This window comes from Rhineura floridana, chromosome 6 (assembly GCF_030035675.1).
Source record: "Rhineura floridana isolate rRhiFlo1 chromosome 6, rRhiFlo1.hap2, whole genome shotgun sequence".
NCBI lineage: Eukaryota > Metazoa > Chordata > Lepidosauria > Squamata > Rhineuridae > Rhineura > Rhineura floridana.
The window spans coordinates 1,187,601-1,257,211 of record NC_084485.1 but is presented as its reverse complement, the minus strand read 5'-3'; the positions used below and the strand labels follow the sequence as shown (position 1 = coordinate 1,257,211).

Sequence of the window (69,611 nt, the reverse complement as noted above, 5' to 3'; positions counted from 1 at the left end):
GATATCAATTCAGAAGGGCAAAATTACCACAGGCCTAACCACAAGTGCCAAAGACACTTGAAGAGAGACACTGCTTACAAGTGCCTGTACGCTAATGCTAGGAGCCTCCGAACCAAGATGGGAGAACTGGAGTGCTTGGTCTTAGAGGAGAGCATTGATATAGTGAGCATAACGGAGACCTGGTGGAATGGAGAAAACCAGTGGGATACGGTTATCCCTGGATATAAACTATATCGGAAGGACAGGGAAGGACGTATTGGTGGCGGAGTCGCTCTATACGTGAAAGAAGGCATTGAATCCAGCAAGCTCGAAACCCCAAAAGAGGCGGACTCCTCCACAGAATTGTTGTGGGTGGTGATACCATGCCCCAGGAGGGACTTAATACTGGGAACGATCTATCGTCCCCCTGATCAAAATGCTCAGGGAGACCTTGAGATGAGATATGAAATTGAGGAAGCATCCAAACTAGGAAATGTGGTAGTAATGGGTGACTTCAACTACCCGGACATAGACTGGCCGCATATGTGTTCCAGTCATGACAAAGAAGCAAAGTTTCTAGATATTCTAAATGACTATTCCCTAGACTAGTTGGTCATGGAACCGACCAGAGGGACGGCAACCCTGGACTTAATCCTCAGTGGGGACCGGGACCTGGTGCGAGATGTAAGTGTTGTTGAACCGATTGGGAGCAGTGACCACAGTGCTATTAAATTAAACATACATGTAACTGGCCAATTGCCAAGAAAATCCAACACGGTCACATTTGACTTCAAAAGAGGAAACTTCACAAAAATGAGGGGATTGGTAAAAAGAAAGCTGAAAAACAAAGTCCAGAGGGCCACATCACTCGAAAATGCTTGGAAGTTGTTTAAAAACACTATATTAGAAGCTCAACTGGAGTGCATACCGCAGATCAGAAAAGGTACCGCCAGGGCCAAGAAGATGCCAGCATGGTTAACGAGCAAAGTCAAGGAAGCTCTTAGAGGCAAATAGTCTTCCTTCAGAAAATGGAAGTCTTGTCCAAATGAAGAAAATAAAAAGGAACACAAACTCTGGCAAAAGAAATGCAAGAAGACAATAAGGGATGCTAAAAAAGAATTTGAGGAGCACATTGCTAAGAACATAAAAACCAACAACAAAAAATTCTATCAATACATTCAAAGCAGGAGACCATCTAGGGAGGCGATTGGACCCTTGGATGATAAGGGAGTCAAAGGTGTACTAAAGAACAATAAGGAGATTGCAGAGAAGCTAAATGAATTCTTTGCATCTGTCTTCACAGTGGAAGATATAGGGCAGATCCCTGAACCTGAACTAACATTTGCAGGAAGGGATTCTGAGGAACTGAGACAAATAGTGGTAATGAGAGAGGAAGTTCTAGGCTTAATGGACAATATAAAAACTGACAAATCACCGGGCCCGGATAGCGTCCACCCGAGAGTTCTCAAAGAACTCAGATGTGAAATTGCTGATCTGCTAACTAAAATATGTAACTTGTCCCTCGGATCCTTCTCCGTGCCTGAGGACTGGAAAGTGGCAAATGTAACGCCAATCTTCAAAAAGGGATCCAGAGGGGATCCTGGAAATTACAGGCCAGTTAGCTTAACTTCTGTCCCTGGAAAACTGGTAGAAAGTATTATTAAAGCTAGATTAACTAAGCACATAGAAGAACAAGCCTTGCTGAAGCAGAGCCAGCATGGCTTCTGCAAGGGAAAGTCCTGTCTCAGTAACCTATTAGAATTCTTTGAGAGTGTCAACAAGCATATAGATAGAGGTGATCCAGTGGACATAGTGGACATAGACTTTCAAAAAGCGTTTGACAAGGTACCTCACCAAAGACTTCTGAGGAAGCTTAGCAGTCATGGAATAAGAGGAGAGGTCCTCTTGTGGATAAGGAATTGGTTAAGAAGCAGAAAGCAGAGAGTAGGAATAAACGACAGTTCTCCCAATGGAGGGCTGTAGAAAGTGGAGTCCCTCAAGGATCGGTATTGGGACCTGTACTTTTCAATTTGTTCATTAATGACCTAGAATTAGGAGTGAGCAGTGAAGTGGCATATTGGAGCAAAAAACCTTAATTTCACATATACGCTCATGGGGTCTGAACTGGTGGTGACCGACCAGGAGAGAGACCTCGGGGTTGTAGTGGACAGCACGATGAAAATGTCGACCCAGTGTGCGGCAGCTGTGAAAAAGGCAAATTCCATGCTAGCAATAATTAGGAAAGGTATTGAAAATAAAACAGCCGATATCATAATGCCGTTGTATAAATCTATGGTGCGGCCGCATTTGGAATACTGTGTACAGTTCTGGTCGCCTCATCTCAAAAAGGATATTATAGAGTTGGAAAAGGTTCAGAAGAGGGCAACCAGAATGATCAAGGGGATGGAGCGACTCCCTTACGAGGAAAGGTTGCAGCATTTGGGCCTTTTTAGTTTAGAGAAAAGGCGGGTCAGAGGAGACATGATAGAAGTGTATAAAATTATGCATGGCATGGAGAAAGTGGATAGAGAAAAGTTCTTCTCCCTCTCTCATAATACTAGAACTCGTGGACATTCAAAGAAGCTGAATGTTGGAAGATTCAGGACAGACAAAAGGAAGTACTTCTTTACTCAGCGCATAGTTAAACTATGGAATTTGCTCCCACAAGATGCTGTAATGGCCAACAGCTTGGATGTCTTTAAAAGAAGATTAGACAAATTCATGGGGGACAGGGCTATCAATGGCTACTAGCCATGATGGCTGTGCTCTGCCACCCTAGTCAGAGGCAGCATGCTTCTGAAAACCAGTTGCCGGAAGCCTCAGGAGGGGAGAGTGTTCTTGTACTCGGGTCCTGCTTGCGGGCTTCCCCCAGGCACCTGGTTGGCCACTGTGAGAACAGGATGCTGGACTAGATGGGCCACTGGCCTGATCCAGCAGGCTCTCCTTATGTTCTTATGTTTGAGGCTTTAAACTTAGTTGACAGAGAACCAGAAGAACTATGGAGTGAAGCAAGAGACATTATCAGGGAAGAATCCAAAAAGACAATGCCTCTAGTTAAAAAGAGAGAAAGACCCCAATGGATGACTGAAGAAACTCTTAAAATGGTTAAAGAGAGAAGGAAAGCAAAAGCAAAAGGAGATAGAAACACGGCCAGAACCCTAAATGCAAAAATACAGTAACTAGTACATAGGGACCAAGAGAACTATTACAATAGTAAGAAGAGGACAAAAAAAGGGGAAGAACAAGAGCCCTATTCCAAAAGATTAGAGAAATGAAAGGGAAATTTAAACCAAGGGTTGGGATGTTGAATAATCAACAGGGGAACACACCGACTAACTGAGATGAAATAAAAGGAAGATGGAAGCAATACATTGAAGAACTCTATAGAAGAGATGCAAGGATGACAGATTCATTCACGGAGGAACTGTATGATGAAGAACCAGAAATTTTAGAATGTGAGGTGAAACCTGCTCTTAAAATACTTGGAAGAAACAAATCACCAGGAACAGATAGCATACCAATAGCTACAAGCAACTGAGACTGAATCTGTCCACATTTTGACAAAAAATTGCCAAGAAATTTGGAAAACAATGGCCCACAGACTGGAAGCATTCAATATACATCCCAATTCCAAAGAAAGGGGGTCCCAGGGAATGCAGTAATGATCGAACACCTTAATATCCCATGCAAGTAAAGTAATGCTCAAGATTCTGCAACAAAGGCTCTTACCATATACGGAGCGAGAAATGCCAGATGTCCAAGCTGGAATCAGAAAGGGAAGAGGCACCAGAGATCAAATTGCAAACATACGTTGGATACTGGAACGGACCAAAGAATTTCAGAAGAAAATCACCCTGCGCTTTATAGATTACAGCAAAGCTTTTGACGGTGTGTATCATGAAAAACTATGGAATGCTTTAAATGAAATGGGGGTGCCACAGCATCTGATTGTCCTGATGCGCAACCTATACTCTGGACAAGAGGCTACTGTAAGGACAGAATATGGAGAAGCCAATTGGTTCCCAATAGAAAAGGGTGTGCGACAGGGGTGTATTTTATCACCCTATTTGTTTAACCTATATGCAGAACATATCACACAGGAAGTGGGATTGGACCAAGTTAAAGGAGATGTGAAAATTGGAGGGAGAAATATCAATAATTTAGGATATTTAGATGATAGCATAATAGTAGCAGAAACCAGTAATGATTTGAAATGAATGCTGATGAAAGTTAAAAGAGAAAAGCACAAAAGCGGGACTACAGGTGAACGTCAAGAAGACTAAAGTAATGACATCAGAAGATTTATGTAACTTTAAAGTTGACAATGGGGATATTGAACTTGTCGGATTATCAATACCTTGGCACAGTTATTAACCAAAATGGAGACAATAGTCAAGAAATCAGAAGAAGGCTAGGACTGGGGAGGGCAGCTGTGAGAGAACTAGAAAAGGTCCTCAAATGCAAGATCTATCACTGAAGACTAAAGTAAGGATCATTCAGACCATGGTATTCCTGATCTCTATGTATGGATGTGAAAGTTGAATAATGAAAGAAGTGGATACGAGAAAAATCAGCTCATTTGAAATGTGGTGCTGGCTGGTTGGTGACCGAAATAAATATTGATTGATTGATTGAAATGCGGTGTTGGAGGAGAGCTTTGTGGATATCATGGACCATGAAAAAGACAAATAATTGTGTGTTAGAACAAATTAAACCAGAACTATCACTAGAAGCTAAAATGATGAAACTGAGGTTATCATACTTTGGATACATCATGAGAAGATGATAGCATAATAGTAGCAGAAACCAGTAATGATTTGAAATGAATGCTGGTGAAAGTTAAAAGAGGAAAGCTCAAAAGCAGGACTACAGCTGAACGTCAAGAAGACTAAAGTAATGACAACAGAAGATTTATGTAACTTTAAGTAGACAACGAGGACATTGCACTTGTCAAGGATTATCAATACCTCGGCACAGTCATTAACTAAAGCGGAGACAATAGTCAAGAAATCAGAAGAAGGCTAGGACTGGGGAGGGCAGCTGTGAGAGAACTAGAAAAGGTCCTCAAATGCAAGATCTATCACTGAAGACTAAAGTAAGGATCATTCAGACCATGGTATTCCTGATCTCTATGTATGGATGTGAAAGTTGAATAATGAAAGAAGTGGATACGAGAAAAATCAGCTCATTTGAAATGTGGTGCTGGCTGGTTGGTGACCGAAATAAATATTGATTGATTGATTGAAATGCGGTGTTGGAGGAGAGCTTTGTGGATATCATGGACCATGAAAAAGACAAATAATTGTGTGTTAGAACAAATTAAACCAGAACTATCACTAGAAGCTAAAATGATGAAACTGAGGTTATCATACTTTGGATACATCATGAGAAGATGATAGCATAATAGTAGCAGAAACCAGTAATGATTTGAAATGAATGCTGGTGAAAGTTAAAAGAGGAAAGCTCAAAAGCAGGACTACAGCTGAACGTCAAGAAGACTAAAGTAATGACAACAGAAGATTTATGTAACTTTAAGTAGACAACGAGGACATTGCACTTGTCAAGGATTATCAATACCTCGGCACAGTCATTAACTAAAGCGGAGACAATAGTCAAGAAATCAGAAGAAGGCCAGGACTGGGGAAGGCAGCTGTGAGAGAACTAGAAAAAGTCCTCAAATGCAAAGATGCATCACTGAACACCAAAGTCAGGATCATTCAGACCATGGTATTTCCGATCTCTATGTATGGATGTGAAAGTTGAATAGTGAAAAAAGTGGATAAAAGAAAAATCATTTGAAATGTGGTGTTGGGGGAGAGCTTTGCAGATACCATGGCCTGCGAAAAAGACAAATAATTGGGTGTTAGAACAAATTAAAGCAGAACTATCACTAGAAGCTAAAATGATGAAACTGAGGTTATCATACTTTGGACACATAATGAAAAGACATGATTCATTAGAAAAGACAATAATGCTGGGGAAAACAGCAGGGAGTAGAAAAAGAGGAAGGCCAAACAAGAGATGGATTGATTCCATCAAGGAAGCTACACACCTGATCTTAGAAGATCTGAACAGGGTGGTTTATAACAGATGGTATTGGAGGTCGCAGATTCATAGGGTCGCCATAAGTCAAAATCGACTTGAAGGGACATAACAACAAAAGTTAGGGTAACATAGCACAGGCTGTGTAGCTGTGATAACACCTTGATCCCTGGTGGCATGGCACCATTCCCCAGGTGGCTGAGCTTCCCAGGCAATCTGGCAGACCCCCGTAGGAAGGCTTTTAAATATCAGTGCAGCTTAGGGTTGCCAGGTTCAGGGCCTGAGACTGATCCTGTATCTTTAGAAGATAAAGTCAGCCAAGTGCAGGTTTTCTTGCAACAGTGTAATGGAAAAGCTACAAGGTGGAATTCTCCTTTCCCCCTGCACAATTTTAGAGATACAGAAGACCTCTTGGTTGTGGCCTCCAAGAGGTCTTCTGTATTTTTAAAAGTTGTGCAGGGGGAAGGGGGAATTCCACCTTGTAGTTTTTCTCATTACAGTGTTGCAAGAAAACCTGCACTTGGCTGACTTTCTCTTCTCCTAAAGATACAGGGTCAGTCTCAGGCCATGAACCTGGCAACCCTAGTAGTGCAGCTGTAGGGAGTTCCAGACACAGGCATGTGTTTTTTTGGAGCAGCCAGACCCCTTCATGAACATTTGAATTGAATCTGAGATAGGACAGTGAAGGGTGAGAGATCTTTCCTAGATGGGTCTCTGGGTTTCCTCCCCACCCCACCCCCATTTTCCTGCTTGCAAGCTGGGCACCACAGGACTGCAGGAGAGGAGGGAGGGCCCTCAGCAGCAGCAGCAGCAGCAGCAGCGGTGGCGGCATTCACCTCCTCCAGCCGTGCAGCTGGCCTGGCTTGGCCTTCCTGAGCGTGGATGAATGCCGGATGGCCAGCCCAGGAGGGCTCTGTGTTTACAGAGCAGGTTGCTTTCCTTGTTCCATTGAAGCTGCTTGTGAAAGCCGCTTCCTCAGGGAGCCTTTTCTTCCGGTGGCCTCCCAAGCATCTGATTTCGAGCACGTCTCCTCCATGCTGCAAATCGCAAAAGTCTTTGCTTTTAACCTGCAAGTCAGCACATCCTCCAGAGAGAAGATCTCTCGGGTGTCCTATTTCGGTGCTTTCCACCAGGGCTCTGTTATATGAGCATCATCTAAAGAAGAAATGACTTGCCATGTCGAGAGGCTCTTTTGAAGCTGTCTAGGCCTAGAAACACGCCCTGTGGCTCCCTCCGTTGGCCCAGCTCACACTCAAAATGCTGGGAGTGCACAAGCCATGCTCTTTTCCAGGTGCAATGGCATTAGTCCAGTGACATTTACTGAAAAAAAGAGAGCAGGACTGTTGAAACTAAGACTTCACTATTTGGATTGCAACCCATCTGAAAGGCTCTGGTTACGTTCAGAGAAAGAAACAGATCTGTAGAGGAGTGAACTAGCTAGGAAACAAAGGAGCTGAACTGCAAGGTATCTTGCAGCCTCTAGCACCAGTGAAATCACACAGAGCAGGGGGAAAAGGAAAGCAAGAACAGCTCCTAGTTTTCTTTCAGGCTGGTTGCCAGCATGGAAACAGCATCTCACCCTATTGTCGCTGCTCAGGCTCCAGTCTTCTTTAAAGGTTCACAAATCCTGACCGCCTTGAAACACACTCCCTGCATGCCTCTGGGTTGCTCTGGGTCTTTGCATTCCAGGGATACCAGAGGCAGAGCTGAATATCCAGAGCCTATGAAATGCTCCCAGGCTCAGCTCTGCCTCTGATTGCCCTCGGCTGCTCCCAAATGCCAGCATAGCTCCTTGCTGGAGTTGCACACCTTCCCCTGGTGAGATGCAGGCACAAGGCCAGCCGGAGGTGGTGGTGAGGAGGCGGAGGAGAGGACCAGCCGGGCTTCTTTTGCCCTCTTTGCAACTGGGGACAAAAAAAGAAGACAAAATGGCAGCCTAGTGTTAGGGCCTCCCATTGCGGGTCGCAATTATTCCCATTTTACTCCTGGAGAACTGGGTCCAAAGCGGGGGAGGGGAATTTTAAACACAGACCCCCCCAGATCCATTCTCTAGTCCTGGCTCACATGCTGCCCTTTTGGTGCCAAGGCGGTGCCTCCGGGGCTGCCACTTTATACTGAACCACCCCTCCACGTCACCTCCAAAGAGCACACTGGAGGTGGCCAGCGGAGGGGAGGAAATACTAGAGCAATGAGAGGAGTTTTAATGCTGGGAGTTCCTGTCTGGGTCCCACAGTGGCGGCAGGACAGCAGAGTGGCTACTGTTTGCCCAAGGGGTTGGCTCCCATAGGCCACTTTGGGCCTCTGACCTGCAAAGCCTCACCCACAATTAATCAGCTGATCTCTGGGGCTACAAGCACTTTCGTATTTTAGCTGTTACAAACCAAGCCTGGAATTTGTTCTTGCAGGGGTTGCTGTGAAATCCAATGCACATGACATATTAAAAATAAACTTTCTTGTTTGTGGAGGAGGTCATATCTCAGTGGCAGAGAAAGGGCATTGTATGCAGACAGTCCTGGGTGCAGTCCACAAGGGGCATCTCCAGGCAGGGCTGGAAAAGACTCCCTGCCTGAAAACCTGGAGAGCGGCTGCCAGTCAGTGTAGACAATACTGAGCCAGATGGAGCAATGGCCTCACTCAGCATAAGGCGGCTTCCTAGGTTTCCCATGTTGCTGAATGGTACGTTATTCTGAAGATGATAAATACGTTTGGCATCTTTATCTAGGGTTCCCCTCCCTGGTACTTTATCCTTTCAGTTTTCCCCCTGTGAAGTTGCAGCATTTGGGGCTCTTTAGTTTAGAGGAAAGGCAAGTCAGAGGCGACATGATAGGAGTGTATAAAATGATGCATGGCCTGGAGAAAGTGGACAGAGAAAAGTGTTTCTCCCTCATAATTTTATTTATTTATTTAATTACATTTCTAGACCGCCCTATAGCAGAAAGCTCTCAGGGCGGTGTACACCAAATAAAATCACAATTAAAATATGAGCAAGTGTGGAAAAATATATATATATATAGTACAATTATAAAACATTAATAAAATTGCCATTGAGATTTATAAATTAAGATCATATTAAGTTTAGAATGTTAAATTAAAATATTTAAACATTTACAAAATTTAAAAAGCCTGGGCGAAAAGGTAAGTTTTTACCTGGCGCCGAAAAGATAACAGAGAAGGCGCCAGGCGTATCTCGTCTGGGAGGGCATTCTATAGTTCGGGGGCCACCACCGAGAAGGCCCTAGATCTAGTTGTTGATCTCCGGGCCTCTTTATGGGTTGGGACCCGGAGAAGGGCCTTCGACGTCGAGCGTAGTGAACGGGTAGGTACATAGCGAGAGAGGCGCTCCATCAGGTATTGCGGTCCGATGCCGTTTAGGGCTTTATAGGTAAGAACCAACACTTTGAATCTGGCCCGGAAACATATCGGTAGCCAGTGCAGCTGCGCCAGGACAGGTGTTATATGGTCAAATTTCTTTGTCCCAGTGAGAACTCTGGCCGCAGCATTTTGCACTAGCTGAAGTTTCCGAACCGTCTTCATAGGTAGCCCCACGTAGAGTGCATTACAGTAGTCCAATCTAGAGGTTACCATAGCATGGATAACTGAGGCAAGATGCTCCTTGCTCAGATAGGGTCGTAGTTGGGCTACCAGCCGGAGCTGGTAGAATGCATTCCGTGCCACCGAGGCTACCTGAGCTTCAAGTGACAGGAGCGGATCTAATAAGACCCCCAAACTACGTACCTGTTCCTTTAGGGGGAGTGTAACCCCATCTAGGACAGGTCGAACGTCAACCATCTGGGCAGAGGGTCCTCCCACCAACAGCATCTCAGTCTTGTTAGGATTGAGTCTCAGTTTATTAGCTCTCATCCAGCCCATTATCGCGGCCAGGCAGCGGTCTAGTACATCAACAGCCTCACCTGACGAAGATGAAAAGGAGTAGTACAGCTGCGTATCATCAGCATATTGCTGGAAACGCACTCCAAAACTCCTGATGACCTCACCCAGCGGCTTCATATAGATATTAAAAAGCATGGGGGACAGAACTGAACCCTGTGGGACCCCATATTGGAGTACCCAGGGACTCGAGTAATGTTCCCCCAGCATCACCTTCTGGAGACGATTCCCGAGATAGGAGCAGAGCCACCGCCAAGCAGTGCCTCCCACTCCTAAATCCGTAAGTCGCTCCAGAAGAATACCATGGTCGATGGTATCAAACGCCGCTGAGAGATCAAGGAGAACCAACAGAGTTACACTCCCTCTGTCTTTCTCCCGACAGAGGTCATCATACAGGGCGACCAAGGCCGTTTCTGTACCAAACCCCGGCCGAAAGCCCGATTGAAATGGGTCTAGATAATCAGTTTCATCCAAGAGAGCCTGGAGTTGGCGAGCGACCACACGCTCTAGAACTTTGCCCAGGAATGGGACATTTGCTACTGGCCTATAGTTGTCCAAATTATCAGGGTCCAAGGAGGATTTTTTTAGGAGCGGTCTCACCACTGCCTGTTTCAGGCAGGGTGGGACCACTCCCTCTCGTAAAGAGGCATTAATCACCTCCTTGGCCCAGCCGGCTGTTCCATTCCTGCTAGCTTTTATTAGCCATGAGGGGCAAGGATCCAGAGCAGAAGTGGTCGCCCGCACCTGTCCAAGCACCTTGTCCACATCCTCATAACACTAGAACCTGTGGACATTCGATGAAGGTGAATGCCGGAAGATTCAGGACAAACAAAATAAAGGACTTCTTCACCCAGCGCAGAGTTAGCATGCAATTCGCTCCCACAAGAGGCAGTGATGGCCACCAACGTGGATGGCTTTACAGCATCTGGTTGGCCACTATTGTGTGTTCTGCACTCTGGGACGATCGAGAAGAGATCCTGGCCCTCTTCTGTGTTGCAACCTTTCAAGTACTTGAAAAGTACTATCATATCTCCCCTCAGTCTTCTCTAAACATGCCCAGTTCTTTCAGTCTCTCATCATAGGGCTTTTTTTTCAGTCCTGATCATCCTCATTGCCCTCTTTTCAACCCGTTTCAGTTTGTCTGCATCCAGTGTGGTGTCCAGAACTGGACGTAGTACTCAAGATGTGGCCTAACCAGTGCTGAATAGAGGGGAACCAACAACTTATGCAATTTGGAAACTATACTTCTGTTAATGCAGCCTAAAATAGCATTTGCCTTTTTTGCAGCCACATCACACTGTTGGCTCATATTCAGCTTGTGATCCACGACAATTCTAAGATCTTTCTCACATGTCGTATTGCTGAGCCAAGTATCCCCCATCTAACTGTGCATTTGGTTTCTTTTTCTTAAGTGTAGAAGTTTGCATTTATCCCTGTTGAATTTCATTCTGTTGTTTTCAACCCAATGCTCCACCCTATCAAAATCCCTTTGAATTTGTTTCTGTCTTCTAAGGTATTAGCTGTCCCTCCCAATTTTGTATCATCTACAAATCTGATAAGCATTCCCTGCACCACCTCATTCAAGTCATTAATGAAAATGTTGAAGAGCGCTGGGCCCAGTGTGTTCCAGGGCACAATTCTGTCACCAAAGCTGTGTAACATCTACATGAAGCCTTTAGGAGTTTGGGGACAAAGTATCATCAGTATACCCAGTTCTATTTCTTCACAATATCCGAGTCAGGAGAGCTTGAGCATGATCTGGAACTTTATCTGGATGCAGTTGTGGAATAGATGAGAGCCAATAAATTGAGCTTGAGCCCTGGGCAAATGCAGGCACTGGGGGTGGGTGATTCTGGATGGGGTTACTCTCCCTCTGAAAGAACAAGTGTGCAGTTTGGGGATACTCCTGGATCCATCTTTGTCACTTGAGGCTCAGGTAGCCTGGGTGGTTAGGAGTGCCTTTTACTCTTTGCATATTGTGCAAACAGCAGCCATTCTGGGACGGAGATAATCTAGTCGTGGTGATTCATGCACTGGAAACCTCAAGACTTGATTACTGCAATGCACTCTATGTGGGGCTACCCTTTTGCCTGGTAGCTAATGCATAATGCTGCAGCTAGGCTGTTGGTGAGATGGGCACAGACTACCACCAGCACATAACTCTTGTGCTTAAGAGCTTGCACTGGCTGCCCATATGTTACCAGACCATGTTCAAGGTTCCTGTATTAATTTGCAAGGCCGTTAACAACTTGGGTCCAGGATGTCTTAAGGACTGCCTGATCCCTTAAAGCCCAGCCTGATCACGGAGATCTTTGGGGGAGTCTCTGTTGCTGGTCCCCGTGGCTGAGATGAATGGCTCATCACTGCTAGAAGCCGTGCTCTCAGTGTAGCGGGCCCAAGCCTGTGGAACTACCTCCCGGCTGAGATTTGACAGGCACCCTCCCTGTCGGACTTCACGTGCACGACAAAGACTTCCTTCTTCCAGCAGGCACTTTAAGTGAATGTTTGGTGTTATGATGATGTCATTGTTCTGTTCTTTATTTCATGTCTGGCTTGTTCTATGTGCACGGCTTAGAAATGAAAACGATTAAGTGGTATAGAAATGTCTTAAATAAATAAATGGAATTGTGGAGGGTGTAATTGTAACCCAGGGAGAGTTGCAAGGGCCAGAGGGGCTGGAGGGCCACATCCAGCTCTCAGGCCTGAAGTCCCTGCCCCCATTGCATCCTCAAGTAGCCGTCCAATGGAGCTTTTCCATATTGTCAGGGGTCTCTTGACATCAACTCCAGGAAATGGCATTTTAGACCCTTCAGAGGCCCACTGTGAATTGTTGGCAAGGCACTTTGAGGGTAAAGTTGTTCGCCTCCGTAGCAGTCTTGATGCCCCCTCCACATCTACTGTAGTCCCCAGTGAGGTGTCCAGTGCAACATCTGCTGCAACCTTTTGGGAACAGTTTCAGTTGATGCAGCCTGATGATGTGGACAAGGTGCTTGCGATGATGTGGCCAGCAATGGGTCCTCTTGACCCTTGCCCTTCTTGGCTTATTAAAGCTTGCCGAGGGGGTTTGACCAAGTGGATTCAGGGTGTGGTCAACATATGGTTGCAAGAGGGAGTGGTTCCAGCTGCCTTGAAAGAGGCAGTGACCTGACCACTCCTGAAAAAGCCTACCCTGCACCCACTGGTTTGTGACAACTACCGACCCATCACAAATACCCCTTTTTAGGGAAGGTGAGAGGGTTGTAGTGCAGCAATTGCAAGTACTCTTGGATGAAACAGGTTATCTTGACCCATCCCAGTCTGAATTCAGGCCTGGTTATGGGACTGAATTGGCCTTGGTAGAGATGACCTTTATCAGGAGAAGGACAGGGGGAGTGCGGCCCTGTTATTCTTACTTGATCTCTCAGCGGTTTTTGATACCATTGATCATAGTATCCTTCTGGGCCAACTTGGTGAGATGGGTATTGAAGGCACTGTTTTATAGTGGTTCCGATCCTATCTCCAAGGTCGTTTCCAGATAATAGCATTGGGTGATTGTCTTTCAGCCCCCTGGCAGTTGTGCTGTGGGGTGCCACAGGGTACCATCTTGTCCCCCATGCTGTTTAACATCTATATGAAACCCTTAGGTCATGAGATTTGGGGCAAGGTGTCAGCAGTACACTGACAATACCCAGCTCTATTTCTCTGTAACATCTGAATCGGGAGAGGCCATGCAAGCCATGGATCGGTGCCTGGATTTGGTGGTGGACTGTATGAGGGCCAATAAACTGAGTCTGAATCCTAGCAAGACAAAGACGCTGTGGGATGGTGGTTCCAGAGTTTGGATCAGTTGCCTGCTTTGGATGGGGTTGTACTCCCTCTGAAAGAGCAGGTCTGTAGTCTGGGTGTGCTCATGGATCCATCTTTGTCACTAGAGGCCCAGTTGACCTCCATGGCTAGGAGTGCCTGTTACCAGCATTGGCTGGTAAGACAGCTATAGCTGTTTCTGGACCGAGATAGCCTGACCACTGTTGTCCATGCACTGGTAACCTCCAGGCTGGATTACTGTCCTGCACTCTATGTGGGGCTACCCTTGAGGTTGGTCCAGAAGCTGCAGCTGGTGCAAAATGCGGCAGCAAGACTGCTTACTGGGGCAAGTTATCACCAACATGTCACCCCGCTGCTGAAAGAATTGCACTGGCTGCCCATTTGCTATCGGGCCAAGTTCAAGGTTCTAGTTTTGGTGTATAAAGCCTTATACAGATTGGGACCAAGATACCCGAAAGACCCGCTTATCCCTTATATACCTAGTCGATCACTGCGCTCTGCATGTGAGGGCCTCCTGCAGATACCATCTTATCAGGAGGTCCGTTCTGTACAATATAGGAAACGGACCTTTAGTGTAGCGGAATTCCTTCCCCTTAAATATTAGACAGGCACCATCTCTGTTATCTTTTTGGTGCCTGTTGGAAACCTTCCTCTTTCAACAAGCCTTTTAAGTAGAGACCTTATCCCAGTCTGTGTCTGTGCTGGAATTGCTTTTTAAGATGTTTTTAAAGCTTTTTAAAAATAAGATGTTTTTAAAGATGTTTTGTTTTAATATCTTCTAAATCATGTTTTTATGATGCTTTAGTGTTTTCAGTGTTTTTGTTTGTCGCCCTGGGCTCCTACTGGGAGGAAAAAAATGGGGAAAATGGACATGGGCTGCCTTCAAGTCAATTCCGACTTATGGCGACCCTATGAATAGGGTTTTTGTGGTAAGTGGTATTCAGAGGGGGTTTACCATTGCCTCCCTCTGAGGCTGAGAGGCAAGGACTGGCCCAAAGTCGCCCAGTGAGTTTCATAGCTGTGTGGGGATGCAAACCCTGGTCTCCCAGGTCATAGTCCAAAACTCTAACCACTACACCACACTGGTGTAGGAGGAGAGGAAAGGAGGAATATAAATTAAATAAATGTTCATGTTTAGTGATACAGACTTCTGTAGGGAAGCTTGAGCAGCCATCGTCCTGTCTCTGCAGACTCTTCCCATTTTGCTTGGTCAGTCTTCATTGGTCCTGTTACCCTCTGAAGTCCTCTTAGCCACTTTGCACCTTGATTCAACAAAAGAAATGACACATTATGCCATAAGCTACAGCAGCTGTCCCTAACTGTGGCACGCTCCAGATGTTTTAGGGGGCAACTCCCATCAGCCCCAGCCAATGTGGCCATGTTGCCTTGGGCTGATCGGAGTTGTAGTCGAAAACATCTGGAGGGCCACACATTGGGGAAGGCATTACAGCCTTCCCCAACTCATTCAACAACTTCAATCAGACGTTTAAGTGTTGTTTTTCTTTTGTTAACAACTGTTTACCCCCAGCCCCATATTCAATGTGAGGACATTGTGGAGCAGTTCTTGTTCAGTTTCTTGACAAAATATGCATAAATCTTTATTGTGTGGCACATGAGAAGAGTGGCAGAATCTTTCAGCTGGTGCTGTTGTGAACATGGCACTCCACTGGCTGATAGTCTTCCATGCTTCTTCACAAAACCCCCCCTTGACTTTTTTTGGCTTACAGATTTTGAGAACCATTACCTTGCCCTTTGGAGCTCTCTTGGATCAACAAGGTTTAAGTACTATAACCTATGGCAGGAAGCCTTGCTGGCAAATACATTTGCAGGTGAAAGGCTTCCAGCCTTTTTGTGGACTGGGTACTCCACTTCTCCAAACTCGGGTGTGTGTCTTTGGCAAAACTTAACAGCTCAGCCAAAGAGGAGGACAGAGAATGTGCAGTTGTGGTGCCTTTGGGTGGTGCATGACCAATTGTGCACAGATCAAAGTAAAAAGAGAGGGGCATTGCCACTTTATTTTTCATGAACGTTTTTGTTCTTGAAACCAAAACATTTTATGACCACCCAACCACAGATAAATAGCTTTGCAAAACAGCAGTCACATGGTTTTCCCAGAAATTATAAGGCTCAGTCAACATGTTAAGAATAATGCAGATAAACAAAGTGTCAGGCTGACAAATGTTTGTTTTACTTGATTATAAAACCAGTAACCAAACTCCTAAATGGCAAAATAAAAAATGCCAAACCTCATCTGTTTTTGCTCTTAAAACATCCACTCAACACATTCCACCAGCAAGACAGCTTTAAATATTCCTTGCCCACAGGGCCACCAAGCAGGGGCTTAACAGCCTCCCCCCTCTTCCTCCTGGTGAGCCCTCTGGAATGTTGGGATGAGTGAGGATGGGTGGAATTCCCTCAGCCGGCAGCTGCCCAGAGCCCTGGTGTTACTGGGCTTCCCCTTTGGAACAGGGCTCTGGAACAGAGGAGGCTGTTGGCATCACCAGGTGCCACAGATACTGTGTGGAAAAGGATCTTTTGGGGCATCCAGCCAAACTTCTGCTGCATCTCTTGATCTATGCAGCAGCTGCAGGGCAGATAATTCTGCTCTCAGACAGGATGGTAGAGCAAAGCAGTCTTTGCCAACTGGGTGCCCTCTGGCAGTTTGGGACTACAGTCAGGCTCAGCCGGCAGGGCTGATGGATACTGGGCAGGGCTGATGGGAGTTATAGTCCAATAGCTGAAGGCCACCAAGTTGGGAAAGGCTGGGGAAGAGAAATCCTGCCAAGAACCAGAGCTTGGAAGTAATTCGGTACAAGTACATACCTCTGCATGTGTGTGTTTATTTTTAATGTTGTTTTAGGCTGCTTAGATGTGCAGCAGCCAAGGCCAGCACCTTGTAGGCATTTTTTACAAAAAGTAACTGAAATGTAATTGTAGTGATTACTTTTGAGAAAAACTAATCAGCTACTTTCAGAGCAATTGCAACTGTAACAGTAATTACTACTGTTTGGGCCAAGTAATTGTAACTGTAATTTACTATTTTTTAAAAGTAATCTTCCAAGCTCTGCCAAGAACCAGTGGAGGGGTAGAATCTCAGAACAGTAAAGCTGGAAGGGGCCTCTAAGGCCATTGAGCCCAACCCCATTTAGTTCTGCTATTCAACTTAAAGCATCCCCGACAGGTGGCTGTCCAGCTGCCTCTTGAATGCCTCCAATGCTGGAGAGCACACCACCTCCCTAGATCATGGATTCCTTTGTCACGCCGCTCTAACAGTTAGGAACTTTTGTCTAATGTTCAGTCAAAATCTGGCTTCCTCTAACATGAGCCCATTATTCCGTGTCCTGCACTCTGGGATGATCGAGAAGAGGTCCTGGCCCTCCCGTGTGTCACCCTTTCAGGTACCTGAAGGGTGCTGTCTCATCTTCCCCTCAGTATCATATTTGCCATCCTTGGGCCTCCCCCCGCTGCCAAACTGCCCAAAGTAAACTTGCTGTAGCCCAAAACTGGGTGTGTATGGAGAGCAGCTGGACAGGACACAGCTGTGGGCAGGCTCAGAACATTCTCTCTCTCTTGGTGCCTGACCATAAAAGAGGGAGGCAATTTTTATTAATGTGTATTTGCATATGTAACATTATGTGTTTTTGTAACATCTGTTGTTTCAGCTGTCTGTTTTTAGTTTTCCATGAACCGCTCAGATATTTTTCTATATTAAGCAGCATATAAACAAGCAAACAGTGGCCTTCCTGGGCCAGGTCACCTGGCCAGTGTCCTCGCTTCCAGCTCCACCATCCCAGGGAACTTGGCTGTTGGAGGAGAGTGTCCTTTCATGCGGGGGGGGGGGAGCAAACTCCCTGCTGTGGCTGCCCCTTCTTTGGCTAATGGATGGGGCCAGGTGGGGTCTTCCCGTTGCCATGATGATGATCTTCCTGAGGCCAAGAGTGCAGCCTCCCTTCATCTTGGCAGCCCCAGAACAAGACTATTGGGCTGTGCTTGCACCTTGCCCACAGGCAGATGGTCCAAGGGCTGAAAGGGACTGGCTTAATCCACAGCTTCTCCAGACAAAGGGCAACCCATGTGCAGTTTATGCTCATTTGTTGCCCGGGACCCAAGCAGCTTCCCTTAAGGGCTGCCAATCAGGGTAGAGTCAGATTAGAGAGCCATTGCCAATCAGCTGATGGTTGGGTCTTGTGGAGCTCTATGGCCAACCATCAGCTGACGGTTGTTGCTTTGCGGACTGTGCCTTTGCCCTGCCCACATGTTAAACCTGGCCCATGAGAGGTGCGGGAGATTATGATCCGGCCCGCTGGCTGGCCAGCTCCAGTCCCTCCTCTGTAGGAGCTGGGGGGACCAATGGTCTGACTCAGGATAGGGCAGCCTCCCAGGTATGGCTCAAATCAGCAACCAGGGGCAGTTTCTGTCCCCAAAGAGGGTAGCCATTCCCAAACGCAGCATCAGTAGCACAGTGCAACCTTCTTAACAGCAGTGCTGAGCCTTCAGAGAGAGAGACATGCAGGGGCCACGAAATGGACTAATCCCTGAACCAAGCGTGAAGATGCCTCTTGCCCATTTCCCTAGGCAATGAGAGCCCTTCACATGCTCCAAAGCATCTCAGCCCAACACATTCCCAGGGACACGATCCCGTGGGGATGTAACAGGTGGTTTGGCACCATTCCAGGTACAGCATATTTCTCAGAGGCAATTTCAGCCAACTTGGCACATTGAGAAGGCAGGAAAGCAGACTGAGGCTGATGGCATAGCAGCAGTTGGGGCATGTTGTGCCACATGCCAGCCAGCCTTGCTGCAAATGCAGGGCATCTTGAGACGCTGCTGCCATGGAGACAGAATGTGTGGCCAGGGAGCTGCAGCTGCTATGCTGCATTGGCCATGATGCCTTCCATGCAACTGCAGGCATGCGCATGGCTGACTAAGGACGCAACTAGTCCACACGCTCGTCTGATGCTGCTTTGGTTTTGCACGGCCTGTGTGCATGCTTCTGTGCATCTGAAATGCCACCTCAGTCTGTAAGTCGTTTAAAACACACACACACAACTTATTACCGAGAGAGTAGACGTATCCAGTCCTGTGATTCTACCAAGGGGGAACTCCCTCTTCCCCTCCAACTTTCCACGCTGGCCCTTTAGCCACCCGGCTTTCACTTGGCTATTGGCCGACTTAGGCCAGCTTCTATGGTTTGGACAAGTCTTAGCATACCAGGCCCCACCCTGGAAAGTCCTTGCAAAGTGGGAGAGATTTTGGGTGGCGCAGTGAGAAGCGTTGCTCTTCTGCAAGATACCATCCAGCTGGAGGGCATGTACAAGAACCCAGCACAATGCAGGCTGCTGGTCTGTGGGACCACAGCAGGGCAGGGAGAGGCACTGGCAAGTGAGATGAGAGGCCTTGCAAACCAAAATAGCAGAGGACAAGTGACTCATCTGCTCTGAAGGGGCCAAGCAGGACAGTCTGTTCTCATCACATTGAATGGGCCAAAGCCTTGCTCCAGCTACAAGGCTGGGGAGACACCCAAAGGGTCTCCTGGGGAGCTGCTTTTGATTTATTCTCCCAGAAGGCAACAACAGGGGAAAGTGGCTTTGGATGCGACTTGCCAACTGCAAGCTGCTTTTCCAGTCAACTCCCCCTGTCTGCTTTTGACTCCATGCATGTGGCAGTGGTGGTTGAAGAGACATTAAGTGCTTTGATTTGGATTCCTGCATTGCACAGGAGGTTGGACTCGATGGCCTTATAGGCCCCTTCAAACTCTACTATTCTATGATTCCATGTGTCTTTATTCCAGGAAGAAAAAACCAACTTGGGAAGGGGGATTTTAACATAAGAACAGCCTGCTGGATCAGGCTAGTGGCCCATCTACTCCAGCATCCTGTTCTCACAGTGGCCAACCAATAGCCCACTATGGAAACCTGCAAGCAGGATCTGTGTGCAAAAGCTCTCTCCCCTCCTGCGGTTTCCAGCAACTGGTTTTCAGAGGCATTTACTACCTCCATCCTATGGAGGCAGAGCATAGCCATCCAGGCTAGTAGCCACTGACAGCCTTATCCTCCATGAATTTTGTCTAATCTTCTTTTAAAGCCCTCCAAGGTGATGGCCATCACTGCCTCTTGTGGAAGGGAATTCCATAGTTTAACTATGTGCTATGTGAAGAAATCCTTTCTTTTGTCTGTCCTGAATCTTCCAACATTCAGCTTCACTGGATGCCCTGAATGTTATAGTGTTTTTTTTAAAGTTTTTTAAAATTAAATTCAAAATTATACCATGCATATAGCATCAACTTTTTCAGTCCACCCTAACCCCTCCCCCTTTATGGGATTATCAGAACACTGAAAAATTAGTCTGATTTTAAGAGAAAGGGTTAGGGTAAGATTAAAATGTTCTAGTGCTAAGAGGGAGAAAAACTTTTATCTACTTTCCCCACAACATGCATAATTTTATACATTTCTATCCTGTCTCCTCTGACCCACCTTTTCTCTAAACTAAAAAGGCCCAAATGCTGCACCCTTTCCTCACAGGGGAGTTGCTCCATCCCCCTGATGATTCTGGTTTCCCTTTTAGCAGTCAGACTGGAAAAGAGCTGAATACATTCTCCACCCCACAGCTGTTCCAAGCGTATTTCAACCCCATCCCCCATGAATGTACTAAAATAAAAAATTGGGAGTCACTTCCTGTGTCACTCAAATTACATCCAGGGTGGCCCTCCTCGGAACAGCCCCTGGAGATTGCACGGCAGCACACCCTAGGTGATGGGAGCCCCAGTGGATGCATAAAAAATGTTGATATCTTAACAGAAGGGCTGCAGCTCATCTGCCTTGCATGCAGAAGATCCCAGGTTCAATCCTAGTTTCCTACAGTTTCCAAATTGCATGAAATACTAGTTCCCCTCTATTAGTCCCTGTTTAGGCCTCATCTTGAGTACTGTGTCCAGTTCTGCACAGTGCACCTTCAGAAGGATGCAGACAAACTGGAACAATTTCAGAGGAGGGCAATGAGGATGATCAAGGGACTAGACACCAAGCCCTATGAGGAGAGACTGAAAGAATTGGGCATGTTTAGCCTGGAGAAGAGAAGACTGAGGGGAGATAGGATAGCACTCTTCAAGGACATGAAAGGTTGTCACATAGTGGAGGGCCGGGATCTCTTCTTGATCGTCCCAGAGTGCAGGATGTGGAATAATGGGCTCAAGTTGCAGGAAGCCAGAGTTCCCTTGCATGTCACAGGGTTGGTTCCTCCTCCACATCAGGAAAAACTTCCTAACTGTTAGAGCCATACGACAATGGCACCAATGACCTAGAGAGGTGGTGGGCTCTCCAACACTGGAGGCATTCAAGAGGCAGCTGGACAGCCATCTGTCGGGAATGCTTTGATTTGGATTACTGCATTGAGCAGGCGTTGGACCTGATGGCCTTATAGGCCCCTTCCAACTCTACTATTCTAGGATCCTATGCCAGAAGGCACTGCCAAGATGCTCCAATTGCCTTGGCAATGCAGCAGCTTGAGGCTGTAGCGGTGGTGATAACCACCATGCAATTACTGGGAAGGAGGCTCACTCACCCCACTGCCAGGCAGCCATTTGATGTCATGGAGCATGAGAAGAGAGAAGCATGCTGCCAGTGTGGCCACCAAACTAATCCAGAAGTGCTCACTCATGGGAAGGGCCATAGCTCAGTGGTGGGGCACATGTTTTGCATGCAGACGGCCTCAGGGTCAACTCCTGGCAGCCTGAACTTCTGGAGAACCAGACAGTCAATGTAGACAATCCTGAGTTAGATGGACCAAAGGTCTGACTTTGCAGGTGTGTTTCTGCTTCTGTTCCACAGCTCAGCAGTACAGCTCACGTTTTGCGTGCAGAAAGACTCGGGTTCAATCCCTGGCAGCAACTATAGGTAGGGCTGGGACAGACCCCCTGCCTGAAATCCTCTAGAGCCACTCCCTGCCAAGGCACACATTGCTGAGCAAGAAGGAGCAATGGTCTGATTCAGCCGAAGGCAAATTCCTGTTTCTCACCCAGAGATTCCCTCCACAGTCGCACACACACCATAGATATCAAGGGATACAGCACTCTCCCTGCACCTCCAAAATGTGGCAAGGAGTCCAGCCCAATAAGCAAGGCAAAAGGCTGCCTTCAGAGAAAGCCCGTGCAAAGCACAGGGGTCAATTCTCCCTCCACTAAAAAGCTGGGGGAAAGTACCAAGGCAGTGTGAGTGTGGCTGTACTACCCCACAGCCCTGCAGCCAGGGAGGGCAAATGGGGACACTGCTGACCACCAGAGCTGTCCTTCACCACCCCCAGGGCTTTTTTGAGAAACTGTCTTCCTTTTAATTTGTGACATGACAGACAATGACAACTCCCATTTAAAGAATGGCAGCTCGTTTTAAGAACAGGAGCAGTTTAAGAATAGGACCCTCTGAAAAATTCAGTAAATAAGGCAGGGCGAGTGCATAAGAAAGGCCACATCTGAACCCCCCCTCATCCCAAAACAAGTCTGATCACTCAAGACTTTCCCTGACCGAGGGGGGACTTTTCAGGATCACAACTGCCCTGTAATTACTTAAGTGATCCTAAAAAAAACAGCCAGTATAGCAACACAGCCCTTTAAGAGTTAATATTTGAACATTGTATTATGGGCTACAGTTAGACTCCACCCCTTGGATTTTCCTTTGATCTGGGGTTCAGATTCAGTTTCAACTGTGTTCTCTGCCCAGACAGTAAGGAGAAAGTTTGCTTATTCTAGTTATGACGAGTACAGCAGGACTGGGCGCTTATTGCTAAAGAGTGAAATAACGAGATAACTTAAAATGATCTGAAAAAATATCTACTCTAACTTACCCTTTACACTTTTAAAGCATTCACTGTATCTACATTCATAATGGGTATTCTTTCTTGTTTCTTAATTACTTGATGGTAAAGGATGAAAACAACCCTAGAGGAAGAGAATCACTGCTGTGCACACTACACTGTAATTCAGGTCTAATTTCTGATTTTCCCAATGTGTACAGCTCAACATGAGGCCTTTTCAGGGTTCAGTGTCTCTAGCAAATTCGTTTTTCTTGAATTTGAAACAGAAAAGACAGCTAACCTTAACTTTGATTTTAAAAATTACATCACAGTACTTTAATTCTAGGAAGAAACAAAAGCTGCAACTGTATGATTGTTAGGTGCTATGCATTTTCTTTCTCTCTCTCTGTAAACCAGCCATTCAGAAACCTTTCTTGCATGTTTATAAAGCATTTTTATAAGTTTATGCAAGGAAGTTTATCATGCAATAAATACTTTTCAGTTAAGCACTCAATCTCAATGACTTCAGTGAGAAAGCTATGCACATTGTTCTCAGCCCCACTTCCTGCTTATAACGTAAACTATCTTGTTTGTTTTACCCCTTTTGGTATCTCCTTGTCCACTGTATCCTTAACATCCTTTTTCTTATGAAACAAAAAATATGCCAGTCATTTAACTCATGCAGTTCACACTAACTTTTCTGTTAACATGACCCTGACATAGCCCTTTATGTAAATTAACGCCCTCTCTGGCTGGAAGAGGAACAAGGGGAAGGTCACCGCCTCTCACATCCTCTCCACCAGTGAGTTTGGGGGTCGGCTAGCTGCAACTATGCACCTCCCCAACAAAAACACCCCACCTAGAAATGCGGCTCGTCCACCTAAAACGGGCTGCCACCCCAGCCAGGCCTCGAACTTGAGACCCGAGGAACAAAGCGTGGGGAGAGGACGCTCTGCCTTTACAACCAACGAAGCAGCTATGAGCGGGTCAATACTCTGCGCCTGCGCGAAAGCCACATACGCAGTACCATCTCCTCATTCCACCTTGCACATGCGCATCAACCGCGACAAGTCCAGAACCCGATGGGTAGGGAAAGAAACGTAGTGCGCATGCGCGGCCAGGTCAGCTCACCGAGTAACGCATGCGCAGAGAGCGCGGCGGGGTGTGTCCGGAGCCCGCGCACTGCTCGCCGCGGGTCCCGAACACAAGATGGCGGCAGCGGCTGCCAGGGTGAGGCGGCAGCGGGATGGCGGCTGTGAGCGGAGCGGCCCCCAACACCCCCAGGCTCCGGCCGCAGGTGAGGGGGCGGGGCGCTGCTCCCGGCACTCCCTCCTCCGTGGGAAGGGGGAGCCGTGGGGGCGGGGGGCCGGCGAGCGGAGGGGTCACGAGAGCGAGCGGGAGGGAGCAGAAGGCGGAGAAGAGCCGCCGCCATCTTGGCGGGGCGCGCCCTCGCCTGCTCGCTCCCGCGGACAGGGCGCGCGCCCCAACCGGACCGCCGCCGGAAATCCTTCTCCAAATCCCTCGGCGCCTCCCGGGGCGGCTCTGCGGCCCTCCCGGCGGGCCCCTCCACCCGCGCAGCCCTCGGCCCTCCATTCGCCCTCTCCCCCGGTGGCGGCGGCGGCGCCTCAAAGGGGCCTCCCCGGTGCCTGGCAAGAGAGCGATGGGCCGGCCAGCGACCACGCAGTCGCCGGCATTGCCGGACCTGCGCAGGAACCCCCCGCCCCGGCCGCGTGGCAGGAGCCCTCCAGCGCCCCTCCGCTGCGTCGGTCGTCCGGCTGCCCGTCCCTCCCGGCTGCCCGTCCCTCCCTGGGCTCTGGCTCGGCTCCGCTTTGCACAGAGCGAGCGGCAGAGCCTGAAGATCCACCCCCTCCGCGGAGCCAATGGCTTCCCTCCCCCGCCTCCTCCCTCCCTCCGCCTCGTGCTGCCAGCCTCCACCCTCCCTCTCGGTCCCGCTGGCAGCCTGCGAGGCCTCTCCGGGCAAAGGGGGCGGATGCTAACCCCCGCCTCTCCCGCTCTTTCCTTCCAGCCCTGCCTCTGGGCCAGCGCGGCCCCGTGCCGGTATGAGGCTCTCGCCCTCCTCCGCGGCCGCCCGGCGGACGGAAGGAGCCTGCGAGGCAAACCCCGGTACTGACTGCTAGCCCCCAGCTGCCTGGCCGCAAGGTGGACTGCACGCCGCCGGATGCCTCCTTGCCACTTGTAGCAGAGACGCCGCCCCTGCCAGCGCGGCCGCCCCTCGCCTGCTGCTGCTGCTGCTTCAGGGTCGTCTGCCGAAGCCAGCCAGAAACCCTTCTCTCCAGTCCTGGGAGCTGCAGCCTTTTGTGTCAGGGAGCCAGCCCCCTGTGGGTATCCTATTCTTCCTGTAACACACACTTTGAAATGCTTAACCCTAGCTACTCCCGAGGGTGGTACTTGGCTTGCAGCAGCGCCTGCCCTGCGCCTTTTCCTCTCTGGATGTGTCTGATGTTCCACATTGTGCCTTAAACTCTAGGTTCAGTTCCTTGCATTGTCTTGCCTGGGGCTGAGGCTGGCATTCACCTCTCCAATTAAACTGGGCTGCTTGTTCCACACTCTAGAAGTTTCACCAGTGTTTTGTTTTTCCTTCATGCTGACAGATAATAATTTTTGACCTCAGTGATTGTCATAAAAAAAGCCCTGAAGCTGAATGGGGGGGGGTCATACTCTAGCAGCCTGTTCTCACAGTGGCCAACTAGATGCCCAAATGGGACGTTGCACAATTGGGGCAGAGCACAACAGGCCTCCTCTCCCTGCTTGTGTTTCCCAGCAGCAGGTATTCAGTCGTGCTAGCTCTGACTCCAATCTGTTCCAGACTTCCACCAGATGTATGGGTTTACAGAATCACAGGACACACAATTCAAGTGGCTTTAAGATGCCCTCACTGTGTTTTTTTGTGATATGATCTGTTTTTTAATATCTATTTTGTATCTTCCTTTTGTATCTGTTTAATTGGGGTAGCCTATGGCTTTGATCAATAAAGACTTCATTCATTCAAGGTGCCCTTAGTTCTCTCAAGGAAACTGGGAGCTCCAGTTTTACAAGGGTGCTGGGAATTCTGCCCCCTGCTCCCATGCCAAACAGCAGCAGAGCCCTCTGGGTTGCTGGGAGGAATATCTGGGTCCCTGGGCCCCATTGTGTATCCCAAAGGATTCCTTGATCTGGACCGTCAGAGGCAGGGCAACCCTGATCTCAAAGTGCCACTCTGAGCTGCTTCTTACGGGGCCCATTGTCACACTTCAAATGCTTTTTCAGTAGAGAAGGAAGCAGGTGCTAGCGCAGCCTGGTAAATTAGCCCACAAGAGTTACTAGCTTGCTAGATAAATAATGCTAGCCTGCTGAGTTAGCAGAGAGGGATGGAAATCTCCATTTCTCCCGCCACTGGCTGCGTTTCTGTACTTGGTGTGGCAGGGGGCTTCTCCACTCCTCTGGCAGCCCGCTTAGTTTCTGTGCTGGACATAGAGGAGCGATGCGTGCTGACCTGAACCCTCTCCCATTAGCCCACTCACTTGCCTGCATGCAGCTCCTCACGTCTAGCAGGCAAGTTTTGAAAGACAAAGTCGTGCTAATCCTTACTGGGGCTGAAGGTGGTGGTGTGCTCTAGGCTTCCATGGGCGTACATAGTTCTTTGCGTTCCTCTGTGTCCTGGGCATAGGTGGTATAAAAGGCTAACAAGGCAGGATTTCTTGAGCACCGAAAGTGCTAGTGGAACATGATTGACAGGATGAGTCTGATGATGTACAAACCAAGTAAAAGCATCTTATGTGTTTATTTAACCTAGGGGTAGCCAGCCTGGTGCCCTCCAGTCACAACTCCCACCATCCCTGACCATTGGCCATGTTGGCCGGGGCTGATGAGAGTTGGAGTCCACAACTTCTGGATGGCAACAGGTTCGCCACTTCTGATTTAACCCTTCATGAGCAATGTTCTCTTCTGATGGTTGCTTTTCACATTGTGGTGTGGAATGGTGGATTGATGGGATGGGGCTGCCACAGAAGGAAGACTAGGGTTGCCTGATGAAGCTGCCGTCTCCACAAACGAGGCTGTGCCTGTGTTGTCTTGAGTGGAATAATCGTTTAGCTGACGGAACAGTTGTGTCGCTCAGCTAAATGAGTGGAGCTGTTGAGGGTGCCTCTTGATCTGTCGTGGAACTCAGCTCTAAGGGAACAGGAACCAGGCAAGTGCAAAGGGAAGCCCAGGCTGGAAGCCATACCAAATCCACTTCTCTTGGATGCTCTAGGGATAGTAAATGTGGACTCTGAGGTGAATAATCCAAGGCGTTCTTACAGGCTTTCTGTTCCCTCTCAGGTCCAGCTTGTGTCTTCCAGGCAGGGCAGTTGCAGACAAGAGCCAGCTAGCCTGCTTTCTCTCCTGCAGCGTGCATGCACATGGTTTAGCTGACGTTCTGGAAGCCTGGCTTAAAGTGGGCAAAAGCCTCTTGATTTGGTTGGCCCCAGCCCAGTGCTCAAGAGGAAGGATTCTCTAGAGAAGATGTTCACTCTAATTGACGCATAAGCAATAGGGAACAAAGTCAGGGTTTGTGTGGTGTACAGCAGGTGGGCTCTACAGCACCTGCTCAAACAAATTAAGCAGTGAGCAGGTAATGAGCAGAAATTAAATGCCTGAGTGAAATTGCATGGGGAGCTGTGTGCGTGTGTGGGTGCTGGCTGGTGCCTCTTTTGATCATCACCACTTAATACCATCTTGCTTTTGTTTCCTATACACACCTGTGGTGTTAATCCTGCTTTGCATGTGAGGGAGCCAAGAATTCCTATGGTTGTTGCTGTATAGCAGCCTTTCCCAACCTTTGGGTCCCCAGATGTTGTTGGACTACAACTCCCATCACCCCCAGCCAACATGGCCAATGGTCAGGAATGATGGGAATTGTAGTCCACCCACATCTGGGGACCCAAAGGTTGGGAAAGGCTGCCTATGGAGCAGGGATGAACCTAGAAGCCTCCAGATGTGGTTGACCTCCCTTTCCCAGCATCCCCAGCCATCAGCCACGTTGGCTGGGGGTGATGGGAGCAGAAGCCCAGCCACATCTGGAGGGCTAAGTGCCTGGCACCCTTCATCATTCTATAGCATCTGGGAGGAGGGCTGAATAAATCCTTTTGTCTTTGAGATGCACTGTGTTGATGAAGCTGGTGCTTCCTGTCAGTGGCGTGGGCGTGAGGCTTGCAGGGTTCGGGGGAGTCAGCGCGGTTCCCCAGGCCAGGCAGGACTGAGGGGCCTATGTGTGCAAGTGGTCTTCTGGTCTGGGCGTAGCCTGCTGTGACAACATTTCCTTATGTTTCCTCCAGTGCAAATGGTGAGAAATGGCCAATGAGAATCACGGCAGCTCCAAGGAAGAAGCTGCTCTGATGAGCCACTCCCCTGGCACCTCCCACCAGAGCCAGCCAAGCTCCCCAGAACCTGTCCGGCTGGTGCAGGATTTGCCAGGTACTTCTTGGCTATTAGAACCCCAAGTGTGTGTGTGTGTGGTAGGGTTGCCAGGTTCATGGCCTGAGACTGACCCTGTATCTTTAGGAGAAGAGAAAGTCAGCCAAGTGCAGGTGTTCTTGCAACTCTGTAATGGGAAAAACCACAAGGTGGAATTCTCCCTTCCCCCTGCACACCTTTTAAAGATACAGAAGACCTCTTGGAGGCCGGGCCTGGCAACCCTAGTGTGTGTGGGGTACATGTGGATGGACATCCCCTCCCCCCACCTTCCCCAGCCACTCCTTTCTGAACCGGAAGTCTTCTGCTGTCCTCAGATGAGCTGGTGCAGGCTGGCTGGGAGAAGTGCTGGAGCAAGAGAGAGAACCGCCCGTACTATTTCAACCGCTTCACCAACCAGTCACTCTGGGAGATGCCGCTTTTGGGGCAACATGACATCATTGTGAGTTGCTGGCTGCCTAAGGATGGGAAGTGAGCCAGGAAGGGTCCCCTTCCAGCCAAGGCGTGTTCATGCCTTGGGCGTCTCCGGCAGGCAGAGTGTGGTTGGGTCGCACAGATGGTCTCAAGACGCGAGACCTGCTTGGTGGGGTGGGAGAATTCAGGGCTCAAGATCTAACTCTTCTCTTCCCGGCTTTCTTAGTCTGACCCTCTGGGTCTGAACGCAGCTCCAATGCCTGCCGAAGGGGGAACTGGCGATGCAGGTGCTGAAAGCAAGGTGCGGAAACGGAGGCTTTCTGAGGAGGTTCAGCCCAGTGGCAACAGCGTGAAGAAGGCCAAGGTAGGCCTGGTGGGTCCCAAACGCTCCCAGGTCAGACAGACCTTCCACAGTGCCTTTCCCACAGGCGGCAGTGCTAACTCTCTTACAAAGGCAGAGAACCAGGATGTTGGAGCCTTGAGCAGCAGGCAGCTTACAGCTCCCAGGGGGAACAAAGCCAAATGGGTGCGGCATCCTCCCAGCAACTGGGGAAGGCTGGCTGTTAAGACTGCCTGGCAGCAGGCCATTCTCTGCAGCCATTGAAGCAGTCAGGGCATCGGGCATTCCTTCTGCACCTTCCTTAGCCTGGTGCTCTGGGTGTTGCCTCTCCTTGTCCTGCTCTTGCCTTGTTCCCAGTTAGAGGAACCAAGAGCTCTCTGGTAACTGGCTCCCTTTTCACCTCTGTCCCCAGGATCTCCCGGTTTCCGGCAGGGGAGTAGTAGGGTGACAACTGGCTGTTTGCCTGGCAAGCCTGACCTTGACACATGCGCTGACATTTTTCACTCTCAGGTGGATGTCTCGGGAAACCCGCCGAGTCAGCCAGCCCCTAACTCTTCCACTGCCCCTGGGACTCCTCTGTTGAAGATGTGGGGTATCTCTTCTGAAGACAAGCAGATGGCTCTCTTACGACCAACTGAGTGAGTCCTGGGCTATGTGGGGAGACATCCAGGCGTGCCCCTGCTGTGCCTCTGGAAGCGGAGGTGGCGTCTGGGCTAGGGACTCAGGGGCAGGGCCTTTCCAGCTGAGGACGTCCTGTGATTGGCTCACTGCCATGCAGTAACTGTTACGTTTTATTTCTAGGCCGCCTTTTGGCCAAAAAGGCCCCCAAGGTGGCTTATCTACAAATAAAAAACACAAATACAAAATACAAATGAAAACAACACAATTTACAAAAAATCAAACTAACAAAATTATAGCATTTCTAGAAAGCATCAACAGCCATCCAAAAGCATTCAACTTCCTGGTAAAGGGCAGTCCCCAGAACAACGTCACTGAGAGCAGAGGGGTGGGGCAAGGCAGGTGGAAGAGCGCGCCCCTTGATGGTCCCAGCAGAGTCTCACCCCAGCAGCAGCACCTCTCCGTCTGCAGCTCCTCCTGATATGGCCCAGGCAGAGGGGTGGGGCAAGGCAGGTGGAAGAGCACGCCCCTTGATGGTCCCAGCAGAGTCTCACCCCAGCAGCAGCACCTCTCAGTCTGCAGCTCCTGATATGGCCCAGGCAGAGGGGTGGGGCAAGGCAGGTGGAAGAGCGCGCCCCTTGATGGTCCCAGCACAGCCTCACCCCTGCAGCTGTCTTGCTGTGCAGAGTCTACTGGGACTTGGACATCCAGACGAACGCAGTGATTAAGCAGAGGGCGCCCTCCGAGGTGTTGAGCCCCCACCCAGAAGTGGAGCTTCTCCGATCCCAGCTGATGCTGAAGTTGCGCCAGCACTACCGGGAGCTCTGCCAGCAGCGAGAGGGTAAGTCCTCCTTGCCTGCCGCGTGCCTCCAGCCTTCCCTTCCTGGGTAGTTGCCCAGCATCGGGCACATCTTTGCTTGGTCCAGAAAGCTCCTCAGGGTCCCCATCCTGGCTCTCCCTCAGGAATCGAGCCTCCACGAGAATCCTTCAACCGCTGGATGCTGGAGCGGAAAGTGGTGGACAAAGGGATGGATCCCCTCTTGCCGAGCAACTGTGAGCCAGTCGTCTCTCCTTCCATGTTCAGAGAGATCATGAATGACATTCCCATCAGGTACTCGCAGCAGATGGCGCTCTGTGCTGGGGCAGGCGGGCGGAGGCCACGGAGAGAGGGGGGCATGTCTGGAAGGCTCTGCCTCTTCTGTTTGTGTGCTGCAGATTGTCCCGAATCAAGTTCCGTGAGGAATCCAAGCGCCTGCTTTTCAAATATGCTGAGGCTGCAAAGAGGCTCATTGAATCCAGGTGGGAGGCTTTGCTTTTTTGTTGTTGCTGGCCTTACAGAGAGGAGCAGGAGGCTGAGCATAGTGAGGCGGGGCCGGCCCTCCCTGCAAAGGCCCGAGAGGCTCGTGCAGTTTGAGGAGAGTGGGCCACGTGACGGAAGCGAAGGAGAGCTGGGCCAGTGCCCAGAACCTGTGTGGTGGTGGAGGGATGGTCATAAGTCAGAGTGAAATGCCAAACAGCCTAAATAGCAAGAGTGTAATTCGTTTACAATTATGGATGGATAAGCCTTCTGTCTTGATACAGTTCCAAGTCTGAGGTGCTTGGTTGTCTTGGGGTACAGCCTTGTTGCCCTCTGTGTGCAGGAGTGCCTCTCCAGACAGCAGGAAGGTGGTGAAGTGGAACGTGGAGGATACCTTCAGCTGGCTGCGCCAGGACCACTCTGCCTCGAAGGAAGACTACATGGTCAGTTGGCTTTCTCCAGGGAGGGAGGAGCAAGGGCAGAGCCCCACCCGGTTGTATGTGTTGTGTTGGCCTGTGTGAGCAGCCCCCCCCCCATTCATGCTTTGCACGTGAGCCTGGGGGTGACTCCAGTGTGTAAGAAGAGCCCTTTAATCCAACTGCACAGGACCGCCTGGAGCACCTGCGCAAGCAGTGTGGGCCCCACGTGTCTGCTGCAGCCAAGGACTCTGTGGAGGGCATTTGCAGCAAGATTTACCACATCTCTCTGGAGTACGTCAAGCGCATTCGCGAGAAGCACCTGACTATCCTCAAGGAGCACAATATACCTGGTAAGCATGGGGGGGGCATTAGTGGAAATGGGCAGTGTGGCCGTCTGCCCCCCTGCTGCCTTGGCTCAGGCTGTGGTCCCTTCATTGTCAGAGGGGAGAGCGTATTTTGCATGGGGTGGAGGGGCACTGGGTTAGAGGGCTGGGTTGGTGCACCTTGACTGGGGCGGGTGCCGCCTTCTGTTTCATTTCTGCTGGCCTCTTTGTGTTCTGATGTGAGTGGGACTGACCTTCTCCCCCCATCTCCAGTGGAGGCAGAGGCCCCAGAGGTGCAGGACCGCCTTGTCTACTGCTACCCGATGCGGCTGGCCATCCCTTCCCCCCCGCTGCCAAACGTGGAGATGCACGTGGAGAACAATGTGGTGTGTGTGCGTTATAAAGGCGAGATGGTGAAAGTCAGCCGCAACTACTTCAGCAAGCTGGTATGTTGCAGACGGTGGGTGTGGGGGGAGACCAACTGGGGGGGCTCTTTCTGGGCCATGCCACACCCCTCTCCTGCCCCCTCCCTCCCCCCTGCATCTTCTCTGCAGCTCCTGCCTTGCTCTTTCAGTGGCTGCTGTATCGGTACAGCTGCATTGACGACTCTGGCTTCGAACGTTTTTTGCCAAGGGTTTGGTGCCTTCTCCGCAGATACCAGGTACAGTCTGTCCTGCTGGGTTTGGACTGATGGGGGGGGAGGGAGGGGTAAATGGAGAAAGGTGTAAGCTATCCTGTTAAGCTGGACGGTGGCAGGCTTTGCCTTCATCTCACACCTGCTGAAGGGTTTCCTGGCTGATGCTCCGGAGCCTGGCAGACTGCCGAGCCCTGTGCTTGGACAAGTTGCTCAGAGCGCTTTTCTTTGCTCGGCTCAGATGATGCTTGGTGTTGGCCTCTATGAAGGAACTGGCCTGCAGAGGGCGCTTCCGGTGCAGGTCTTCGAAGCCCTCCACAAGCTCTTCGGTGTGAGCTTTGAGTGTTTCGCCTCCCCCTTGAACTGCTACTTCAAGCAGCACTGCTCGGCCTTCCTAGACACAGATGGGTATTTTGGATCAAGGGGGTGAGTGCCCCTGGGGTGCAGCACATGTGTGTGTGATTCTGGGGCTTGGGAGAAGGAAGGGCCAGGCAGTGGTTCTGTCTGCTTGAGAAGACAGAGGCCCTTGCCTGCTCAGTTTGGCTATTCTGTTGCCTGGGACCTTGCGTAAAGGGCGAGGTTGTGGGGCGGGAGCACTAGGGGGCTTGTCCCAGGCTCTTACTGTCTCCTCTTCTCTCACTGGCCTTGCTGCTTCTTTCTTCTTCCCTTCAGTCCCTGCCTGGATTTCTTCCCCATCAGTGGCTCGTTTCAGGCAAACCCTCCATTCTGTGAGGAGCTGATGGATGCCATGGTGTCCCACTTTGAGGTATGCCCCTTCCTCCCCCCAGCAATCCGTCGGTGTTGCTTTTCTGCAAGGGGAAGTTGCCTTCCTGGCCCTCCCTTCTGGCTTCACTCTCGGGCGGGATCTTCCATTCTCCCCCCCCCACCCCATGGCTTCCAGATGAAGGTATGCGTGTGTGCGCACTGCCCGTGTGGCTGAGAGTGTTTGCTTCCCCCCCTTTCCCCAGAAGCTGCTGGAGACCTCCAATGAGCCTCTGTCCTTCATTGTCTTCATCCCGGAGTGGCGGGATCCCCCGACACCAGCTCTGACTCGCATGGAACAGAGCAGGTTCAGGCGGCATCAGCTTATCCTGCCTGCCTTTGACCACGAATACCGCAGCGGCTCCCAGCATGTTTGCAAAAAGTAAGTTAAGAAATCCAAACATGCCTCCTCCCTCCCCCCCCCCCGTCTACTAGCTGGGGCGAGTGATCGGAGAACAAAAATGCAAGCAGACAGTAGAGGATACAAGAAAGAATTCCAGGAGCAGGTGGACAACATAAAGGCCAACAGCAAAACATGGTTTGAATACCATAGTAGCAGTAGACCTGCTAGAGAAGCAGTCAGGCCTTTGGATGAAAAGGGAGTCAAAGGTGCACTAAGGCGATTTAATTGTTTGCGTCTGTCATCACTGTGGAAGCTGTAGGCCAGATCATTTTCCTGAACTAACTTTCACAAGGAAGGAGTCTGAAGAACTTGGGCAAATCAGTTCTAGGCTTTATTGACAAGTTAAAAATGTGGCAAATGAGTGGGTCTGGATGGTATCCACTGAGAGTTCTTAACTCAAATGTAAAATTGCTGATCTTCTAACAAAAACTCTTGTCCGTCAGGTCCACCTGAGGACTGGAAAGTGACCAATGTAACACCAATTGTTAAAAAGGGATCCAGAGGGTTCCGGGAAATTACAGGCCAGTTAGCTTAACATCTGTCCTGGGAAAACTGGCGAAAAGTATTGTTAAAGATAAAATAACCAAGCATATAGAAGAACATGCCTTGCTGAAGCAAAACCAGCATGGCTTATGCAAGAGTAAGTCCTGTCACTAACCTTAAAAAAAAATAATGTTGAGAGTGTCAGCAAGCATATATAGTGAAGGTGATCCAGTTGACATTGTATACTTAGACTTTCAAAAAGCTTTTGACAAGGTATCTCACTAAAGACTCTTGAGTGAGCTTAGCAGTCATGAAATAAGAGGAGAGGTCCTTGTGTGGATCAGGAGGTGGTTAAGTAGCAGGAAGCAGAGAGTAGGAATAAATGGACAGTTCTCCCAATGGACGGATGTACAAAGTGGAGTTTCCCAAGGGACCTGTGCTTTTTAACTTGTTCATTAATGACGTAGAATTAGGGGTGAGCAGTGAAGTGGCCAAGCTTGCTGTTGATACTAAATTGTTCAGGGTTGTTAAAACAAAAAGGGATTACAAAGATCTCCAAAAGGACCTCTCCAAACTGAGTGAATGGGCGGTAAAAGTGGCAAATGCAGTTCAATGTATGTAAGTGTAAAGTGATGCATATTAGAACAAAAAATCTTAATTTCACATATATGCTTATGGGATCTGAACTGGTGGTGATTGACAAGGAACAAGACCTGGGGGTTGTAGTGAGTAGCGCAATGAAGATGTCGACTCAGTGTGCAGTAGCTGTAAAAAAGGCAAGTTCCATGCTAGGGATCATTAGGAAAGGTATTGAACATAAAACTGCCAATATCAAAATGCCATTGTATAAATCTACGGTGCAACCATATTTGGAATACTGTGTACAGTTCTGGTTTCCCCACCTCAAAAAAGATATTGTAGAGCTGGAAAAGGTTCAGAAAAGGGCAACCAAAATGATCAAGGGGATGGAACAGCTCCCCTGTGAGGAAAGGTTGCAGCATTTGGGGGCTTTATAATTTACAAAGAAGGCGAGTAAGAGATGACATGGCCAAAGTGTATAACATTATGCCTGGTGTGGAGAATCTGGACAGAGAAAAGGTTTTCTCCCTCTCTCATAATACTAGAATTCTGGGCCATCCAATGAAGCTGAATGTTGAAAGATTTAGGACAGACAAAATTTATTTATTTATTTATTGTATTTATATACTGCCCCATAGCCGAAGCTCTCTGGGCGGTTTACAGTAATTAAAAACATTAAAAACAAATATACAAATTTAAAACACATCTTTTAAAAACAATTTAAAACAATTTAAAACACATGCTAAAATGCCTGGGAGAAGAGGGAAGTCTTGACCTGACGCCGAAAAGATAACAGTGTTGGTGCCAGGCGCACCTCGTCAGAAAGATTCCATAATTTGGGGGCACCACTGAGAAGGCCCTCTCCCTTGTTGCCACCCTCCAAGCTTCACCCAGCGCCGCGTTAAACTATGGAATTTGCTTCCACAAGAGGCAGCGATGGCCATCAACTTGGATGCCTTTTAAAAGAGGATTAGACAAATCATAGAATATAAGTCTTATCAATGGCTATTAGCCACAATGGCTAGGTTCTACCTCCACTGTTGGAGACCGTATACTCTGAATGCCTGTGGTGGGGATCACAGCTGGAGAGAGTGCTCTTGCACTCAGATCCTGCTTTTGGGCTTCCTATAAGTATCTGTTTGGCCACCTTGAAAGATTGCCACACAGAGGAGGGCCGGGATCTCTTCTCGATCATCCCAGAGTGCAGGACATGGAATAATTGGCTCAAGTTCCAGGAAGCCAGATTTTGACTGAACATCAGCAAAAACCTCCTAACTGTTAGAGCCATACGACTATGGAACCAATGACCTAGGAAGGTGGTGAGCTGTTCAAGAGGCAGCTGGATAGCCACCTGTCCAATATGCTTTGACTTGGATTCCTGCTTTGAGAAGGGGTTGAACTTGATGGCCTTATAGGCCCCTCCCAACTCTACTGTTCTGTGATTCTGTGAGAACAAAATGCTGGACTAGATAGGCCTCCTTTGGCCTGATCAAGCTGCAGGGCTTTCATGTTTTTAAAAAGGCTAGGCTGGCTAGTTCCCTCTGTATTCTTTGCCTGATAATTTGTCCAGGTTCCTTTGGGGTTTCTTCCTTAAAGCGGGGCTAAGCCGCATCCCTCCTGTGAGCTGCTGAGTGAGGGTGCAGTCAAGGAATGATGTCTTCTCCCTCTCACCTCAGAAGCTCTCTCATCAGGCTCCTGAAATGCTAGATGAGGTCGTCCAATGAAAGTGATAGGCAGTACATTCAGGACGGCCAAATGCATCAACAACCTATGAAACCCATTACTGTGAAATGTTATGAAAGCTCCAAGTGTGTATCTTGTCAGATGCCAAGGGCACTTGCCACATTCCCCCTTTGTGAACTCCAGGAGGCATTTGCTGGGACACCATCTGCCCAGTTGTGCTGGTTCTTCCCCTACTGCCTTAAGAGTGTTGCATTTAAAGCACTCTTCTCCTGCTCCTCAGGGATCAGCATGGCTTACAGATCACTTGAAAGGACAGCCGCTGCACTTGGGCTTACATCTAAAAAGGCACAATATGAAAGGAAAATGATTTGGGAGGGAGGAGGAAACAAGGAAAATTAAAAGAAACTTCAGTTCTTTTAATGATGAGCTGGGATGGAAAAGTGGAAGGAGAGTTGATGCCCTCTCAGGTTGCCCTAAGTCCCTTCCCTCCTCTGCTGCAGCCTGATGGAATGGCTGCTGCATGGTGACACTTGATGGAGGGAGGAGCCTACTGTGTCTACTCTGTCCGCTTCTCCCACCTGAGATCCTTTCAAAGGACCTTTCAGGAACTGAGCAGGTCTTGATCCATGTAAAGCATATGTGCTCTGATACTCAGTTACGGCCCATGGGATCCTAGTCTCCTCCAGTGTGGCCACTTCTGAACATCTGTCTTTCGTTACAGGGAGGAGATGTACTACAAAGCAGTGTACAACACAGCCATCATCTTTCTGCAAAACAACTCTGGCTTTACCAAGTGGGAGCCCACCCCAGAGAGGCTGCAGGAGCTTGTCACGGCCTGTAAGCCCTCGGGACGGGCCCTTGCCTCGTCTGCCTCCTCATCGTCATCCTCTTCCTCCTCTGCTTCAGACAAGGACCGAGAGACAGTTCAGGACCAGAGCGCCAGCCAGGAGACAGCCCCTCATTAGCAAACTTGCTGGGCTGACTGGCGGCAGTGGGAGAGAGCCCTGCTCCAAGAGGAGGTGAAGAAGGTTGGCCCCAAAGCACTGGAGGTGGGGACCAGCTGCGCAGCTTTTGCCTTCCTCTCCGGTTCTGCCCGCCCTCTTGAGGGGACATCGCATCCCATGCGCCCTGCCCGGAAGGGCAGGCTCCTCACCTCCTGGAGTTGTGCCCAGCAAGGAAGTTCCTGCTGCTCTCTCTGTTGCTACAGCTCCCACAAAGACCCCGCTCGAGCTGAGGCAGGCGGTAGGGACAGCCGGCTGAGGGTCTACAGCATTTGGGGGCAAAGGGATGGCCCAGCGCCACCACAGGACCTGGCCGCCTGTCCCAAGCAGGAAGCGTGGATGGAGGGAAGCAGGCTGTGCCGCGCTGTGCACTGTGGCGATCACTCTGGCCCCGCTGTGTGTCTGTTCTGTAAATGCGTGTCCGTGCGGTGACTCTGCTCGCCGAGGGCCATTCTGTTGCCTCTCCCGTGTTTTCCCCAGGTGTACCAGTCGCGTGTTTCACTGACGCTGTTTACTGTCAATTGTGGAGCAGAGGAGTTCCCTTTTGTGCGCGCGTGTACAGAGGTCTTGGCTGCCATTTTTGTAGTCATCACAGTTCCTGTCTGAAGATTCGGGCTTTCTTGGTGGGGGTTTGTGTTTTTTAAGGATTTAATTTAACAGTGCTAACCATTTTATTACTTTTATCAAGAGCAAAGGAAAGTCTATTTTTGATTTTGTTTCCTAGTTCTTAGGAACATTAAAACCAGCATTATGGTGTCCCAAGGCCTTGGTGCATTTCCTATGTAAGCTTGGGTCTGGGGCAACAGTCCCCAAAAAGTTAACCCACAAAATAGTTGCCTGTAGAATTGAATCCACTGGGGGTACCTGGACATGCCAAGGGCATATAGACCCTATTAGGCTCCTCTTAGGTGAGAGGATGAGCGCTGAGTGAGAGTGCATTTGTGTATGAGACAGAGAGAGAAAGGAGGTGGGGTGGGTGGGTTTGGTTTTTGCCTGCTAACTGCTCAGCTGGCCTGCAGAGCTTGCTCTAAGGGTGTAGAAAGGACAAGGTGGGTAGCGGTGTGTGTGAAGTTGACATTCTCGCCCCTAATACGATCAGTATACATACCTCTACTTTCAGACTAGAAACCACAGTTGCTTTGATCTGCCCATCTCTTTCACGTGCACGTACACAAGTGGTCCATTTCTTCTTTTCTTGGCTTCTGCACCCTGAACCTGATCCACCCGCCCTTTGAGAAGGTTTTTTGCTTGAACCATTTAAACCTGTTAGCAAGAAGCTGCCTAAGACAGACTGGATCTCTGCTCCTCATTGGACTGGAGACTGATAGATTATGAAGCCTTGGTGGCTACTAAAATCATCCAGGCTTGTAGTGGTGTTGAGAGCACGTAACTAGTGACCGTGGTCTAGGGCAGTTGGATGCTTCCGTCTGAAGCTGCTGGGAAGGGCTTCTAGGATGTGGACCTTGATTTTGCATGCTTTTGCAAGGGCAAACTGTCTTGGCTGCACAGGGAGTGCTGGGCATGGGAGAAGAAGGTTAAACCCCCCTCTGGTACAACAGATCACTGTCCCCATGCTGTTAATAGCAGCTTGGCTGCATTGGCAGTGCTGGGGGGGGGAGAGAGAGAGTTTAAACCACCATCATCACCCCAGAGTTAACCTAGTGCAGCCAAGAGTTGCCTTCTTGTGCCTTAGTGGATAAAATTCCTCACTGTTCCTATTCTATTGATTATATCACATCCTTTCTCCGAAAAAGTCATCATGGAGCATATGCAAGGTTATTCTGGTTTTACAAGAGCCCAGAGGGAGTGAGGGGTTGGTTTCTTGATGGGTTTCAAGCCACCTTCACCCCTGTGAACACGCAACATTCCCTGTGAACATACTTGCCTCTCTTTTCTAGGTTTCTAGTTATGGGTGAGCATTGAATCAGCTAGAAATGGTGTGTAGTATACATTGAGTAAATAAAAAATGAGGGCAATTCACCTTTCTGTTGCAGGGAGCGTGTGGGCCACACATCTTTTAGAAATAATGTAACAATTTTCTTTAATCTGTAAACTGAATACAACCATGATTGTGTGTATGTGTGCTATAATTGCTCAGGAGTATGGAAAAAACAAAGAAAATGACAGAGTGCAGAAATCGGGTCCCTAAGCATCTTGACATCCATATGTTTAAAAAGCAGGTTACTAGTCCTTATGCCTGCAGCAATATGCTAAGTGATGGTGTGGGTAACGCTTCCTGAAGCTTCAGAAGCCAAGGCAATGGCTGACTAAAATTGGGGGTGGGGAGTGAGTGGTGTGCTGTCCTTCCTCCATGACTAACGAAAGAATGCCAGATGCCAAAAATTGCAGAATAAATTATGAAAATCAGAAATGATGCAGGTTAATAGTGTAGAATCACAGAGTTGGGAGGGGCCTAAAAGGCCATCGAGTCCAACCCCATGCTCAACGCACGAATCCAAATGAAAGCATACCTGACAGGTGGCTGTCCAGCTGCCTCTTGAATGCCCCTAGTGTTGGAATCTGGCCTGCCTTACTGTACATTTTTATTTTATGCAGTCTAGGAACCTCTCAAATGCAAAGATAAAATATGCCACCATCACCATCTTGTATACAGAGAAGCGTAACACTCAGTGTTCTGTTTTATCCACTGTGCTCTCAGTGGTAGAGCCCCCTTGCTTTGCATGCAGAAGGTCGCAAGTTCAGTTGCCCTGAAGAGTGTTCCAAATACTGGGCTGGATGCAGTTTGGGGGCCCTCTTTCTACGAGAAGGCCAAGCTTGGTTTTTGAATCACATAGATGGCAGAGAGATGGAGCCGGTTTATCCCCATCCCCCATAAGCCCCTTGCCTTTCTCATATGTAAAGGAGTGGCTGCCATTCAGACTTTGAGATTGTCACAGAGCATGTGAGCAAGTCTGCTGCATTTTCTGTGTGGCTGACAGCTGTTCAGACATTTGAAGAGAGTCCATCCTGTCATGTGTCCCTTTAATATCCAGGGTAAGCAAATGCACCTTTTTTCAGCTGTTCCCTCCTGCTCCCAGTTGTTGTGGCTGAGCACCTCTAGGCATGCTCAAGTTCATCACCATCTTAAAAAAGTGGTATCCAGAACTGAACTCAGTACTTCAGATGTCGCCTGGCCGGCACAGAATAGAGTAGAACTAGTCTTGTGATCTGGACCTTATGCACGTTAGTGCAGGTTAAGATGGTGAGCTTTAAATACCTGCATTGACACTGCTGTCTCACATTCCGCCTCAGATCTGAATGAACAGATTATTTAGATCCATTCCAGTCTGGGTTCAGGCCTGGTCATGGGACCGAATTGTTCTTCGTTGCCCTAATAGATGACCCTTACAGAGAAAGGGATGGGGAGTGCAACCTTCCTCCTGCTTCTCAGTCCCCCTGAAGCCTTCAGTAGCATTGACCATGGTCTCCTTCTGTACTGGCCCAGTGGAATGGGAGTTGGAGGCACCATGTTACGGTGGTTCCAGTCCTATCTACAGGTCCAGAGAGAAGCGTTGGGCAGGGGTCGTCCCCCTGGCAGTTATATGGACATAAGAAGAGTCCGCTGGATCAGGCCAGTGGCCCATCTAGCCCAGCATCCTGTTCCCAGAGTGGCCAACCAGGTGCCCGGGGGAAGCCCGCAAGCAGGACCCGAGTGCAAGAACACTCTCCCCTCCTGAGGCTTCCGGCAACTGGTTTTCAGCTGCATTTACTGCCTGCGACTACGGAGGCGGAGCATAGAGACCAGAACAGGAAGTGCAACCTCGCTCCTGGTTCTCAATCTCTGCAGCTTTCAGTACCATCGACCACAGTACCCTCCTGGGCCAGCTTAATGGAATGGGAATTGGGGACACTGTGTTACGGTTAGACTATTGGTAAAATGAGCAGAGTTATTCACTGAGCGTACCTCGCTCAGTGTTTCTGTGCAGCATGAGTGTGGGTGGTTTACCAGAGAGAAAAGTTTTTACCTTGATGTGAAGCACTCAGATTTTAGACTGGTTTCAAAATAAGGAAAGACCACTTTATTAATAGAAGTACATGAAAAAAATGAAATGGACTGCCTTCAAGTCAATCCCGACTTACGGTGAGGCTATGAATATGGTTTTCATGGTAAGCGGTATTCAAAGGGGGTTTACTATTGCCTCCCTCTGGGGCTGAGAGGCAGTGACTGGCCCAAGGTCACCCATTGAGCTTTGTGGCTGGGTGGGGATTCGAACCCTGGTCTCCCAGATCATAGTCCAACACTCTAACCTCTATGCCACAAAGGCTCTAGTTCCAGTTGACTAACTTAAGCTGGAGGCGCAATGGCCAGGCTTGGTCCTTGACCCCAAGCTAGAGAAAATGAGAATGGGAAGATCCCTGCTGTCCCTCAACTGGCCCGAGGAGGAGGAAGAAGAGGATGGAGGTGAGGTCAGCTTCCCTGAGCGTATCAGTTTGTGACGGAAGGAGGACATGTAGAGAAGAGCTCACATATAGATAGGCAAGCCTAGCCAGCTGGAGGGCCCCCTCTCTATCTCTCCTTAGGCATGCAGAGAGAACCAAACAGGCGTTGCTCTCGCCACACTTCCAACAGTTGACAGTGATTCCAGCCCTACCTACAGGCCAGGCCAGAGAGTAGCCTTGGGTGATGGTTTTTTGGTCCACTGCTGTGGAATGCTGCAGGGTACCATTTTATCCCCAGTCCTCTTAATATCTATATGAAGCCGCTGGGAGTGGCCTTTAGGAGTTGGGGGCAAGGTGACATTTGTATGCTGATGACCCTCAGCCCTACTTCTCCATAACAGCCAAATCAGGAGAGGCTGTGCGGGCCTTGGACCAGTGCCTGGATGCAGTGCCTGGATGGATGCAGGAAAATAAGCTAACCTTGAATCCTGGCAAGGAGGAGACGCTGTGAGTGAGTGGTTCCTGTGCCCAAGAAATTGGTGGGTTGCCTGCCCTGGATGGGGTTGCACATGCTGAAGGAGCAGGTATGCTGTCTGGGGGTGCTTCTGGACCCAGCTCAGTCACTGGAGGCCCAGGTAATCTCGGTGGCTAGAAGTGCCTTTTATCAGCTGCACCCAGTGAGACAACTGTGACCATTTCTGGACTGGAAGAGCTTGGCCACCAGGCACTGGTGACTTCAAGTCTGGATTACTGCAATGCTCTCTATGAAGGGCTTCCTTTGCCTTTGACCCTGGAAACTGCGGATAGTACAGAATGCTGCAGCCAGATTGCTGAGGATGAGACCCTGTCAGCATATAACACCTCTGCTCGGAGATCTGCATTGGTTGCCAATTTATCAGGCCAAGTTCAAGGTGTTACGACTAACCCTTAACAGCTTGGGACCACTTTACTTGTGGGACCACCTTATCCCTTATGTGCCCACTCAAGCACTTCGCCCTGTGGAACTGGCTCTTACAGGTGCCACATAATACTTGTAAGAAATTGTTCTTTTAGTGCACCTGCACCTGCTCTTTGGAACTCCCTGCCTACTGACATCAGGCAGGTGCCTTAGTGTATTCCTTTCGGCGCCTGCTTGAAACTTTTCTGTTTAAGCAAGCCTTTCTAGACACACAGATGTTAGTCTTTTAATCTTTTTAGTTAGCAGCCATTTTAATTGTTTTAAATGTGTTTTTAATTACTTGTTTTTAACTGTTTTATTGGTAATGTTTTTTGCAAACCATGTAGAGGTCTTTATATTCAAGTGGTATATAAATTTTGTGAAATAAAGTAGGTGTAGATAGTCAGAAATCTTTTTCAATAGTACCAAGAACAGGCCGGCTGAAATGAATAGACTTGTCAACAGGAATTTCAGTCCATTGATTTCAATGGGTCTGTTCTCAATGTGATTTATATGTAATCCTAACTGTTACTCAGAAGTAAGTCCTAGCATGTTCAATGCGGCTTACTGCTAGATAAGTAGGGCTAGGATTGCAGCCTTGGTTGGATGCCATCTCCAGTCTGCCGGGCCAGCACTGAGGCTGCAGGGAGAGCCTGTGTGGACGAAAACAAGAGAGGAGTCCTGATGGAGATGCAGGCGCAGTCCTGATGACTTGGTATTTCGTGGCTTCTTGCCACTCTGACAGCCCTGGGGCGTGATGATGATATAACTATTCCTGTATTGCATTTATATCTCGCCTTTCCTCCATGTTATCCTCACACCAACCCTGTGAGGGCGGCTAGAGTGAGATGCTGTGACGGGCCCAAGGTCACCCGGACCCCTGACCGGCTGGAGAAATGTCATACCGTCATCATTGGTGGGGGGAGAAATAGGAGGGGGGGGGGTCCGGCGGTGGTTGGGCTCGGCTCGGGCTGAAACTCCGGCCAGCGGCGCAGGGGGTCCCGGGAGCTCCGCCAGCCTCTCCCCGCCTCTCCGGCCCGCGGCATCTGGCCGTGTTTCCGGGGAGGCTCCTGGCCAAACGGCGCCGCCGCCATCCCGGCTCTGGCTCTGTTGCCATGGCAACGGCGAGGCGGATGCCCGGGGCGTGCGAGCGTCGGGGTGCGGCTGCAGCGGGCGCCGGAGGAGGCGGCGGCGGAGGAGGCAGCAGCAGACGGGCCACCGGGCGAGGAGCCTCCGCTTGCCCCGGGCCCCAGAGCGCGCCAGGTAGGGAGCCGCCTGGCTTTGTCGCGGCCGGCGGGGGGGGGGGGCGCTGCGGAGGGGGAGGGCTCTGCCCCGCCCTGCCTGCTTGCTGCCTGCTTGCTGCCTGCCTGCCTTAAGGCGGCGCAGCTCCTCCAGGGGGAGCCCTGGCTGGGGCTGGCTGGCCCGGCGGACTCGCCCGGGGCGCCTCTCTTCGCCGCCTAAGTCCCTCCTGCCCTCAGCCTCCGAGCCCCTCGCCCCTCGCTGTGCCCTACAGGCAAGGCGCCGGTGGCTCTTCCGCGGTGGGGCAGACCCGCAGCCTGCCATCGGGAGGCGGGCCTCTGGGCTGGGGAGGAGTTCCAGGTGCAGCGGCGGGATCAGCGCGGACGGCGCGCTAGGGAGGGCACCTTCCTCCGGCGCGCTTCTGGAGACCAGTTGCTGGGCACCGCCGGAGCGGAGAGGCCTCTTGCGGGCTCCCACGGGCCTCTGGCTGGCCGCTGGCCTCATCCGGCAGGCTCTGCTGATGTGCCGAGGATCTCTGCCTGAGGCAGCAGCTTGCAGGAGGCCCCCCTGGCCCTCGGGATCAGCTGACCCCCCTTTCCAGCCTCTTCAAGGCCTGGTGCTCAGGGGGTCGCGTGTCCCAGCCTCGAAGGTCCCTGCAGCCAGGTCTCCAGCACCCCAAAGCCTGAGACCCAAGGGACAAGGCCGGCAGGGAGGAGGGTGGCTGGCCGAGGGATGTGGCCCAGGAGTAGAGCTGCAGAATCAGAGACGGGAAGGCCCAGGACAATGGGGATGCAGGCGCAGAAAGGGGAAGGCAGTGGGCCCCCCCACACACACTTCAGGGGGGTGTACCTCCTCCTAGTTACTTCAATGAGGAAAAAATAGAAATGCGGCAGGGGGAAGCTTTTAAAAAACTTCTTGTGCCATTTCCCTTCTTTTTTTTTAAGTAGAGTTTTTAAAAAATCCTAGACCTAACAGTTAAAGGTCACAGTCTGAGACTAGCCACTGCTATAGGAGCCTGGGAAGATGTCTTCTACTGAATCAGGCTATTGGTCTGTCTAGCTTAGTATTGTCAGTACTAACTGGCTTCAGGCTTTCAGGCAGAGGACATTCCCAGACCTACCTGGAGATGCTGCCAGAGATTGATCCTGGGACTTTGGGCATGCAGAACTGTTGCTGTCCCACTGAACCTCACCAATGAGCCCAAACCCCGAGTCTGAAATCTGGCAGCCGCACAGGGAAGGCCCTGGAAGTGGGTAGGACGCATGTTCTAAAGGCCTGTTTCCTTCTGCTCCCGCAGCCAGCGTTCCGCTTCATCACTTGGGCCAGCATGTCCCTCCCCATAGGAAAGGCGGGGGGATCCCAGCCGCTGGTCTTCACAGCGCCTGAGATGGAGTGCAAGATCTGCTACGAGCGCTTTGATGGGCGCAGCCGTCGGCCAAAGCTGCTGAGCTGCCGCCACCGCATGTGCACCCGGTGCCTACGCAAGATGGTGGACGTTGGCGAGTCCCCTGGGTGCCTCAGCTGCCCCTTCTGCCGCCAGGAGATGCTGCTGCCGGACAAGGACGTGGGCCAGCTGCAGGATGACGGGCAGGTGCTGGCCCTGCTGAGCTGCCGGGAGCGGGCCCGGAAGCAAGGGGGCCCGGCTCCGGAGGTGCTCCTGTGCCCCAGTATCCTGGAGCCGTTTGCGGGCGGCAAGCACAGCTCCTCCTCGGACTGCCTGGTCATCACCCTCCTGGAGATGCCCGAGGACATGGCGGCCCCCGAGGGGGTGGGGGTCCTAGATGTCATGCGGCTGTACCGCCCGCCCAGCGTGGCTTCCCTGCCCTGCCCCGCCTCCCTGGACAAGTGCCTGCCCTGCCCTGCCTGGCGTGCCTTCCCTCGCTTCCTCCTGGGCGTCCTCTGCCTAGTGTACTTCAGCTCCCTGCCCTTTGGCATCTACCTTCTCCTCGTGAAACGCCTCAACCTGGGCATCATCTTGGTCAGCCTGGTGCCTTCCACCCTCATCCTCTGCGTCTTCTACAGCTTGTGCCAGTGCTTGTGCCATGAGATCTTCAGCTTCCCTTCTTGAACTGCCTGGTGGGAAGAGTGCATTCTGGCAGGAGTCAAGGCCCGGGTGGGCCTCCTGGAAGCGCCCAAGAGACACCTCACTCTCCTGGCCCCTCCACTCACATAGTCCCAGCCACCCCTCTTGGAAGCCGGTCTGAACATCAGCCTGTCATGCAGAGGCCTCGTGGGGCCCAGATGTCCAAGGGGCAGCCCCACCTCGGACAAGAGCCTGGGCATTGTGCATGCCCTTCTGCATCTCAAAGCTGAAAGCGCAGCCGGTTGTTTTTCATATGTGGACAATGGACTTCTAGCATGGTGAAGAAACAGCCAGACATTCATGAGGTCTAGCAACATGGGTATCAGAGAATTTATTCATGTCAAAATATATTTTTCCTTGCAGTGGAGAGCACATAATTTCACATTGAGATGTTCATAGACGTGTTCTTTTATTAAATACTTCACTCCACAAATAAGACCTCCAACTTCAGTCAATTCTGACAAAATTAGGTCTTCTCAAGTACGACAATACTGAGGCACCCAATCATTGGAAGCTGGCAGGTTGTTCACATTTATTACTCACCAGCACCCATATTCATTGAAGGAAGGAGAGGAGAGGCCTGCCAAGAGCCATTAGCCACAATTCTAAACAACCTCCATAATCAGGGGCAGCGTTCCTCTCAACAGCAGGTGCCCATCACCTTCCTCCCTTTCAGCTTTCTGGAGCCATCTGGTGCTGGAGTACATGAGGCTGCAGCTTGGTCTAAGCCAGCCACAGGGCTGCTCTGCTCTTTTGTGTATTGATCCTGCCTCTCTTGAACAGGTACATTGGGAGGCCTTGTTGGAGGGGGGAGAGAATCGCAAGGGTGGGGTGCCCAGGATGTAGAAGGTGGCACGGGCCATCCACCTGTGGAGTGCTGCTTCCCCCTTCTCTGTCTGCATCTGTCTAGCAGAGCAGGGGATGGCAAGGCTTGTGGCAAGGGGGAGGCAGCCCCCACCCCACTCCGCTGAGCAACGGCCTGGGGCTGGCGTGGGAACAAGCAAGGTCCTCCACTTGCACACCTTGATGTGGCTACCTGCTGCTCCCTTGACATCTGCTGGCTCACCCCACCCCCCTTGAGCTGATCACACCTAGTGGGTCCAGAGAGATTAACCTTACAAACAAGACACAGGGTGTAAAGGGGGTGCTTTTGGGGAGGGGAGAATGTAGCCAGGGCATTTCAGAAGTCAGAGACACCCCCACCCCAGCATGTTCTGTAGAGTATATTTAGCAATCTGCTGAGGCTAGAAGCAAGCCTGTAAGAAGAAGAGGTGCCCCACCTAAGGGTGCTCGGTCCCTTGGCCTTTCTCCCAAGTCACAACCTCCTGCGTGTCAGTCTCAAGGCCTGGCTCGCTCGATTCATTACGCTCGTCAAAAGGGTGAAAGGAAATGCTGTTTTTGTTTCCAGCCCCCATGCCATTAAAACCAGCAGAACAGTGCCCCCCCCAAACAGTGTCTGTGTTCTCCATTGGCATTCTGTGTGCAAATTCTGGTTTTGCCAGTCTTACTGTGATGGCAAAAGAGCACTTCACGTCTGTGGATCTTCTTCATCCGTGGCTCATCCCTACTGAGTCCGTTCAGGTGGTCCCAGAGGCTGTGTGAGAAAACAAAGAAGGGGTTGCCAAGGAGCTAAAGATTTATGTGAGTCTTCCAGTGCTCCCCCCCTCACTGCCAGAGCACTGGCTGGCTAGAGCAGCCCAGAATCCTTGGTGGGTCCTGACTGAGCAGGTACAAGCCCATCAGTGCCCACCTGCTGCTCTTTATCACTCCCTGACAATTGATTAATTAATTAACTCTCTATCTTTCTCTTCCTCCCAAAGGCTGGAGAGCACCCTCTACAACTGCAGGATGTTAATCTGGAAGCCTTATAGCAGCCTTTGCCAACGTGGCGCTCTCCTGATGCTCTGCACTGCAACTCCCATCAGCCCCTGCCAGCATGGCATGGGAGCTGCAGTCCCAAACGTGTGGAGGGCACCAGGTTGGCAATGGCTGTCTTGCAGCATACTTTTATATGACAACCAACCATGACCTAAAAAGGGGTGGCTGGCCACACAAGAACCCACGACCAAGAATGGTGGCCAGCACTCAAGGAAGCTCTAAGACTGGCTGACTGCTGCCACATTTGGGGGAAGAGGAAGAATTGGGGTGGTGCGGGGGGGGGAGGAGCAACAGCTCAGGCGAAGTAGCAGTTTGCAAAGGACCCGCCATGTGAGCTGGGTTGTGGGGCTGTTTGGCATGGGAGAAGAGTTGCTGCGGTGTGAGGAAGGTGGTCTTCCGTGAAGATGGCCAGGACGGTGGGGAGTGCTTCAGAGGTGAGGTCCCATTTGAGAGGAGGAAGTCAGACACATCATGGGTCCTGCTGGCTGGCTGGCATCTCCACTTTCTGGCCATTTGGTTCCCTTGCATGTCACAGGGTTGCTTCCTCCTCCACATCAGGAAAAACTTCCTAACTGTTAGAACCCTACGACAATGAAATCAATGACCTAGGGAGGTGGTGGGCTCTCTGACACTGGAGGCATTCAAGAGACAGCTAGACAGCCATCTGTCGGGAATGCTTTGATTTGGATTCCTGCACTGAGCAGGGGGTTGGACTTGATGGCCTTATAGGCCCCTTCCAAATCTATGATTCTATGAAGATGCTCCTTCTGCGTCCCGTGACCCAAGGATTGCCCGTCCAGCAGGGGGCAGCATGGGCCACCTTGCCAGTCTCCTCCCTCATAAAGCCTTTTGGAAGCACCACATCACAGCCATCCTCACACTGGCCTTATAGCTGGGCACACCTACTTTTTCCCCCAGGAGAGTTTAACAAGGGCAAATGTTCGGGGGGGGGGAGAGATTGCCACTTTCTTCCTCCTGATGTCACCCACTACCCACCAGGTGCCATCTGTACAGCTGTTTGGAGCATTGACACAACCAGTCAAAAAGGGCCCCTCCACACCCCTCAGTCCTCATCTGGCATCACCCCCTGGGCCCAGTCCCCCCCTTCAGTGCACCCCACACCCCCAACTGGTTTCCCTGGGCTGCCTGCCCCATATGGAATAAGACTGCAGGCAACCCCCAAGCAAGCCAGATTTCCCCAGCAAAGAGGGCCTCTCCTTCCACAAGCATCCATTTTGGAGCTCTGCAGCTCCTCAGACTGCATCCTGGCCGGGCTGGGGGCCACATCAGCCACACAGCAAACCCTGCGCTTGGCGGGCAGTCTCTGAACATCAGGTGTGGCAGGCGGAAGAGAGGAGGGCAGTCCTTGCCGCTGCTGGGCGTTCAGCCAGGCCCTGCCAGCGCTGCCGGACTACACGATGAGCTTTATTCTTGGCTGAGGGGGGCTGGGGACTGCTCCCCCCCAGCCTCTCCCTTACTACTGTCTTCCTCTTCCCGCCATTGGCCTTGGGGACCTGGCCCCCTCAGCATGCCCGGTTCTCCTTCTTCAGGCGACGGCAGGTATTGGCAAACCACGTAGAGACCTGCACCAGGGTCATCTGGCTCACGGTGGCCAGCAGGACCTTTTCACCCTTGCTGAGGCAGGGGGTCTTCGGGTGCTGCCCAGCCAGGCCTTGAGTGCTGCCCTGGTCTCCCAGGCGGGGGCTGCCTTGGCCCGTGATGGGTCCTCGGGTGTGCCTGGCCACAGAAGGGCAAGTTGAGGACAGGGCAGGCCATAGCAGGGTGGATCCCCCAGGCGGCTCACAGGGCTGAGACCCAGAACCACAAAGAGAGTGGCTGTGAGCAGCAGAGCCCCCAACAGCACCAGCTTTGTCACAAGGATGGCTCAAGTCAACAAAGAGAGCCATACGACAATGGAACCAATGACCTAGAGAGGTGTGGGCTCTCCGACACTGGAGGCCTTCAAGAGGCAGCTGGACAGCCATCTGTTGGGAATGCTTTGATTTGGATTCCTGCACTGAGCAGGGGGTTGATGGCCTTATGGGTCCCTTCCAACTCTACTATCCTATGATTCTATGAAAGGCTCAGCAAGTTAATGGATCTACATGGACACAACTACAAAAACGTCAGCTGTGCCTGTGCCTGAAAGAAAAGCAGCAGGAGCGAATGCAGTTAAAGCCTGTTGTACCTTTCAAGCAGCAGGGCCTAGAGCTCTTCCTGGACGGGTGGTCTGCAGCGGGCACTGGGGGAGGGGGGTCCATGTTGCTTGCTGTGGTCCTGCCCCTACTTGGACGGTCACTTCCAGAAGGTCCTGCTGTGGGAGGGCTGCTGTAACCCTTGGCAGTTACGTGGGGGGCTCTGCAGATGTCTGTGGTATACTCTATGCTGATGAACATCTATCAGATGAAAACGGCAGGAGATGTCACCTGGGGCTGTGGACTGAGAACGGCCACCACCTGTCCTTGTCGTCAGTCCCAGGTGAGTGCAGCACTGGGTGGCCTGAACACAGTCATGGGCTGGATGAGGGCCAATAAACAGAGACCCCAACAAGACAAGACACAGGAGGTTTTAGGCAATGCTTTCCCTGGCAGGCTGACTGGCCGTGGTGGTCACTCTTCTCTGGAGGGGGGTCATAGTCCCCGTAAAGGGACTGGCTCATTGTTTGGGGGTGCTCATGTCACTGGAGGCATAGCTGGCCTCCGTGGCCCTGGAGAACCTTTCGGCAGCTTAGGCTGATGTACCATTCTGTTCAGCCACAACAGAACTAGCGCAGTTTGATACTTCAAAGCATCACATGTACGGCTGCCTTTGAAAATGGTCTGGAAACTTCAGTTAGTCCAAAGCAGGGCAGGAAGAATGTTATTACAGAAATGTTTTGCCATCTGCACTTGCTGCCAGTCTCTTTCTGGGCCCAGTTCAAAGTGCTGGTGTTAACTCTGGTTAAGTAACACCCTAAATACCAGTTGGTAGGACTCACAAGGGCTGGGGGAATGCTCTTGTGCTCAAGCTCTGCTTGCTTTAAGGGCTTCCCATAATGGGCAGCTGGTTAGCCATTGTGAGGATGCTGAGCTAGACAGACAGCCACACGGCTCTAGTCATGTTTTTATGGTTTGGGGCCAGATCTCTGCCATATATTCCTCCCTGGACTCAAAGATCACCTTCTGAGAAGTCACCACAAGGCCTGCAGTGTGTCATTTTTAAACATCTCCAGATTGTGAAGAGAAGCATCCATTTTTTAGCACAGGGCTGGGAAGCACAGCTTTGACCAGCATCATTGCACACTTCCCAGTACTGATCCTTGGGGGACTCCACTTTCTACATCCCTGTAGTCCATGCATTGGTAACCCCGAGGCTGGATTACTGCAATGCGCTCTATGTGGGTCTGCCGTTGGCCCTGGTTCGAAAGCTCCAGCTGGTCCAAATATGGTAGCCTCATTGCTGATGGGAGCACATGGCCGACATGTGACACCACTCTTAAAACATCTGCACTGGCTGCCCGTCTGGTACCTGGCTGGGTTCAAGATCCTTGTATTAATTTACAAAGCCTTGAACAACTTAGGTCCAGGGTATCTGTCTCATGCTTGTTGACACCCTCAAAGAACTCTAATAGGCTAGTGAGACAGGACGTACCCTTGCAGAAGCCATGCTGGTTCTGCTTCAGCAGGGCTCGTTCTTGTACATGCTTGGCTGTTTTATCTTTAACCATACTTTCCACCAGTTTTCCTGGGACAGCTGTTAAGCTAACCGGCCTGTAATTTCTGGGATCTCCCCTGGATCCCTTTTAAAAAATTAATATTACACAGGCCACTTTCCAGTCCTCCGGTATGGAGGCAGATCTGAGTGACAAATTACATATTTTTGTTAGCAATTTCACATTTGAGTTCTTTGATTGATTGCCATCCAGACCCAGCAATTTGACATTTTTTATTTGTCTATTAAGCCTAGAACTTCCTCTCTCATCACGCTGTGTGCCTCATTCCCCGAGACTCCCTTCCCGCAAGATACTTCCGACACAGGGATATCTGCCTGTTATGATCCAGTTGCGCTGTGTGTGGAAGCCCTCTCCTTCCATTCCCCAGCGACTTGTCGAAAGGATCTCAAAGAACAGGCAACGAGAGGGAAGGACTCTCTGTCTTGGCCTAGGCCCTGGGAGAGTCACAGTCACTCCAAGCAAGCAATCTTGGGCTGCTGGTTAGGGAGCCCATCTTGTAACTCAGCATAAAGCCGCAGCAGCCACAGCTTTATTTGGCATTTGGCCAGAGCTTTGTCCGGCCTTCCCCAACCCAGCACCCTCTCGCTGTTTTGGAAGGCAGCTCCCATCAGCCCTGGCATCATAGGACTGTGCTGGCTGGGGCTGGCTGAAGTTGTGTTTCTTTGTTTGTTAAATTCATATCCTGCCTTTCGTCCCAAAGGAGTTCAGGGTGGCAAACAAGCAAAAAATAATAAGAGAAAAATCAACTCATTTGAAACGTGGTGTTGGAGGAGAGGTTTGCTCATACTATGGACTGTGAAAAAGACAAATAATTGGGTGTTAGAACAAATTAAACCAGAACTATCACTAGAAGCTAAAATGATGAAACTGAGGTTATCATACTTTGGACACATAATGAAAAGACATGATTCATTAGAAAAGACAATAATGCTGGGGAAAACAGCAGGGAGTAGAAAAAGAGGAAGGCCAAACAAGAGATGGATTGATTCCATCAAGGAAGCCACAGACCTGAACTTACAAGAGCTGAGCAGGGTGGTTCACAACAGATGCTATTGGAGGTCACTGATTCATAGGTCGCCATAAGTCGTAATCAACTTGAAGGCACATCACAACAACAACAACAACATGAAGGAGATCAAAGGTTTATAAAGTAGTGTTTTTACTTCTGAGTATCAACTAACTCTGCCATCTCTGCTATCTTTTCGGCGCCTTTTGAAGACTTTCGTCTTTCAACAAGCCTTTTAGGTTGAGACCTATCCCAGTCTGTGTCTGTGTTAGAATTGCTTAATAAGTTTTTTAATAATGCTTTTAACCCTTTTTTAAAGTTTTTTTTAAAAAAATGTTTTTAACGCTGTTTTGTTTTAATGTATTTTAGGGTCTGTTTTTATGATATTTTAAAGTGTTTTTAGTGCGGGATACAAATCAAATAAATAATGAAATAAACTAAAGAACATGTGCAGAGTGCTGCTCCCTGATTGATGGAGCAACTGCATCTGGGCTCCAACTCTCCAGCATGAAGTGGTGGTGGTTGTGAAAGGAGCACTCCCAGACTGAGGAGAATTGCAGGATTCTGGTTTCCGAAAACACACAGCCAGCCAGCGGGGATGGGGAGATGCTCTTGCTTGACTTCCAATTCAGGCCTGGGGTGACATTTTAAATACTCAAGAGAGTATCTAGCCAACCCTCAGTAGGTTCTTAAATCAAAGATTGTACGATTGTTGCCACTAGCCACACTATCTGACATGGGGACAACATATGTGAATAGCCCCCCCACCCGCCCCAGCGTAGACTCTTGGAGTGGCACGGATAAGAGAGTCTCGAATCCCATTTGAGAGGAAAACTCAAGAGTGCTTAACAAGATGAACATTTATTAAGGAAAGCCAAATAAAAACCAGGAATAGCCCCAGCATAGAAGATATAATATTGGTCGCAATCACTGCTGTGTCCACAGATGGCAAACAGCAAGCAGGCCAGGTGGGCACAACTCAGCCGCTGCCACATTTGAGCAGCCACACGGCCACTTGTGCAACAGACACGTTTGGCCTCTGATCCAGCTTCAGGCGTGTAGGTGGGATGCCCCCCAAATCATGGCCAGAGGACCCCTCTGCCCCAAAGGAAGATGACAGACACTGTAAGGTATGACTTTGGCAAGGCAAATGCCCCAGTCGGTCTGGGAGCGATGTCAGGAACCCCAAACCCACAGAGTGTCAGCGGTAGCCTAACCCTCCTCCTCCTCCATGAATTTGTCTAAACCCCTTTTGAAGCCATTCAAATTGATGGCCATGACTAGTCTTTTTTGGCTGCAAGCACCGCTACAGGTGAGGGGCTCAAGGCTGCTTCTCCCACATGCACCAGAGGGAGGCCAGGGTAGTTGGCAGGTTGCCACAAAGAGCATGCATAAGGGGGAGCTCAGAAAAGCCCCAAAGCTGTGGGGCCAAAAGAGTAGCTTGGGGGGGGGCAGAGTCTAAGCCACTCCCCAGCTCTGAGAAAAGAAGGGGGTGCTGCCTGTCTGGCCCAAGCGCCCAGAAAAGGCTGGCTAGCAAGAGAACTTGCGCACTGCCCGGTAGCTAGGTGGTGGGGCAAGGTGGTGTGGAGGCCCCTGAGGGGGCGGCTGCTCCTCTTCCTCCTCTTCTGCCAAGTCATTCGCGGAGCCCCAGCACCACCGGCCTGGGTGGCTGCTCTTGGGCAGGAGAAGAGAGGCCAACTTCTGGTTCTGACCGCACTCCCCACGCACCGGCCCAGCTCTGAAGAGACCAGCATACACCTTCAGACCCCCCCTCAGTATGGGTCCTCCTTCCAGGCTCCGAGGGGCAGCCGACTAGAGGCATCAAGGATGGCAGCTGCTTGTTGCATGGGGTGGGGGCCAGATTTGGGTCCCCCTGCTCTGCCCCTGTGCCTCCCTGCCTTCCACACACACAGAGCAAAGCAGGGGGAGCTGAAAGGAAACCCCCCCTCTCCCGGTAGAAGTGTATGAAAAGTGCAGGGGGGCTCTTACAGGGTGTGGGGGGGGCTCTCGCCAGGGACTCCACGCAGAGGTAGTGCGTGGCCAGATGCCCGCTGTAATCCTGAATGTTCTGCTTGGCACCTGCTGGGCAATACGGAGCTGAGATGCAACCCGAAAAGTGGCAACAAGGCCATGTTGGCTGGCCCATTGGCCACCTGGTCTCAGCACTCACCACGACTGTGCTGGGCCCCAGGCTGCGGCCACCCCCACCCTCCGAGGCCTCTCGGTCTGACTTGGGCTGTCAGAAGAGGAAAGGGATGACACGGGCATGCAGGGGCATTCCCACCTCACTCCACCCTGGCCCCAGGCCCACAGGTGCAGCCCCAGGCCAGGGTGCTTCTACGCATGAAGAGGGACTTCCTCACATGCAGGGATGATCCCAGTAGCAGGAGAGAGCAGCTGCTGGCCAGCCCTTGGCTCAAGAGCCGAGGAGATGGGCTGATCCGAAAAGCCAGCCAGCCCCTTCATCCCAGCAAGCCTGTCTTTCTCCAGACCAGAAAGCAGGACAGGCGGGCAGCCCAACGCCCACTCAGCAAGGCCCTGCCTCTTCAGGTCTTCTCCAGCTTCCCCTACCACTCAGACCGGCTTCTCTGGAGCACCCCCACCACCACTGGGCTGTCCTGCTGGAGGGAAGAGCCCTCACAAGTGTCAAAATATGGCTTCCGCCGCAATTGCCAGGTAGGCCTGCTGCATACAGGCCATGAGGACTCCTCTGGCTCCTGAAAAATCAGCTAGTGACCATTCACAGGCGAAGAGCCTATTCATGCGGCGCATCAGAGCACATGGTTGTCACATATTTATTCCCACACTGAAGAGCCTGGTTCCGTGACTGACGCAGGCTGGAGAGCAACAGGGCGGACGAAAGAAGCTGCCTGTGACTCAAACCCTCGCTCCTCTTTAGCTTCTAAGGGTTGGTAATATTTTGTATTTTTCCCAAACCCTGCAAACCTTGACTAACCACAAGTGACAAAAGGAAGTCTCTGTGTGGGTGGGTGTATGCCATAAAGAAAGGACATCCACCTTGGCCCACTTTCTATTGTTTAAACAACCAATTTTTGCATTCTTAATTTTTAAAGAGACAAACAAACATTTATTTTCCACTGAAAAGAGGTGAGGGTGGCTTCTCTTGACACATTGAGGGTCCAATCCTGCTCAGGAGTGGCAGTGGCTGAGCGGCCTTAGAAAGCAGCGTCAGTGTCCTTCCACCCGTGGAGTGACAGAGACAGAACTCCCTTGACCAGCACCGAGGAAAGGGGAGGGAGGGGGAGATGCCGCCCCCCAACAGATCTCTGTTGTGGCTGTGCCCCTTTGTCGTTCCTCTCTCACACAGAGCTTTTGCCATATGCGAATACTGTGTCTTGCCTGAACTGTATTGCTCTGTCCTATTCTCCCCCCATCAAAAAAACAGTGGGGAGGCACTCAGCCTACCCCCCCCAGACATAGGTCAGTGCTGTTGTTGGCACAAGGCCAGGCCCTCCACTCCTACTGTTGACACTGCTGGCCAAACATTCAAGGGCACTTTTGCCTCCCAGGAAGGGCCGCAACCTGGATGAAGGCAGCAGCATCAGCAGAGGCTGAAACTGTCACCCCCCAGAGTTCCATTGCATCTGCCGGGGGGGGGGAGTGGGGAGCATGCTCTCAGTCCCTGCAGCCCCCCCCTTCGCCACATGAGCTGTACCCTATTATGCCCACTCAGCACACGAAACAAAAACACGACAGCGGGAAACCAGGAGACATGCCCTGGCATAACATGCCACAGCTGCCAACCATGGGCAGGGCCAACGACAATGCCCCACGCTGCCCCACGCCATATGGGGATGGAGGGAGCCAATGCAGCCGCAGCGTCACAACCCATCCCCAGCCACCGTGGGGCAGTCTGGAGTGAGTCTGGAGTCTGGGCTTCGAGACCCTCCGCATGACGGAAAGGAAATGCCCCCCTTCAGCTTTTGCATATTGGGGGGCCGGAATGTCGGGGCACCAGAGAGGGAGATGACAGAGCCGTTCCCTGGCCACTCTGCCTCAGCAGTGGAGAGCAAAGGGACACCTCACGGGGCATTTGTCCCCCACCCCCCAGGCCCAGCGCTAAACCACCAGAAGCAGAAGGGCTTCAGGAGGAGACCCTAGCCCTGGTTTCCATGCTGTAAACCGCCCAGAGAGCTTCGGCTATGGGGTGATATATAAATACAATAAAAAATAAATAAAGGCACCTAGTGAAAATTCAAAGCACAACTCAACGTAAGGAAGGACGGGCATGGCCAGGCCCACTACATGAGGGGATCAATCGCTTGGCCAGTCCTTTTCCCCCTTCCCCATGGCGACCCCACCTCTCCCTGTTACCTGACAGACCAGCCTTGCTGGGCAGCATCCCAACAGCTGCACTCACAGCTCAGCACCCAACATCCCCCACCAGCAGCATCACCTAACCCCCCCTGTGCCCCCCCGAAAGGTCTGTGCCCTCACAGTCCACAAGGTCAGGGATACAGCCCCTTGGCACACAACCCCTCACCTGATATACGTCCTGCTAAAGGTGTACTGTGTCTTGATGCTCAGATACATCCCTCTCAAATCCTGTCATTCCCTCTCATTGCCTTCAATGGGAAGTAAATGACTTGTACTGGCCCCTGACTTGGTGCAGGGCTGGGCTCTTGCTCTGGGTTACGGCAACGAACGGGCTTCAGATGTGGCGATGTGACAAGGCCAAACTGGGTCCCGCTCTGCTGACACAACTATGCCAAGAGTCACTCATCTTTTTCAGGTCAAGGGCCACATTGGCCCACCATCAACACTCTGGGGGGTGCATGTCAAAGTGGGCATGGACAAGTTGGGGGCCACACAAAAAATCTTTTGGCATTTCTGTGGGGGAGGGGAAGTCAGGGAAAATACATGCAGAAATACTATTTGGGGGGGGGATGGACAAATGGTGAGGTGGAGGCTTGAAGGGCCACCAAAACCCTTTTGGCATCACAGTAGTATCACAAACAGCCAAGTTTTGTTTTTTTAAAATGCCACATTTTGGGGGGGTCTGGGAGGGGCACAAAAACCTCTTGGGGGCCAGATATGGCCGGCAGGCTTCCACCCCACCCCAGTCTACATTGGCTAGCACCGCTGTTCTACCAGAGAGGCAGAGGAGTTCCACCACGCAATGTGCCACTCCACCTTCCTGGCAGAGCAGCCCAACGCGACTGCCCAAGGCCACTCAGCCGGTGTTAACTTCTTTAAAGCCGCCTGGTGTCACCACCCTAAAGTGATTTGAAGTTAGGCAAATTTGATTCTGTTAAACTGCTTTTGTAAGTGGATTGATTGTTAAAGGGCTGGGTGATTTAAAGGAGGGCTGGCGCTGCACCAGCTGTGGAGTCACTGCGGAAAAAAGACAGAAGGTGGCCAGGGGGTGCAGCAGCACAGAAACCCCATTCCTGTATACTGGGCGCACACATGCGCGCGCGCGCACACACACACACACACAGTGGCAATCCAGCAATTTAGCAGATTCTGTTGCAGTTATATCCCTGTAATATACTCACTGGATGCACACATTTATTTCACAGTACCATCGTGGCCACTGAAGGAAGCCATGGTGTGTTCCCATTATGAAGTTTACGCAATGGCCCACTAACTCTGCAATAGCCTTTCGTTTTGAGAAACACGCCTGTTGATCAGAGTCTGTGCTCCAGATGGGAGAGGATGTTGTTACCGTGACACTTGTCAGTTGTCCTTTGTGCAGCGGCCCAAGGGGTCAGATTCTTGCAAGAGTTTCACACTCAAGAGGCCAATCCTAGAACAGATCTGTATTTTTTTTTTGCAGGGAGCAGCTGCAGAATTTGCTCTGGTACATAAGAACGTTCAAGCTGTGCAAGAAGCGCTTTGAGTTTCCTTCCTTGATAATCAAATTATCTGAACGTTATACCTGTGTCTTTTGTTTTTCTTATAAACCTTCTCAAGAATCGAGAATACCAATTGTGCTGTTATTTTTAGCCTGCAGGAGCGGTACTGAAGGCTCCTTAGCACCGGGCACTGAGTTTTCATTAGTTTTGGACTGTGGGGGCCTTTTGTGATGAGCAGCCTCTGGTTTCGAGAGTGCCTTGGCAGAGCAGAATCTCATCTTCATCCCACAGTTTTGAGGCAACCCTACTGGAGCTCCCACTGCAGTTACATGCTTTCAGTGCTTGAGGACTAGCACCATGCTCAGAGGCCCTATCCCTATCCTGCCCTTTGAAGGGCAGGGAACCTACCGGTGTCTCATCAGTACAGGCTGTGACCAGGATCTGAGGTGCTGACATGTCTGGCTCTGGGAGAGGGACCTCAGGAGCTCCACTGCAGCTGGCCCGCTGGCTTGATGTCATGTGGGGGCCCCTGGTCTTCTGTCCTTCCCCCACTCTGGGGAAGCCTCCACAGTGAGGTGCTTCTCCTGAGAAACAGAGAAACTTGCTTAGCAATGGGCCCTTCGCTGACCCTCTGCACAAAGTCCTCTCTGGACCTTTCATTAGGGAGTTACGACTCCCTCACACCAGCAGCGTAGTGGCAAATTCATGGTGGTCCCTCCATGTTAGTCATAGCCACTCCCCTCCCCCCCCCATTTAGCTGCAGGGTGGAGAATGAGATTCTTGCCTTCTCCCACAACAACAGGCATCCCAATAAGCATGAAAGAGGAGAGTGTTAGCTGCCGAGAAGAGTCTTCTCAGTGGCTGACTCACCTCCTTTCACTCTGATTGGTTCGTCAGTAGGCAAGGTCAAGGAAGCATGTTAAAAGACTCTTCTCAGTGGCTAACACATTCCCCTTTCATGCTGATTTGTCTCATAGGATGCTGGAGACACAGGGACCCTGCTGGGATGCTGCTCCCAAAAAAGTAAAGGGTCTAAGACCCCCACCTGAGCCCCTGAATGACTACATCCCTGCCCCCCCACATACTCCTGTATTGAGACGTATTTTTTAATTTATTGGGGTTCATGGGGTTTTATATTTGTTATGTGCCTGCAAGTCGATTATGACTTATGGTGACCCTATGAATCAGCAACCTCCAAGAGCATGTCATGAACCACCCTGTTCAGATCTTGTAAGTTCAGGTCATAAGAACATAAGAAGAGCCTGCTGGATCAGGCCAGTGGCCCATCTAGTCCAGCATCCTGTTCTCACAGTGGCCAACCAGGTGCCTGGGGGAAGCCCGCAAGCAGGACCCGAGTGCAAGAACACTCTCCCCTCCTGAGGCTTCCGGCAACTGGTTTTCAGAAGCATGCTGCCTCTGACTAGGGTGGCAGAGCACAGCCATCATGGCTAGTAGCCATTGATAGCCCTGTCCTCCATGAATTTGTCTAATCTTCTTTTAAAGCCATCCAAGCTGGTGGCCATTACTGCATCTTGTGGGAGCAAATTCCATAGTTTAACTATGCGCTGAGTAAAGAAGTACTTCCTTTTGTCTGTCCTGAATAAGAACATAAGAACATAAGAAGAGCCTGCTGGATCAGGCCAGTGGCCCATCTAGTCCAGCATCCTGTTCTCACAGTGGCCAACCAGGTGCCTGGGGGAAGCCCGCAAGCAGGACCCGAGTGCAAGAACACTCTCCCCTCCTGAGGCTTCCGGCAACTGGTTTTCAGAAGCATGCTGCCTCTGACTAGAGTGGCACAGCACAGCCATCACGGCTAGTAGCCATTGATAGCCCTGTCCTCCATGAACTTGTCTAATCTTCTTTTAAAGCCGTCCAAGCTGGTGGCCATTACTGCATCTTGTGGGAGCAAATTCCATAGTTTAACTATGCGCTGAATAAAGAAGTACTTCCTTTTGTCTGTCCTGAATCGTCCAACATTCAGCTTCTTTGAATGTCCACGAGTTCTAGTATTATGAGAGAGGGAGAAGAACTTTTCTCTATCCACTTTCTCAATGCCATGCATAATTTTATACACTTCTATCATGTCTCCTCTGACCCGCCTTTTCTCTAAACTAAAAAGCCCCAAATGCTGCAACCTTTCCTCGTAAGGGAGTCGCTCCATCCCCTTGATCATTCTGGTTGCCCTCTTCTGAACCTTTTCCAACTCTATAATATCCTTTTTGAGATGAGGCGACCAGAACTGTACACAGTATTCCAAATGCGGCCGCACCATAGATTTATACAACGGCATTATGATATTGGCTGTTTTATTTTCAATACCTTTCCTAATTATTGCTAGCATGGAATTTGCCTTTTTCACAGCTGCCGCACACTGGGTCGACATTTTCATCGTGCTGTCCACTACAACCCCGAGGTCTCTCTCCTGGTCGGTCACCGCCAGTTCAGACCCCATGAGCGTATATGTGAAATTAAGATTTTTTGCTCCAATATGCATAATTTTACACTTGTTTATATTGAATTGCATTTGCCATTTTTCTGCCCATTCACTCAGTTTGGAGAGGTCTTTTTGGAGCTCTTAGCAATCCCTTTTTGTTTTAACAACCCTGAACAATTTAGTGTCGTCAGCAAACTTGGCCACTTCACTGCTCACTCCTAATTCTAGGTCATTAATGAACAAGTTGAAAAGTAAAGGTCCCAATACCGATCCTTGAGGGACTCCACTTTCTACAGCCCTCCATTGGGAGAACTGTCCGTTTATTCCTACTCTCTGCTTTCTGCTTCTTAACCAATTCCTTATCCACAAGAGGACCTCTCCTCTTATTCCATGACTGCTAAGCTTCCTCAGAAGCCTTTGGTGAGGTACCTTGTCAAACGCTTTTTGAAAGTCTAAGTACACTATGTCCACTGGATCACCTCTATCTATATGCTTGTTGACACTCTCAAAGAATTCTAATAGGTTACTGAGACAGGACTTTCCCTTGCAGAAGCCATGCTGGCTCTGCTTCAGCAAGGCTTGTTCTTCTATGTGCTTAGTTAATCTAGCTTTAATAATACTTTCTACCAGTTTTCCAGGGACAGAAGTTAAGCTAACTGGCCTGTAATTTCCGGGATCCCCTCTGGATCCCTTTTTGAAGATTGGCGTTACATTTGCCACTTTCCAGTCCTCAGGCACGGAGGAGGACCCAAGGGACAAGTTACATATTTTAGTTAGCAGATCAGCAATTTCACCTTTGAGTTCTTTGAGAACTCTCGAGTGGATGCCATCCGGGCCCAGTGATTTGTCAGTTTTTATATTGTCCATTAAGCTTAGAACTTCCTCTCTCGTTACCACTATTTGTCTCAGTTCCTCAGAATCCCTTCCTGCAAATGTTAGTTCAGGTTCAGGGATCTGCCCTATATCTTCCACTGTGAAGACAGATGCAAAGAATTCATTTAGCTTCTCTGAAATCTCCTTATCGTTCTTTAGTACACCTTTGACTCCCTTATCATCCAAGGGTCCAATCGTCTCCCTAGATGGTCTCCTGCTTTGAATGTATTTATAGAATTTTTTGTTGTTGGTTTTTATGTTCTTAGCAATGTGCTCCTCAAATTCTTTTTTAGCATCCCTTATTGTCTTCTTGCATTTCTTTTGCCAGAGTTTGTGTTCTTTTTTATTTTCTTCATTCGGACAAGACTTCCATTTTTTGAAGGAAGACTTTTTGCCTCTAAGAGCTTCCTTGACTTTGCTCGTTAACCATGCTGGCATCTTCTTGGCCCTGGCGGTACCTTTTCTGATCTGCGGTATGCACTCCAGTTGAGCTTCTAATATAGTGTTTTTAAACAACTTCCAAGCATTTTCAAGTGATGTGACCCTCTGGACTTTGTTTTTCAGATTTTTTTTTACCAATCCCCTCAATTTTGTGAAGTTTCCTCTTTTGAAGTCAAATGTGACCGTGTTGGATTTTCTTGGCAATTGGCCAGTTACATGTATGTTTAATTTAATAGCACTGTGGTCACTGCTCCCAATCGGTTCAACAACACATCTCGCACCAGGTCCCGGTCCCCACTGAGGATTAAGTCCAGGGTTGCTGTCCCTCTGGTCGGTTCCATGACCAACTGGTCTAGGGAATAGTCATTTAGAATATCTAGAAACTTTGCTTCTTTGTCATGACTGGAACACATATGCAGCCAGTCTATGTCCGGGTAGTTGAAGTCACCCATTACTACCACATTTCCTAGTTTGGATGCTTCCTCAATTTCATATCTCATCTCAAGGTCTCCCTGAGCATTTTGATCAGGGGGACGATAGATCGTTCCCAGTATTAAGTCCCTCCTGGGGCACGGTATCACCACCCACAACGATTCTGTGGAGGAGTCTGCCTCTTTTGGGGTTTCGAGCTTGCTGGATTCAATGCCTTCTTTCACGTATAGAGCAACTCCGCCACCAATACGTCCTTCCCTGTCCTTCCGATATAGTTTATATCCAGGGATAACCGTATCCCACTGGTTTTCTCCATTCCACCAGGTCTCCATTATGCTCACTATATCAATGCTCTCCTCTAAGACCAAGCACTCCAGTTCTCCCATCTTGGTTCGCAGGCTCCTAGCATTAGCGTACAGGCACTTGTAAGCAGTGTCTCTCTTCAAGTGTCTTTGGCACTTGTGGTTAGGCCTGTGGTAATTTTGCTCTTCTGAATTTATATCCTGTGCCCCTGCTCTCACAATGCCTACTTCTAGGCCTACCCCTTTTAAAATTTCATCATTTCTTTGGTTTTTATCCCAGGGGGGAGGTTTATTCCGAACTGGACCTTTCTCAGCTCCTGTCGGGTTTCCCCCCTCAGTCAGTTTAAAAGCTGCTCTGCCACCTTTTTAATTTTAAGTGCCAGCAGTCTGGTTCCATTCTGGTTCAAGTGGAGCCCGTCCCTTTTGTACAGGCCCGGCTTGTCCCAAAATGTTCCCCAGTGCCTAACAAATCCGAACCCTTCCACCCGACACCATCGTCACATCCACGCATTGAGACTGCAAAGCTGGGCCTGTCTGGCTGGTCCTGCGCGTGGAACCGGTAGCATTTCAGAGAAAGCCACCTTGGAGGTCCTGGCTTTCAGCATCCTACCTAGCAACCTAAATTTTGCTTCCAGGACCTCACGGCTGCATTTCCCCATGTCGTTGGTGCCAACGTGCACCACGACCACTGACTCCTTCCCAGCACTGTCTACCAAACTATCTAAACGACGGGCGATATCCGCAACCTTCGCACCAGGCAGGCAAAACACCTTGTGGTCTACACGCCCATCACACACCCCACTGTCTATGTTCCTAATGATCGAATCACCCACTACAAGGATCCCTCCACCCCCTGGAGATATATCCTCAGCACGAGAGGATAGCTGCTCATCCCCCAAGGAATGGGTCCCTTCTAAGGGATCGTTTCCCTCTTCCTCAGCTGGATGCTCTCCTTCCCCGAGACCATCGTTCTCCATGATAGCAGGAGAGCTATCATCGTTGGAGTGGGACACAGCTATAACGTCCCTGAAGGCCTCCTCCACACACCTCCCTGCCTCTCTCAGCTTTTCCAGGTCCGCCACTTTGGCCTCAAGGAAATGAAGTCGTTCCCGGAGAGCCAGGAGCTCATTGCACCGAGAGCACACCCACGACTTCTGTCCAACAGGCAGATAGTCGTACATGCTGCAGGCGGTGCAAAACACTGGAAAGCCCCCACACCCCTGCTGGCTTCTTACCTGCATAGTATTGTTTAAGGTTTATTACGTCAATGGGTTGGAGACTGCGGTTTAGTTGAGGTCAGGGAACAGACGGGCAGAGTGGGGGGCCCTGGCCTCCTCGCCCTGCTGCCGAACTCGCTCTGCTGCTTAACTCGCCTTGACGCTTTGTCAGCTGGGGCTCCCTCTAGCTCGTGGAGCAGGTCTGTGGCTTCCTTTATGGAATCAATCCATCTCTTGTTTGGTCTTTCTCTTTTTCTACTCCCTTCTGTTTTTCCCAGCATGATCATCTTTTCCAGTGAATCATGTCTTCTCATGATGAGTCCAAAGTATGATAACCTCAGTGTCATCATTTTAGCTTCTAGTGATAGTTCTGGTTTAATTTGTCATTAGCAAATCTTCCTGCAGGAAGAAGGAGAACATCGCCACCCAGGGAAGGAGAGCCTGCTGCTGGAACACCACCTCCACCACCCTTCCCAGTGGGACTGCTGCCTGGCAGATGTGCCTCCTGCAGGACCAGGTCCCAGGTACCCAGCCAGCTGTGACTGATTCCCATCACCTGTCCCTCTTGGGAGGGATACATAAGCCGGCTGGCTGAGGTGGCCTGGGAGACCCAGTGCCTGCAGGAAGAAGGAGAACATCGCCACCCAGGGAAGGAGAGCCTGCTGCTGGAACACCACCGACACCACCCTTCCCAGTGGGACTGCTGCCTGGCAGACGTGCCTCCTGCAGGACCAGGTCCCAGGTACCCAGCCAGCTGTGACTGATTCCCATCACCTGTCCCTCTTGGGAGAGATACATAAGCCGGCTGGCTGAGGTGGCCTGGGAGATCCAGTGCCTGCAGGAAGAAGGAGAACATCGCCACCCAGGGAAGGAGAGCCTGCTGTTGCTGCTGCTGCTGGAACACCACCTCCACCACCCTTCCCAGTGGGACTGCTGCCTGGCAGACGTGCCTCCTGCAGGACCAGGTCCCAGGTACCCAGCCAGCTGTTTCTGATTCCCATCACCTGTCCCTCTTGGGAGGGATACATAAGCCGGCTGGCTGAGGTGGCCTGGGAGACCCATTGCCTGCAGGAAGAAGGAGAACATCGCCACCCAGGGAAGGAGAGCCTGCTGCTGGAACACCAGCGCCGCCACCGTTCCCAGTGGGACTGCTGCCTGGCAGACGTGCCTCCTGCAGGACCAGGTCCCAGGTACCCAGCCAGCTGTGACTGATTCCCATCACCTGTCCCTCTTGGGAGGGATACATAAGCCGGCTGGCTGAGGTGGCCTGGGAGACCCAGTGCCTGCAGGAAGAAGGAGAACATCGCCACCCAGGGAAGGAGAGCCTGCTGCTGGAACACCAGCGCCGCCACCGTTCCCAGTGGGACTGCTGCCTGGCAGACGTGCCTCCTGCAGGACCAGGACCCAGGTACCCAGCCAGCTGTGACTGATTCCCATCACCTGTCCCTCTTGGGAGGGATACATAAGCCGGCTGGCTGAGGTGGCCTGGGAGACCCAGTGCCTGCAGGAAGAAGGAGAACATCGCCACCCAGGGAAGGAGAGCCTGCTGTTGCTGCTGCTGCTGGAACACCACCTCCACCACCCTTCCCAGTGGGACTGCTACCTGGCAGACGTGCCTCCTGCAGGACCAGGTCCCAGGTACCCAGCCAGCTGTGACTGATTCCCATCACCTGTCCCTCTTGGGAGGGATACATAAGCCAGCTGGCTGAGGTGGACTGGGAGACCCAGTGCCTGCAGGAAGAAGGAGAACATCGCCACCCAGGGAAGGAGAGCCTGCTGTTGCTGCTGCTGTTGGAACATCATCTCCACCACCCTTCCCAGTGGGACTGCTGCCTGGCAGACGTGCCTCCTGCACGACCAGGTCCCAGGTACCCAGCCACCTGTGACTGATTCCCATCACCTGTCCCTCTTGGGAGGGATACATAAGCCGGCTGGCTGAGTTGGCCTGGGAGACCCAGTGCCTGCAGGAAGAAGGAGAACATCGCCACCAGGGAAGGAGAGCCTGCTGTTGGAACATCATCTCCACCACCGTTCCCAGTGGGACTGCTGCCTGGCAGACGTGCCTCCTGCAGGACCAGGTCCCAGGTACCCAGCCAGCTGTGACTGATTCCCATCACCTGTCCCTCTTGGGAGGGATACATAAGCCGGCTGGCTGAGGCGCCCTGGGAGACCCAGTGCCTGCAGGAAGAAGGAGAACATCGCCACCCAGGGAAGGAGAGCCTGCTGTTGCTGCTGCTGCTGGAACACCACCTCCACCACCCTTCCCAGTGGGACTGCTACCTGGCAGACGTGCCTCCTGCAGGACCAGGTCCCAGGTACCCAGCCAGCTGTGACTGATTCCCATCACCTGTCCCTCTTGGGAGGGATACATAAGCCGGCTGCCTGAGGTGGCCTGGGAGACCCAGTGCCTGCAGGAAGAAGGAGAACATCGCCACCCAGGGAAGTTGAGCCTGCTGCTGGAACACCACGGCCACCACCCTTCCCAGTGGGACTGCTGCCTGGCAGACGTGCCTCCTGCAGGACCAGGTCCCAGGTACCCAGCCAGCTGTGACTGATTCCCATCACCTGTCCCTCTTGGGAGGGATACATAAGCCGGCTGGCTGAGGTGGCCTGGGAGACCCAGTGCCTGCAGGAAGAAGGAGAACATCGCCACCCAGGGAAGGAGAGCCTGCTGTTGCTGCTGCTGCTGGAACACCACCTCCACCACCCTTCCCAGTGGGACTGCTGCCTGGCAGACGTGCCTCCTGCAGGACCAGGTCCCAGGTACCCAGCCAGCTGTGACTGATTCCCATCACCTGTCCCTCTTGGGAGGGATACATAAGCCGGCTGGCTGAGGTGGCCTGGGAGACCCAGTGCCTGCAGGAAGAAGGAGAACATCGCCACCCAGGGAAGGAGAGCCTGCTTCTGGAACACCACCTCCACCACCCTTCCCAGTGGGACTGCTGCCTGGCAGACGTGCCTCCTACAGGACCAGGTCCCAGGTACCCAGCCAGCTGTGACTGATTCCCATCACCTGTCCCTCTTGGGAGGGATACATAAGCCGGCTGGCTGAGGTGGCCTGGGAGACCCAGTGCCTGCAGGAAAAAGGAGAACATCGCCACCCAGGGAAGGAGAGCCTGCTGTTGCTGCTGCTGCTGGAACACCACCTCCACCACCCTTCCCAGTGGGACTGCTGCCTGGCAGACGTGCCTCCTGCAGGACCAGGTCCCAGGTACCCAGCCAGCTGTGACTGATTCCCATCACCTGTCCCTCTTGGGAGGGATACATAAGCCGGCTGGCTGAGGTGGCCTGGGAGACCCAGTGCCTGCAGGAAGAAGGAGAACATCGCCACCCAGGGAAGGAGAGCCTGCTGCTGGAACACCACGGCCACCACCCTTCCCAGTGGGACTGCTGCCTGGCAGACGTGCCTCCTGCAGGACCAGGTCCCAGGTACCCAGCCAGCTGTGACTGATTCCCATCACCTGTCCCTCTTGGGAGGGATACATAAGCCGGCTGGCTGAGGTGGCCTGGGAGACCCAGTGCCTGCAGGAAGAAGGAGAACATCGCCACCCAGGGAAGGAGAGCCTGCTGCTGGAACACCACCTCCACCACCCTTCCCAGTGGGACTGCTGCCTGGCAGACGTGCCTCCTACAGGACCAGATCCCAGGTACCCAGCCAGCTGTGACTGATTCCCATCACCTGTCCCTCTTGGGAGGGATACATAAGCCGGCTGGCTGAGGTGGCCTGGGAGACCCAGTGCCTGCAGGAAGAAGGAGAACATCGCTACCCAGGGAAGGAGAGCCTGCTGTTGCTGCTGCTGCTGGAACACCACCTCCACCACCCTTCCCAGTGGGACTGCTACCTGGCAGACGTGCCTCCTGCAGGACCAGGTCCCAGGTACCCAGCCAGCTGTGACTGATTCCCATCACCTGTCCCTCTTGGGAGGGATACATAAGCCGGCTGGCTGACGTGGACTGGGAGACCCAGTGCCTGCAGGAAGAAGGAGAACATCGCCACCCAGGGAAGGAGAGCCTGCTGTTGCTGCTGCTGTTGGAACATCATCTCCACCACCCTTCCCAGTGGGACTGCTGCCTGGCAGACGTGCCTCCTGCAGGACCAGGTCCCAGGTACCCAGCCAGCTATGACTGATTCCCATCACCTGTCCCTCTTGGGAGGGATACATAAGCCGGCTGGCTGAGGGGGCCTGGGAGACCCAGTGCCTGCAGGAAGAAGGAGAACATCGCCACCCAGGGAAGGAGAGCCTGCTGTTGCTGCTGCTGCTGGAACACCACCTCCACCACCCTTCCCAGTGGGACTGCTGCCTGGCAGACGTGCCTCCTGCAGGACCAGGTCCCAGGTACCCAGCCAGCTGTGACTGATTCCCATCACCTGTCCCTCTTGGGAGGGATACATAAGCCGGCTGGCTGAGGTGGTCTGGGAGACCCAGTGCCTGCAGGAAGAAGGAGAACATCGCCACCCAGGGAAGGAGAGCCTGCTGCTGGAACACCAGCGCCGCCACCGTTCCCAGTGGGACTGCTGCCTGGCAGACGTGCCTCCTGCAGGACCAGGTCCCAGGTACCCAGCCAGCTGTGACTGATTCCCATCACCTGTCCCTCTTGGGAGGGATACATAAGCCGGCTGGCTGAGGTGGCCTGGGAGACCCAGTGCCTGCAGGAAGAAGGAGAACATCGCCACCCAGGGAAGGAGAGCCTGCTGCTGGAACACCAGCGCCGCCACCGTTCCCAGTGGGACTGCTGCCTGGCAGACGTGCCTCCTGCAGGACCAGGACCCAGGTACCCAGCCAGCTGTGACTGATTCCCATCACCTGTCCCTCTTGGGAGGGATACATAAGCCGGCTGGCTGAGGTGGCCTGGGAGACCCAGTGCCTGCAGGAAGAAGGAGAACATCGCCACCCAGGGAAGGAGAGCCTGCTGTTGCTGCTGCTGCTGGAACACCACCTCCACCACCCTTCCCAGTGGGACTGCTACCTGGCAGACGTGCCTCCTGCAGGACCAGGTCCCAGGTACCCAGCCAGCTGTGACTGATTCCCATCACCTGTCCCTCTTGGGAGGGATACATAAGCCAGCTGGCTGAGGTGGACTGGGAGACCCAGTGCCTGCAGGAAGAAGGAGAACATCGCCACCCAGGGAAGGAGAGCCTGCTGTTGCTGCTGCTGTTGGAACATCATCTCCACCACCCTTCCCAGTGGGACTGCTGCCTGGCAGACGTGCCTCCTGCACGACCAGGTCCCAGGTACCCAGCCACCTGTGACTGATTCCCATCACCTGTCCCTCTTGGGAGGGATACATAAGCCGGCTGGCTGAGTTGGCCTGGGAGACCCAGTGCCTGCAGGAAGAAGGAGAACATCGCCACCAGGGAAGGAGAGCCTGCTGTTGGAACATCATCTCCACCACCGTTCCCAGTGGGACTGCTGCCTGGCAGACGTGCCTCCTGCAGGACCAGGTCCCAGGTACCCAGCCAGCTGTGACTGATTCCCATCACCTGTCCCTCTTGGGAGGGATACATAAGCCGGCTGGCTGAGGCGCCCTGGGAGACCCAGTGCCTGCAGGAAGAAGGAGAACATCGCCACCCAGGGAAGGAGAGCCTGCTGTTGCTGCTGCTGCTGGAACACCACCTCCACCACCCTTCCCAGTGGGACTGCTACCTGGCAGACGTGCCTCCTGCAGGACCAGGTCCCAGGTACCCAGCCAGCTGTGACTGATTCCCATCACCTGTCCCTCTTGGGAGGGATACATAAGCCGGCTGCCTGAGGTGGCCTGGGAGACCCAGTGCCTGCAGGAAGAAGGAGAACATCGCCACCCAGGGAAGTTGAGCCTGCTGCTGGAACACCACGGCCACCACCCTTCCCAGTGGGACTGCTGCCTGGCAGACGTGCCTCCTGCAGGACCAGGTCCCAGGTACCCAGCCAGCTGTGACTGATTCCCATCACCTGTCCCTCTTGGGAGGGATACAT

At 51.2% G+C, this 69,611-nt stretch overlaps 3 protein-coding genes across 9 annotated transcripts; all 3 read left to right on the top strand.

Annotated features, from left to right (window-relative positions):
• The first annotated feature begins 23,631 nt into the window (after positions 1-23,631).
• PCIF1 (phosphorylated CTD interacting factor 1) lies at positions 23,632-38,978 on the top strand. Of its 3 annotated transcripts, none has more exons than XM_061630708.1 (17): positions 23,632-23,727; positions 24,524-24,836; positions 27,813-27,951; positions 28,266-28,390; positions 28,589-28,735; positions 29,213-29,340; positions 30,007-30,161; positions 30,284-30,431; positions 30,536-30,619; positions 30,961-31,060; positions 31,224-31,386; positions 31,633-31,805; positions 31,934-32,020; positions 32,235-32,419; positions 32,666-32,759; positions 32,962-33,137; positions 36,625-38,978. In XM_061630708.1, the coding sequence occupies exons 3-17, from the start codon at positions 27,828-27,830 to the stop codon at positions 36,866-36,868; spliced, it is 2,133 nt and encodes a 710-aa protein (XP_061486692.1). In that variant the 5' UTR covers positions 23,632-23,727; positions 24,524-24,836; positions 27,813-27,827; the 3' UTR covers positions 36,869-38,978. The 3 variants fall into 3 exon arrangements, with proteins under 3 accessions (XP_061486692.1, XP_061486693.1, XP_061486690.1); XM_061630709.1 differs by having other exon boundaries at positions 23,635-23,794; positions 28,589-28,726; XM_061630706.1 differs by having other exon boundaries at positions 23,635-23,794.
• Positions 23,707-24,561, top strand: LOC133386478 (skin secretory protein xP2-like). The gene has a single exon (XM_061630136.1). The coding sequence runs from the start codon at positions 23,707-23,709 to the stop codon at positions 24,559-24,561; it is 855 nt and encodes a 284-aa protein (XP_061486120.1).
• A 3,862-nt stretch (positions 38,979-42,840) lies between the features above and the next one.
• LOC133386910 (E3 ubiquitin-protein ligase RNF182-like) lies at positions 42,841-47,166 on the top strand. 5 transcript variants are annotated; one of them, XM_061630712.1, is made up of 2 exons: positions 42,841-42,936; positions 44,758-47,164. In XM_061630712.1, the coding sequence occupies exon 2, from the start codon at positions 44,788-44,790 to the stop codon at positions 45,526-45,528; it is 741 nt and encodes a 246-aa protein (XP_061486696.1). In that variant the 5' UTR covers positions 42,841-42,936; positions 44,758-44,787; the 3' UTR covers positions 45,529-47,164. The 5 variants fall into 5 exon arrangements, with proteins under 5 accessions (XP_061486696.1, XP_061486694.1, XP_061486695.1 ...); XM_061630710.1 differs by lacking the exon at positions 42,841-42,936 and adding an exon at positions 43,220-43,484 and having other exon boundaries at positions 44,758-47,165; XM_061630711.1 differs by lacking the exon at positions 42,841-42,936 and adding an exon at positions 43,599-43,734 and having other exon boundaries at positions 44,758-47,166.
• The last annotated feature ends 22,445 nt before the right edge of the window (positions 47,167-69,611 follow it).

Coding starts and splice junctions, on each gene's coding strand:
- LOC133386478 (XM_061630136.1), top strand. CDS start 23,707: ATGGCGGCAGCGGCTGCCAGGGTGAGGCGGCAGCGGGATGGCGGCTGT.
- PCIF1 (XM_061630708.1), top strand. CDS start 27,828: ATGGCCAATGAGAATCACGGCAGCTCCAAGGAAGAAGCTGCTCTGATG. Junction 31,061..31,223: donor CCTCGAAGGAAGACTACATG/GTCAGTTGGCTT, acceptor CCAACTGCACAG/GACCGCCTGGAGCACCTGCG. Junction 33,138..36,624: donor TCCCAGCATGTTTGCAAAAA/GTAAGTTAAGAA, acceptor CTTTCGTTACAG/GGAGGAGATGTACTACAAAG.
- LOC133386910 (XM_061630711.1), top strand. CDS start 44,788: ATGTCCCTCCCCATAGGAAAGGCGGGGGGATCCCAGCCGCTGGTCTTC.